The sequence below is a fragment of the Rutidosis leptorrhynchoides genome, chromosome 2 (genome assembly GCF_046630445.1).
Source record: "Rutidosis leptorrhynchoides isolate AG116_Rl617_1_P2 chromosome 2, CSIRO_AGI_Rlap_v1, whole genome shotgun sequence".
NCBI classification, from domain to species: domain Eukaryota; kingdom Viridiplantae; phylum Streptophyta; class Magnoliopsida; order Asterales; family Asteraceae; genus Rutidosis; species Rutidosis leptorrhynchoides.
The window spans coordinates 152,958,225-153,030,313 of record NC_092334.1 but is presented as its reverse complement, the minus strand read 5'-3'; the positions used below and the strand labels follow the sequence as shown (position 1 = coordinate 153,030,313).

At 35.8% G+C, this 72,089-nt stretch overlaps 4 protein-coding genes across 4 annotated transcripts; all 4 read left to right on the top strand.

The window, feature by feature from the left end:
• Positions 1-35,618: 35,618 nt before the first annotated feature.
• On the top strand, positions 35,619-38,661 carry LOC139891510 (multiple organellar RNA editing factor 3, mitochondrial-like). The gene is made up of 4 exons (XM_071874481.1): positions 35,619-36,166; positions 36,377-36,474; positions 38,052-38,117; positions 38,222-38,661. Exons 1-4 carry the CDS (start codon positions 35,799-35,801, stop codon positions 38,488-38,490), a joined length of 801 nt encoding a protein of 266 aa, XP_071730582.1. The 5' UTR covers positions 35,619-35,798; the 3' UTR covers positions 38,491-38,661.
• Positions 38,662-39,751: 1,090 nt separating this feature from the next.
• LOC139891509 (uncharacterized) lies at positions 39,752-42,788 on the top strand. The gene is made up of 2 exons (XM_071874480.1): positions 39,752-41,322; positions 42,339-42,788. Exons 1-2 carry the CDS (start codon positions 39,967-39,969, stop codon positions 42,510-42,512), a joined length of 1,530 nt encoding a protein of 509 aa, XP_071730581.1. The 5' UTR covers positions 39,752-39,966; the 3' UTR covers positions 42,513-42,788.
• A 14,092-nt stretch (positions 42,789-56,880) lies between these two features.
• On the top strand, positions 56,881-58,424 carry LOC139891508 (CST complex subunit TEN1). The gene is made up of 3 exons (XM_071874479.1): positions 56,881-56,984; positions 57,351-57,501; positions 58,178-58,424. The coding sequence occupies exons 1-3, from the start codon at positions 56,881-56,883 to the stop codon at positions 58,301-58,303; spliced, it is 381 nt and encodes a 126-aa protein (XP_071730580.1). The 3' UTR covers positions 58,304-58,424.
• A 1,356-nt stretch (positions 58,425-59,780) lies between these two features.
• Positions 59,781-60,581, top strand: LOC139888367 (zinc finger BED domain-containing protein RICESLEEPER 2-like). Its single transcript, XM_071871375.1, has one exon. It carries the CDS (start codon positions 59,781-59,783, stop codon positions 60,579-60,581), a length of 801 nt encoding a protein of 266 aa, XP_071727476.1.
• The last annotated feature ends 11,508 nt before the right edge of the window (positions 60,582-72,089 follow it).

Here is a 72,089-nt window from a genome sequence, read left to right as displayed (position 1 = left end):
CTTTTAGATTTCGAAGATTTTCTCTAAATTCCTTGAATTCCAGAATTCAACCAAGGCAACGTCAGAAGTTAAAACGAAACTTCATTTATTCATTTCACTCTTTTTTGATAGCTTCACTCTTACGCTTCGAGTAATCGAATCGTTTTATCCAAATTATTCAATAATGATAAAACTCTATTTATCAGCTCATATTCGTCAGGAAAACATATTTATTGTTAGCCATGACGACCTCACTCAAATTTCGGGACGAAATTTCTTTAACGGGTAGGTACTGTGATGACCCGAGAATTTCTGACCAAATTTAAACCTTAATCTTAATATGATTTCGACACGATAAGCAAAAAAAAAAAAAAAATTCTGTTAAACTGAATCTCAAAATTTTTGAACTGTTTCATGAAATCATTTAACCATTGACTGTGCCCGACGATTCACAAACCTTTAATCGTAAATATAAATGTTTATATATATAAAGTACTATACATGTAATTAAGTATATTGAAAATTAAATAGATTAATAAATTATTAGGTGATTAGATATTATGAAAGAAAACTTAAACTTAATAATTAAAACATAATTAAAAATAAAGTCATTGCAGTAATATTATTATTACTTTCATTATTACTATTAATTATAATTATAATTATTCTTATAATTACTACTAAGATGATTACTAAAAATTATTAATTTTTATTTAAATTTATTATTAAATTTATCACTATTACACTTATCATGATTAATGTTAATAATAATATTATTACATATTATATCATTAACAATATTAGAATCCCTTTAATTATTATTAGTATTTCTATTATTAAAAATCAGTATTATTATTTATTATTACTATTATTATTATTAATATATTAATATTTAGTTAATATTAAGAAATACAAAAATTTTATCACTTGATTCAGTTGCTATCACACTGTTATTCATTTTGTTTTGTGTCTTTAAATTAGTACGATCAAGATTCAAATCCAAGCATCAGACAAATTCAGTTAGGGATCAAATCAAACTTTTTATTTCTTTTTATTTTATTTCCTTTCTTGCATGTACGACTAAATAATTCTGTGATTTTCCTCCTACTACAATACAACCATTAATCAAATCTTGATACAGAACCCATTCCTTTACTTTTATTCTATAAAGACTATGATGCAATTCAAGAAGAGAGGGAAAATAAAAACACCACAATCTACTTCTCCTGAATTATTACTTCAGCAACATTCATCACCTTCAAGTATCTCTTTCTTCTTCATTAGTCAACCATTACAAAAACTTGATCACAAACCATCACCTTTGTCATTTGAACTCCATCTAGACGATCACCATTTTCCTTCTTGGTTTCTTCTTCGTGAACTCCACATCGTCACCTTCACTTTAACCGCCCACCAATCTTCATCTTGTAACCATTACATCGCTATAACCATATCACCATGAACAACGAAACCCACCTCTGTTTCTTTTCGAGCAACACCTTCACTTTATATATTTTTTACTGCTTCATTGTTCTTGTTCTTCCTGGACGAACCGTCACCTTCCATGCTGCAACTGCTCATATTTTTTTTCTTCTTCAAACCCAAATCATAAACTAAGATATATTTTATAGAGTGATTTTCCCCTTGTATTCGATTTTCGCCAAACAAAAATACCCCACTTGGCAATTTATTAATTAGTAGGGATTATGGGAGAGTATATTAAAATGGATATAAAATTTTCTTTCTTGACTTCCTTCCACCTTTCTGACGTGTACAACCACAAACACCAAGAAATTAAATATTGTGCTCTTCCTTTTTGCTTTGGCCGAAGCACTTGATGGTCTCTCATGCTCGATGTCTTTATTCATTTTATATTTTTTTTCTTTCTTTCCTTGTTGTTTCCCTCTTTATCTGCTCGAAATATCCGGCTGCAGTGCAGTCCTCATCTGCTTCGGTATTACTAAAATAAACAATGATAATAAGTTGAAAAAGATGTTTGAATGTTAAAATACACCACAAGATTCAATCGTTGAAGCAAACTTAGTATGTGGAGTAAGAGCGATGTATTGGTCGACATAGAGGATACATAAAGTGAGATTGTTATTTTTTTTTTTTAAAGTAACTTTGGTGGTCATGTCCTAAATTGTCTAAAGGATCGGAACCCACCACCCACTATCCATATTCCTATCAATCACTCTATTTGTGTTTGCGTATATGATAAAGAAATAGAAAGGGGGCCGAAGGAACCCCACTACCCAACTATATCTAATTGTTTAGCATGTGTATATAATTGATAAAGGATGTTGGTCTAGCTTTTCCAAATGTCTCGGCATACATGCAATATCATGTTATAAAAAATAAAAATAAAAAGAGAAATCGAAAGTTATAAAGCATGCTGGACGTTTTATCATTTAGCTGCAAAAATTATATTGGGCTGATGAGATATATTTTTGGGCTGTTTTGATATACAAAACCTTTTGAGTAATGATGAGGAAACAGAAAGGATATAGGTAAATATATTTTCGTTATCAGTTAAGACAGAAAAACAAGTTGGATGGGATGGTTATTGAGTGTCCTGTGTAATCAGGAGGTCATAGGTTCGAAACCTGGAAAGCTGCATAATAATTTTTTTTAAAAGCTACCTTAAGAGTGTGGCCTGTTGGATCAAGTTTTCTGTTGGGCCCTGCTGTTGTTGGGCCGAATTCCTAATGGGTGGTTGGGCCAAACGTTATGAAGAAGTAGAAGCTGAAACGGGTTATGAAGATTTAGTTTAAAATATTAATCAGAAAGAAACCAAACGGAAGAATGGTTAGGAGTGTTGTGATCTAAGCTAGAGGTCGCGGGTTCGAGTCTTGACTGAGGCATTACTTTTTAGGAGCCTGATTCTTTGAGGTAGTTACTTGTTCATTATCATTATTATTATTATTATTATTATTATTATTATTATTATTATTATTATTATTATTATTATTATTATTATTATTATTATTATTAGTTATTATCATTATTATTATTATCATAATTATTATTGATAGTATTATTAGTACCATTTTTTTTAAAAGTATTTTTTTACTATTATGTTCATTATTAGAAAACTTATCATTTTTATTAAAATTATTATTATTACTATCATTATTGTTATCATTAATGTTATAACTATTATTAGCCTTATTTTAGTATGATTATAATTAACATATCGCAAACAGGAGAAAATATATAAAAATATATTTATTACCTAAGTATACTAATATCACATAATATTATGTTTTAACTTATATAATATTATAACGTTAACTAAATTTTATATCAAATAAATATTACAAAATATTATAAGTATTAATGGAATCATATATAAAAAAATTAATCTTAATACATAATAGAATATATATAAACTTAGTTGAATTATAATGTGTTAATATATATACATGATATAGGTTCGTGAATTCGAGGCCAACTCTATACTTGTTCAATGTCGTTCTATGTATTTTCACTACAAAATACATTAGGTGAGTTTTCATTACTCCCTTTTTAAATGCTTTTGCAATATATATTTTTGGGACTGAGAATGCATGCGCCTTTATAAATGTTTTACGAAATAGACACAAGTAATCGAAACTAGATTATATGGTTGAATGATCGAAACTGAATATGCCCCTTTATAGTCTGGTAATCTAAGAATTAGGGAACAGAAACCCTAATTGACGCGAACTCTAAAGATAGATCTATCGGGCCCAACAAGCCCCATCCAAAGTACCGGATGCTTTAGTACTTCAAAATTTATATCATGTCCGATGGAGGATCCCGGAATGATGGGGATATTCTTATATGTATATTGTGAATGTCGGTTACCAGGTGTTCAATCCATATGAATGATATTTTGTCTCTATGCATGGGACGTATGTTTATGAGAAATGGAAATATGAAATCTTGTGGTCTATTAAAAATTATGAAATGATTATTTATGTTAAACTAATGAACTCACCAACCTTTTGGTTGACACTTTAAAGCATGTTTATTCTCAGGTATGAAAGAAATCTTCCGCTGTGCATTTGCTCATTTTAGAGATATTACTTGGAGTCATTCATGACATATTTCAAAAGACGTTGCATTCAAGTTGTTGAGTTCATCAAGATTATTATTAAGTCAGTTATAGATAGATATATTATGAAATGGTATGCATGCCGTCAACTTTCGATGTAATGAAAGATTGTCTTTTCAAAAATGAATGCAATGTTTGTAAAATGTATCATATAGAGGTCAAGTACCTCGCAATGTAATCAATTGTTGTGAATCGTTTATAATCGATATGGACTTCGTCCGGATGGATTAGGACGGGTCATTTCACGAGTAGCCCAAGATGAGGCTCTCAAAGAGGAGAATATATCTCATGAACACTTAAACATTCTCGTCTCTCAATTCGAGGTTAAGGAGACTGGACTCCGATACTTCGCCAGAAGAATTTGGGTGCCCAGTTATGGGGATTTACGAAGCCTAATTCTAGACGAAGCCCACAAGTCAAGATATTCGATTCATCCAGGAGCCGGTAAAATGTACCACGATCTCAAGGAACAGTATTGGTGGCCAAATCTTAAGAAAGATGTTGCAACTTATGTTGGGAAGTGTTTGACTTGCTCGAAGGTTAAGGCCGAACATCAAAGGCCATCTGGGTTACTCCAGCAACCAGAAATCCCGCAATGGAAGTGGGAAAGGATAACGGTGGACTTCATCACGAAACTACCAAAGACGGTGGGCAGATACGATACCATCTGGGTTATCGTTGACCGTCTTACCAAATCTGCACACTTCTTAGCCATGAAAGAAACAGATACGATGGAAAAACTCGCTCAACTATACATAAAAGAGATTGTATCTCGTCATGGTGTGCCCTTATCGATTATCTCAGATCACGATACCCGTTTTGCTTCCAGATTTTGGCGTTCTTTGCAAGAAGCCTTGGGGACCCGTCTGGACTTGAGTACTGCGTATCACCCGCAGACCGACGGACAAAGCGAACGCACGATTCAGACCTTGGAGGACATGTTGCGTGCTTGTGTCATTGATTTCGGAAAGGCTTGGGAAAGGCATTTACCGCTAGCCGAATTCTCTTACAACAACAGTTATCATTCGAGTATTAATGCAGCACCTTTCAAAGCGTTGTATGGCTGCAAATGCTGTTCTCCTATTTGTTGGGCCGAAGTAGACGAAAAGCAAATCACCGGACCCAAGTTAGTCCATGAAACAACCGAGAAGATTGTCCAAATTTAAGCGAGACTCAAGACGGCCCGTGATCGCCAAAAGAGTTATGCCGACCTTAAACGTAAAGACTTCGAATTCAACGTGGGTGACCGAGTAATGTTGAAGGTCGCACCTTGAAAAGGTGTAATCCGTTTTGGGAAACGTGGGAAGCTCAACCTGCGATACATTGGTCCTTTCGAAATCTTGAAGCGTGTTGGACCCGTTGCTTACCGTTTGGATCTTCCGACTCAATTGAGCTCGGTTCATCCTACCTTCCACGTATCGAATTTGAAGAAGTGTCTTGCTAAACCGGAACTTATCATACCACTGGAGGAACTTACGATTGATGACAAACTCCACTTCGTGGAAGAACCTGTCGAAATTATGGACCGTGAGGTCAAAACTTTGAAACACAACAAGATTCTGATCGTCCGAGTCTGATGGAATGCCAAACGAGGACCTGAGTTTACCTGGGAACGAGAGGATCAAATGATGCAGAAGTATCCTCACCTTTTCCCAACTCCTCCATCTACCTCAGCTTAAAATTTCGGGACGAAATTTTCTTTAACAGGTGGGTAATGTAACGACCCTGGATTTTCCAACTTATTTTATTAATATTTATTATTAATACTTGCATGTTAATAAATGTATTCTTATACATTTTCCTTTTCACCGTAATTGACTTTCCATTCCCGACTCATCTTTTCGACACGTGCTTTTCACGAATAATATTTTGAATATTATTTACGTTCATAATTAATTATTATTAATTATTCCTAATTAACTAATGTATGTAGTTAATTACTTGAGCTTTTTACTAATTTGTTGCATACTTATACATGGGCTTATGTTATTGGACTTGGACTATTAAGGCCCACCCTACACCACTTAATGGATTAATTAGTGAGCCCATTATTATGCTAGTGATTTATTAAGGATAAACAAGATTAATTAGTTAAGTGTTGGAGACAAAGATGTTTCAAGCATGCATGACCACTTTCCCATTATTTGACTTATACACTTTCCTAGCAAACACCACCCTTCCACACATGAAAAAACAAGCTTGACTAACCTCTTTTGGAGGCCTAAAGGCCGACGGTTTAGGCATGGGGAGGGAGTTCAATTTTTTTTTTTTTTTTGTGTTACATATATGCTAGTTTGAAACCCCATTTCACACACATCTTTCTTACACTACTGTTCCTCTAAACTTTTCTCTCCAACTTGTAAGTAAAACTCTTTTTTTTCTTCTTCTTTCTTCCTTTGAAAATCGCCTGCTAGCATCATCATTCTACTTGATTGTTGTTTGTTGTTAAAGATCAAGCTTTCTAGTTTGTATCTTCATGTAATCTTGCTTCTTCTATCCTTTGTTTGATGAGGAAACAAGAACAAGGATCTAAGCTTGTTAGCTTATGGTTTTACACTTGAAATATTATAAAGATCTAAAGTTCATAAGCTTTAAGATCTTACTTGTGTTCATGTTTTTGGAAACTTAAGGTTTATTGTCTTAAGATCCAAGCTTTGACTTGAATCTCCTTAAGTATGAAACAAACATGAACTTGTTACTTGTAGCTTTAATTTATTTCTTCCTTTTGTATGTATTTAAATTCGTGACTTTATTATTTTGGTTAAGTGTTACTAGTTAAACTTGATCTCATTTTTCTTGAAACTAAAGTTTAAACTTTGTAAATTCAAGAACATGGAAGTTAAACTTTCTAGTTATAACTTTATACACTTATGTTGGATCTAAGTTTCTATAGCTTATGGTCTTCCAATTTTGTCTAAAACAAGAGCTTATAAGCTTATATATACATTCTACAAGATTAAAATCTAAGTTTCATAACTTATGGTTTTATTAAAGTGAAGATCCAAGTTCTATAACTTAGGATTTAACTTAAGAACACTAGATCTAGACTTTCTAGTCTAGGATCTTCAAGATCTAACTAAGATCTAAGTTCTACAACTTAAGATCTTGTTTATTTAGTTTACATTCAAGTTTATAGCTTAATATTACTATTAGAACTCATGTATGTGTCGGATCTAAGATCTTGATGTAACTTTGGTTCATCAACCTTCATAAAACCCTTAAATGAGTTTTGCTATTTTTTTAGACATACATTAGTGTCATGATGGTCAAAACTTAGTTAAGGTGATGCAAACACATTAACGAGTTGTACACTTGAAGCTACAATCATCAAGGATGAGAACCGTGATGAACACCAAGCACCAAGAATCTCACTGGAGCATTTTTCTTACTGTTTTCTGGGTATGATCAAACTCCCTGGGCTACTGGAAAGTTGATTTCCAGTTATTTATGTTCGATTAGATGATTTTTCATTTAGGCCTCGCCTAAATCTGATATACGTTTTAGGATTTATAGCCTTCCGAAAGTCACTACGCCCTTTTAACGTTGTGCTTAAATTTCTGACCTACTCCCACTTAAACCATCGCCACGGTCAAACGAAGACGAGTTTGATTATGAAAATTGGTCAGTGGTTAAAGGACTCATATACGAAGCCATGACCACTGGTCTCACCTCATTTCAGTTTATATAGAGGTCGTGGCTTCTGAATGAAGTCAGCCTTTATTTCGATCTCTATTCTTGATTGAAAACTTACTTTACTTTTTACTTATGATGTTGAATGATGATGATACTTAAGACCTAATTTACATACTTTTAAACCTTTGGGAACGATTTACTGACTTAGTAACTTTTGACTTAGGTTGAGGACCTTTCGGACCAACTACTTGCTTACTTATCTCGTACCGACTTTACTACTTTTCACTGTGAGTTATAGCATCCCTTTTTACTTTAACTATTTTGGGAACTAAGAATACATGCACTTTTTACGTTTTACATACTAGGAACGAGTACTTAAACTTTATATATGTGTGGGTTATACAACGGCATAAACTTTCCCCTTAGCTCAGTAATGTTTAGTCATTGGTTTTTGAACCGGTGAACGCGAATCTTAGATATGGATCCATAGGGTTTGACATCCCCACTCGGGCTAGTCGCGCTAGCATTTAACGGGTGCTTAATACTTCGTAAACTTACGCACTCGTCAAGTGTACTTTTAGGGGGTGATATTACGTTAAGTTAGTTACCAAGTGCCCATGGTTGAGCATATACTTTTTATACTGTTTTGAAACACTGAAATCTCGTGGGCTACCTTACATTACTGTTATATTTAAACTATAGCTCACCAAAATTCATGTTGACGCTTTTAAGCATGTTTTCTCAGGTGCTTAGAGGTTTGATGCTTCCGCTGTAGTAGTCTTGCTGTGTAGACTCCCGCTGCTTTTGTTAGAGATGTCTCTGCATAAAATGTTTACCTTGCATTCACAAACTATGTTACTTTTGAACAATGAATTTGTAATGACCATTGGGTCTCGTACTTATGTTAATTACTTCTATTCATACAAGCATACTTTCGTTTGTAAAACTATTGATGTTGGTTAAGACGTCACCCCTTCTTATGAATGTAAACTTATTTTAAAACAGCATATAGTGTTTGACCTTTTAATGATCCTGTTGTTGATGATCCGTACACGTTAATTTTGTACGGGGTGTCACAAACGGACCACCGGGGTTCGTTAATCGAAATCAGAATCAGTCGTATGTGGATAAGGGTCCTTCACTAGAGGAGTTATTGCGGGGTTTTATTATAAAGACGGGCGAAAGCATCACGGCTTTGAGGCAAGATAGTGAATCGACAAAACAGCAAGTGCGAAGTCAGTAGGCCTCGATTCAGAATCTGGAACGAGATGTCGGGCATATAGCTCAATCGCTAATGGAGAGACCACCGGGTGCTCTCCCTTCAAATGCGCAAGCTAATCCGAATGTCAATGGGCCACCTCGAACAATCTTGACTAATAACCACCGAAATGATATGAAGAATAAAGAGCCTCAAGTTTCTAATTATTCGCAAGTTAATGCTATTTCTGGTGTTGAGGGTTATAGTTCTAATGAGGTTGTTCTGACTTATACATTTCATGGTGAAGATGGTTGGATTCGAGTTAGTGATATAACTCCCGCGTATGGTAATTACTTGATGAGTTTGTTGACGGGGAGTTCTTCTAGTTCGGGTAATCAAGAGTAGAAAGTTAAGAGTGTGGAGACTACCGAGTCTCCTGAGTTTAGTGTCGATGAGATTAAAGTGGAAAAAGAGATGAAACCGTCACCTAAGTTGAAAGTGTACAAGCTGCCTATTCCATATCCAAGAGCTATTCAATTCGAGCAACCAAAGGACACTGTTTGTAAGTCTATTAATAATATTGATAACATTTGTGTGCATGTACCTTTGATTGATGTTCTTGCAGTTATGCCCAATTATGGAAAATTTTTAAAAGATTTGATGGCGAAGAAGGGTGAGCACGAGCAGGCATCCTCCGCATTTCTTGAAGCGGAATGTGCTGCTATTTTAGAGAAGAGTGATATGCCACCAAAGTTAGGTGATCCCGGACCATTTATAGTGCCCTGTAGGATTGATGACTCTGAAATTTTTAGGTGTTTAACTGATTCAGGTGCGATTATCAATCTTATGCCATTATCTATTTATTCACGTTTGGGTTTGAGTGAGCTTAAGTTGACTAATACTGTAGTTAGATTGATTAACCAGTCAATTAGTAAACCCATAGGGATTGCTGAAAATTTGGTGATTAAAATAGGTGAATTAGAGTTCCCAGCTGACTTTGTAGTTGTTGATATGCTGAAGGATAAGGTTGTACCCATTGTTTTAGGTAGACCATTTTCAGCAACTGCAGGTGCATTGACTGACAGAGAACATGTAAACTTATTTTGAGGGATAGAGGTAAAACTTTAAGTTTTCAAACAAAGTTTAGTGTTAAACCACCACCCACACCCGTTGATTCTGTAAATGTCCTGACTAGTGAAACTGATAATGTTAAAATTGAGACTAGTAAAAAGCCTAAGTGTGGGAGTGGAGTTGTTAAAGAAAAACCCGTGGATAAACCGCCCGATGACAATTTGGTTGATAGGTTTATGCGAAGGTTATTCGGGCGGCTTAAGAAAGCTATGAGTGAGAAAGATGAGCAGTTAAGACTCCAGTTAGTTTCTAATTTATCTAAAAAAGAGAAAGAAAAGTTAAGAGAGTTGACTAGGGAGTCAAGGGCCGTATATGATTGGTTAATAAGCATGATAGGTGATGGTATTGAAAGTAGAGGTTCCCATGGTTTGAAGGAGGGAATCCACCATCCGGGCATCAGTTGAGAAGGAGGCGGAGTCTAGTGCAAGACTCGTTAATAAACTTGCACAGTGTATATTCTTGTATAATTTGTATAATGCGTGTGTTTTAAAACTAAAAAGTATAAAAAAATTTGAAAAAAAATCAAAAACCCAAAAATATTTTTCTTTTTGTGTTTTGTTCTTGTGTAATCATTGCAGGTACTACATAATGTGATGACAATCGAGGAATGGCCGTCAGTGCAGAGACATCTGTCACTCCGTTTCGCGATTATATTGCTCTACATCCGGTTATGTTTTTCCCATTCAATCTATTGTCCTCTCGAATTTATATCTGAATTATCTGATTTCATGTAAATGAGGGCATTACATGATCTTAAGTGTGGAGGGAGAGATATAAATTCTCGTGGATGCAATACGCTTTGCTTGAGTCTTATTTCTGATTAAATTGTTAAAAAATTGGGAATTTTTAAAAAAAATTGACTCATTCAAAGGCCAAGGTAGTTATTTTATGAAGCAAATATGTAACACCCGCGTTTTGGGCCTAACTTAAATGACCCTTTTGACCTTGGGTGTGTTTGTATGTTATTATAATAATTATTTGTTTATAATTATTTGGTTGTTTAGTCGAGACCAGTTTGTGACAAGGGTCACAGAACAGGTTCGTTTGTTGAGTTTGGACTCCGTTAGGGTAGTCAAATTAAGTACGAAAGATATCAGATAACTGGTAAATACCCGTATGTGATGGGGTATTGTATTTAACCTAAATATAAAAGCAAGAAGTCAGCTACTTCTCTTATTTTCTTGAAGCTTCTAAACAAACACCGTACCTAATCTCTATCCCCTTCACAAACCCTAATTGATCTAGACTTGAAATTGGATTAAGAGACCTTAGAAACTGATTTCTAGCATGATTGTGAGCATCATCTCAGGTTTGTTTTGTTGAATTCATGCTTTGATTGTTAGATATTGGGTTTTTATGTTCTTGAGTTAAAAAGTGTGATTTTGGGTTTGACTCTTGCTTTAATGTGCTAGATATGCTTAATTGATGTTAGAAATAGTTGCTATATAGTTTATATGATGTTTTTGAAGTGGTTTCATGATCAGATTGAGCAAAAATCATGTTTTGGGGTCAAAAAACGCGAAAACAGCGAGCTGTAGGTGTTCATCAGCACGCACACTTTTGTCAGGTCACTCGTACGAGTGACCACACTTTTGAGGGTCAACCACACCTGTGAGGACTCACTCGCACGAGTGACACCTCAGTCACACGTGTGAGCACAGGGTCAAATTTGTGGAAACTTGTTTTGGTCATAACTTTCAAACCGTAACTTCGTTTTTGATGAATCAAGTGTAACATCCCGTTTTTCCCGTACATATTTAAAGGTACAAACTAAATTATTAGCACGATTATACATGTTCGTTTATGTGATTAAATGAGCCAAAGTGTTAGTTTTTGAGTAAATGTATAATTATATTTATATACGTGAATGCGTGCGTATGAGTATTTATAATGTGTCGAGATGGAGTTGAGTCGTGCGAGACTTAAGGTTGAAGCTTAGGCATGCATAGGAAGTGTGAATGAGGTGTGCTAGTTGTTTGAACCATCGTTTTGTGTTAAATGGTCGAAGGGACCAGGCTCAGGCAAACGCTGCGCCGCGACGGGCGGGACCGCGCCGCGACAAACAAAGCAAACCTGGATCAGAGATTGGGTTAATAAGGGCCTATTTTCCCTTTATGTGTCGCGCTGCGACGACTAAGGCCGCGCCGCGACAGTTCTACTGAACTGGTGTCGGACTTAGCTCAATTTAAGGGATTTTAAGGGGCAAAATGGTAAATTGACATGTGGATCTGATGGGAGCATTAACTCTCCACCACATATCCATTTAATTCATTTCTTTTTCTCTTTTCTCTCCATTTTCTCTCCCGAAACTTAAAACCCATTTGGATTAAAAGTGAGATTTGAGAGTGAAGGATTGAGGATTGATCTTTGGAGCAAGAATTAAAGTTGTTCCTTGTGTCTCTAGCTACGCGTTGATAGTCTCGGTAAGTTCTAACTCTAAGTTTTGAGTTTTAATTGGTTAATGGCTAGGGTTTTGGCTACTAGAGATTTGTAAGACCCATTTGGTGGTAAAATGGGTGAGTTTGGGTTATGTTGTTGTAATGAAACCCTAATAGCCACAATCTAGGGTTTTGGCCTTGTGATTTGAGGTTGTAAGTGTCAATTGGTGTCGTTAGTCACTAATGCACTTTAAGAATTATGAAAGAAGTGTTAATGGGTAAGTTTGACTTGATTGTGAGTTTAAGTGATATAAAATGGGTCAAAATGTACTAGTTGACCTAATTAGATGAAATGGGTATGGATTACCCTAAGTTTTGTGTTAACTGAAGTTAATAGACTTTAATTCACTAGTCTTAATGATTAAAGTCGAGTCTTGGCCATTTATGGGCGGTTGTGAGTAGTTGAGTCATTTAATGCAACTTGGGTCATTAAATGCTCAAGTGGGAGTATTGTGGTTAATCCCACTATTTGTGAAATTGAATGTGCACTTAATGATTTAGGTACATTGCGTTGAAGCTCGAAAGCGCTAAATCATCATCCTTGTGACAAGGTGAGTGGAATAATTATATATGCATGTATATGATTTATTTTCTTGTGGGGTATGGGTTAAAGTTCGATGTTGACGATACCATACCCTAGAGTATATTACGTTGTGGATGAGGGTTTAAAGTTCGTTGTTGACGATACCTCATACGTATGGAATTAAAGTTCGATATTGACGATGCCATACGATTATTATAGTGACGTTGATGAGGGTTTAAAGTTCGTTGTTGACGATACCTCATATGTGGGTTTAAAGTTCGGTGTTGACGATACCACATTAATAAAGGCGAATGGGATTTAAGTTCAATGTTGACGATACCATTCGTTGGGCTAGCCTTGAGATCTTGAGTACTATGGATGTTGTGAACATCATCATTATACTTGTGTTTTAGCATATTATATTGTTGTGTTATATGCTATTGTTATACTAGTCTTGTTATCGTGGTACTTAGCGTTATACACGTGAAGGGTATGCTAATTATGTAACTAGTATGTATGCGGATTTGGTAAATGTTTGCAAGTAAGTAGGTTATATATATGTATGTATAATTGTTGCACTCACTAAGCCTTGCTTACCCTCTCGTTGTTTACCATTTTTTATAGGTTCCGGCTTGGATAAGGGTAAGGGCATACGGTTGGATTAGTTGTCTCTCGTTTGTGTTGACAGGGGGTGCTTTTTGGATAGGTTTTGAAGTGGCCTAACGTTTTGGGTAGTTCAGCCCCAAACCATGCTCGAATGTCGTTTGGATTATAAACTATCATTGTAGTAGGTCAAACTTGTATTAAACTTAATTACTGGCCTTTGTGCCCTTGGTAAACATTTAAACTGTTGTACGTTTAAATGAAACTTGTGGAATGGTTTACATATTTAATTGGCGCGTAAATGTGTATTGTATAAAAAAAAATTTATCGTATGGAATACGGGTTGGGTTGTTTCAAGTGGTATCAGAGCATGGTCTAAGGGATTTAGGCGACTTGAGATAGGTGCCTCGACTTGGACTTTATTGTGTGAGCACTTTATGCGGGACTTGTAGGACTTTGGGTCTAATCGGGAATTGTTAGTGCTTTGGTTTATGTGAACTAACCTGGTGCTAATTGTTTTGTGTTGTGTTTAGCAATCATCAAGTAAGACAGACGTTGTACTAGCAAGTTAATGCGACGTGCTCGCGTAACAACGATTAGCTACCATTGTTACGGGTGCAAATTGTGTCAAACGAGTAATGTACGATGATTGTTGAGCAAGATGGGGTAGTGTGGTACGCATGTATATACTTACATGTTATGTCTTTTCGTTCTTTGTTTAATCTTTTCCGTTTTATAGAATGAAGACGAGAAACGGACACGATAATGATAACGGTGGTACGAGTGAGGATGTTGAACTCACGGCCAAGGTTGAGGCCATCTTTAAAAAGTTAAAGAAGGATTTTCTTGACGATGTCCCAAAGGTCTTCCAAGAGTCGGTCGATGGACAAGTGACTGAAATGATCAACGATCGAATGAAAGCCGCAATAGAGGAGGCTTTAGAGGCTAGAAACATTTATCCTCGAGGCGAAGGGGGTGAAGGTAATGGTGGGGGTGGAAGGCGGGACTTCCACTACAAAAATTTCAAGGATACTCAACCTCCGATGTTTAATGGGGTGAGGGATCCATTGAAAAGCACTTATTGGATTTTCGATATCGAGGGAGCTTTCCGTACCGCGGAATGTCCTCCCGAGAAGAAGACGAGGTATGGGTCTAGCATGTTACGTGAAGAAGGCAAGTTGTGGTGGGATGATAAAATCAATTTATATGGCGAAGAGCAATGCATGAGCTTGACATGGGAGGAGTTTAAGAAGGAATTCTTCCAAGAATACCGAACTTCTTCCGACCTTAATAGAATCCGGGACGAGTTGCATCATTTGCAACAAGGTTCAATGGACTTGGTTACTCTCAAGTCTACCTTTTTGGCAAAGACTCGCTTTTGCCCGGAATATGTTGGTGACTATCACAAATTAATGAAAGATTTCTACCGTACTTTAAATAATGAGTTGAAGGGTAAGATTAGTCGGGGTATGGCTAAGTCTTTTGAGGAGTTGTTTGAGTTGGCTCGGGGTTTTGAGCCAGAGGTTCCAAGGAAAAGCGATTTCACTTTTTTAAAAAGAAAGTTTGAAGGTTCGAGTTATTCGAATTTTTCAAATAAAAAGAATAAGAACAAAAAGGGTTCCGAAAGTGTCAATAGTGTGAAGAAGGGCGCTACCGGTGGTTTTGGGAACTTTGTCCCTACTTGCTACAATTGTGGGATACGTGGACATATGGCTCGAGATTGTCCGAAGCCAAACTTAACAAACAAGCTCACTTGTTTTAATTGCAACAAAAAAGGACACTGAAAGTCAGAGTGTCCCGATTTGAACAACGATAATGTTGAAAGGCTAGAGAAGGCGACGGGTACGGCTCGAGGTCGAAACTATTTAATGACTAACGACGAAGCCAAGCAATCCAACGAAGTTGTCTCAGGTACCTTCTTGGTTAATTCTAATCCGGCAAGGATTCTTTTTGATAGCGGTGCAAATTTGTCGTTTGTGTCTCCAAAATTTGTGCCTAAATTTGATAGACCGTTAGCTAAGTTAAGTCGTCCGGTAGAAGTCGAAATAGCGGACGGCAAGACGGTGCTAGTGGTTGATGTGTGTAAGAATTGTGATGTCATTTTTGGTGCCGAAAACTTTAAAATTGATCTCATCCCTATGACTTTGGGCGATTTTGATATCGTTGTTGGTATGGATTGGCTCGATCGAAATAGAGTCGATATTGCATGCCATGAAAATTTTATACGTGTGAAGACCCCAAGTGGGGGAGAGTTGATTATTCATGGCGATAGACGAAGAAGACTTGTGCCGATATGTTCTTTTGCACGGGCACGTCGTTTTCTTGTTAGTGGTGGCTTGGCTTTTCTTGCCCATGTTGTTGATACTCGTGATGAGCCACCACCTATTCGTGAAATTCCGGTAGTTAGTGAATTCGAAGACGTTTTTCCGGATGAGTTACCGGGTGTTCCGGCGGAAAGACAAGTTGAATTTCGTATTGAGTTGGTTCCGGGAGCTACTCCCATTTCTAAAACTCCTTATCGTTTAGCACCGAAGGAAATGCAAGAGTTGTTAAACCAAACCCAAGAGTTGCTCGAGAAGGTTTTTATTCGATCGAGTGCTTCGCCATGGGGCGATCCGGTTTTATTTGTGAAGAAGAAGGATGGTAGCATGCGAATGTGCATCGATTACCGGGAGTTGAATAAGGTGACAATCAAGAATCGTTATCCATTGCCTCGGATTGACGATTTGTTTGACCAACTCCAAGGTGTGACGTATTTCTCCAAGATCGACCTACGGTCCGGCTATCACCAAATGCGGGTCCGTGAGGAAGATATTGAGAAAACGGCTTTTTGAACACGTTATGGGCATTTTGAGTTCGTAGTTATGCCTTTTGGTCTTACGAATGCACCGGCGGCATTCATGGATCTTATGAACCGAGTGTGCCAACCTATGTTGGACAAGTCGGTAATTGTGTTCATTGATGACATACTTGTTTACTCGAAAAGTATGAACGAGCATGAACGTCATTTGCGTGAAGTATTGAAGACGTTACGAAAAGAGAAGTTGCATGCTAAGTTCTCCAAATGTGAATTTTGGCTAAGGGAGGTTCAATTCCTTGGTCACATTGTGAACAAAGATGGCATTCAAGTAGATCCGGGGAAGATAGAGACGGTGAAGAGTTGGAGACAGTCGACTACGCCTACGGAGCTCCGAAGTTTTCTCGGATTGGCCGGTTATTATCGTCGGTTTATCCAAGACTTTTCTAAGATCTCTTCTTCGTTGACGAAATTGACGAGGAAGAACGCGAGGTTTGTTTGGGAGAACGAGCAATAACTTCCTTTCAATTGTTAAAGGAAAGTTATGTCAAGCTCCGGTGTTAGTATTGCCGGAAGGAGTGGAAGACATGACGGTTTATTGTGATGCTTCGTTAAATGGACTCGAGTGTGTTCTAATGCAAAGAGGTAAAGTCATCGCTTATGCCTCTCGACAATTAAAGGAACACGAGACGAGATATCCGACTCATGATCTTGAGTTGGCAGCGGTTGTGCATGCGTTGAAAATTTGGCGCCATTACTTGTATGGTGTCAAGTGTACGATTTATTCGGATCATAAGAGTTTGAAACACCTCTTTAATCAACGAGATTTGAATTATCGTCAACGTAGGTGGATGGATGTGGTGAAAGATTACGATTGTGAGATACTTTATCATCCGGGCAAGGCGAATGTGGTCGCGGATGCGTTAAGTCGAAAGAGTCATCACCCGGCGTTACGATTGGGATTGTTACGTATGATTATTACTAACGATTTTCTTGAAAAACTCGGTGTGATTCAAATAGAGGCTTACGTTCACAACAAGCATGCGGAGCGAATTGTGGGACAATCAGAGTTCATTACTATGGGCTCGCGTGGTTTGTTGTCTTTTCAAGGAAGAGTGTGGGTGCCTAAGATGGGTGATTACCGACAAGTGCTACTCGATGAAGCACATAAGTCAAAGTATTCCATTCATCCGGGCGCGACAAAAATGTATCTTGATTTAAGGAAAGATTATTGGTGGCCGGGCATGAAACGTGATGTTGTTAAGTATGTTGAGCAATGCGTCACGTGTTTGCAAGTTAAAGCCGAGCACCAAAAGCCGTATGGTAAGTTACAACCATTAGAAATCCCGAAATGGAAATGGGAGCACATTACCATGGATTTCATCACAAAGTTACCTAAAACGGCGAGAACCCAATTTGATTCGATTTGGGTTATAGTAGATCGATTGACGAAAAGCGCTTTGTTTCTTCCCATTAAAGAAGCAATATGACCGGAGACCTTGGCTAAGTTGTTTATCAAGGAAGTTATATCTCGACACGGAGTTCCTATATCTATTATTTCGGATCGAGATACCCGTTTTACATCTCGGTTTTGGGAGAAATTTCATGAAGATATGGGTACGCAATTAAAGTTAAGCACGGCATATCATCCTCAAGCGGACGGTCAAACCGAACGTACGAATCAAACTTTGGAAGATATGTTACGAGCGTGGATTATTGATTTCGGTGGTAGTTGGGACGAGCATTTGCCTTTGGTGGAATTCTCGTACAATAATAGTTATCATACTAGTATCGGGATGCCGCCATATGAGATGCTTTATGGGCATAGATGTCGAACCCCAATTTGTTGGGGTGAAGTGGGACAAAACGAAATCGGGAATACCGATTTGGTTTTAGAGATGAATAGCAAGATCGATGTGATTCGAGAGCATTTGAAAAAGGCTCAAGATAGGCAAAAGTCGTATGCCGACAAACGTAGACGAACGATCGAATTTCAAGAAGGTGACATGGTGATGCTTAAGGTTTCGCCATGGGAAGGTATTATTCGATTCCAAAAATGAGGAAAGTTAGCTCCTCGGTTTATTGGACCATTTAAGGTTTTAGCTCGTGTTGGTGAAGTCGCGTATCATTTGAAATTACCTTGCGGGGATCTATAATACATTTCATGTTTCCCATCTCCGTAAGTGTCTTGCGGATGATTCATCTTGGGTGCCATTAGATGAGACTGAGCTAAATAATAGGTTAGAGTATATTGAGGAACCGATTGCCATACTTGATGAGAAGGTTAAAAGATTGAGACATAAAGAGGTAAGGACTTTTAAAGTTCAATGGCGTCGTAGTAAGGGTTCCTAATTCACTTGGGAGCCCGAAGAGTTTGTGTTGGTTTATCTTCCTTCTTGTCATGCGGCTTGGATCGCGAGGACGCGCTCCGATTCAAGTGGGGGAGAGTTGTAACATCCCGTTTTTCCCGTACATATTTAAAGGTACAAACTAAATTATTAGCACGATTATACATGTTCGTTTATGTGATTAAATGAGCCAAAGTGTTACTTTTTGAGTAAATGTATAATTATATTTATATACGTGAATGCGTGCGTATGAGTATTTATAATGTGTCGAGATGGAGGTGAGTCGTGCGAGACTTAAGGTTGAAGCTTAGGCGTGCATAGGAAGTGTGAATGAGGTGTGCTAGTTATTTGAACCATCATTTTGTGTTAAATGGTCGAAGGGACCAGGCTCAGGCAAACGCCGCGCCACGACGGGCGGGACCGCGCCGCGACAAACAAAGCAAACCTGGATCAAAGATTAGGTTAAGAAGGGCCTATTTTCTCTTTATGTGTCGCGTCGCGACGACTGAGGCCGCGCCGCGACAGTTCTGCTGAACTGGTGTCGGACTTAGCTCAATTTAAGGGATTTTAAGGGGCAAAATGGTAAATTGACATGTGGATCTGATGGGAGCATTAACTCTCCACCACATATCCATTTAATTCATTTCTTTTTCTCTTTTCTCTCCATTTTCTCTCCCAAAACATAAAAGCCATTTGGATTAAAAGTGAGATTTGAGAGTGAAGGATTGAGGATTGATCTTTGGAGCAAGAATTAAAGTTGTTCCTTGTGTCTCTAGCTACGCGTTAATAGTCTCGGTAAGTTCTAACTCTAAGTTTTGAGTTTTAATTGGTTAATGGCTAGGGTTTTGGCTACTAGAGATTTGTAAGACCCATTTGGTGGTAAAATGGGTGAGTTTGGGTTATGTTGTTGTAATGAAACCCTAATAGCCACAATCTAGGGTTTTGGCCTTGTGATTTGAGGTTGTAAGTGTCAATTGGTGTCGTTAGTCACTAATGCACTTTAAGAATTATGAAAGAAGTGTTAATGGGTAAGTTTGACTTGATTGTGAGTTTAAGTGATATAAAATGGGTCAAAATGTACTAGTTGAACTAATTAGATGAAATGGGTATGGATTACCCTAAGTTTTGTGTTAATTGAAGTTAATAGACTTTAATTCACTAGTCTTAATGATTAAAGTTGAGTCTTGGCCATTTATGGGCGGTTGTGAGTAGTTGAGTCATTTAATGCAACTTGGGTCATTAAATGCTCAAGTGGGAGTATTGTGGTTAATCCCACTAGTTGTGAAATTGAATGTGCACTTAATGATTTAGGTACATTGCGTTGAAGCTCGGAAGCGCTAAATCATCATCCTTGTGACAAGGTGAGTGGAATAATTATATATGCATGTATATGATTTATTTTCTTGTGGGGTATGGGTTAAAGTTTGATGTTGACGATACCATACCCTAGAGTATATTACGTTGTGGATGAGGGTTTAAAGTTCGTTGTTGACGATACCTCATACGTATGGAATTAAAGTTCGATGTTGACGATGCCATACTATTATTATAGTGACGTTGATGAGGGTTTAAAGTTCGTTGTTGAAGATACCTCATATATGGGTTTAAAGTTCGGTGTTGACGATACCACATTAATAAAGGCGAATGGGATTTAAGTTCGATGTTGACGATACCATTCGTTGGGCTAGCCTTGAGATCTTGAGTACTATGGATGTTGTGAACATCATCGTTATACTTGTGTTTTAGCATATTGTATTGTTGTGTTATATGCTATTGTTATACTAGTCTTGTTATCGTGGTACTTATCGTTATACATGTGAAGGGTATGCTAATTATGTAACTAGTATGTATGCGGATTTGGTAAGTGTTTGCAAGTAAGTAGGTTATATATATGTATGTATAATTGTTGCACTCACTAAGCCTTGCTTACCCTCTCGTTGTTTACCATTTTTTATAGGTTCCGGCTTGGACAAGGGTAAGGGCATACGGTTGGATTAGTTGTCTAACGTTTGTGTTGACAGGGGGTGTTTTTTGGATAGCTTTTGAAGTGGCCTGACGTTTTGGGTAGTTTAGCCCCAAACCATGCTCGAATGTCGTTTGGATTATAAACTATCATTGTAGTAGGTCAAACTTGTATTAAACTTAATTACTGGCCTTTGTGCCCTTGGTAAACATTTAAACTATTGTACGTTTAAATGGAACTTGTGGAATGGTTTACATATTTAATTGGCGCGTAAATGTGTATTGTATAAAAAAAAATTTATCGTATGGAATACGGGTTGGGTTGTTTCATCAAGTATCGTTGGAATCGTAATGAAAAATACTTTCCAATGGTGAACTTTTTAGAAGCTATATCAAAACGTATTTGGATCAGAAATAGAGGTATTAGCGTGTGTGTCTAGTGTGCATGCGTTAATCCGTTATTATGGGTTGAATTCTTGATATAGGCTTGTGAATGAATGAATATATGATGAATATAGGTTGGAAAATATCTTTACATGTTTCTATTGATGTTCCTTATCACTCGTACAAGTGAGCCTTCACTCGCACGAGTGAGCTTTCACTCGTACGGTTGAGGCGGTCAACCGCATGGTGAACCGCATGAGTGAGTGGTTACTTGAACTGTTATATTTACTAGTTGGATTGTACAGTTGAGATGTGACTCGTATGAGTCATATGTCACTCATGTGGTCAACCGTATGGATCTACTGTTGTGTAATTAGAGATTTGGCCAAGGACCAAACGTACGAGTGAGGTGTCAACCACACGGTTGAGGTTTCTCAGACGTGCGGATGAGTGTCACTCGTATAGTTGACAGTTCAGAGTGATTAAGTGTTGGTATTGGTGTTGTTGTTTTATTGTCGGGTTGTTATCAAGACATGATTACTGACTGTGTTATGTCTATTCTCAGGTGATAAAGACGAAGAGAAGGCTCAGTAAGATTAGAATTCTGAGTTCCTTCTGTTGCTGGTAATCGGTGAGTGGGATTATCTCCGGGTGTAGTATAGAGTAGCAAGTTGTGCTACTATGTTATACAGTTATAGTTGCCATGCTTAGTAGATATGTTGTAATAATGATCACTGTAGAGTTGCCAAGCTAGTAGTAGTGACAGTTGCCCGTAGTGGTAGTTGTTTAACGGTTGTGTGCATAAGTTGTAGTTGCCTGTTGGAACCTATAGTTGTTAGGTTCAGCTCAGAGAGGTCAACCTAGTTGTGGTTGGGTCTAGTTAGCTACTGTTTGTTGAGTATAGTGCTGAACGACGCATCACCTGCGTGTGGATGACTATACTGGGGATTCAGTAGTAAAGACTATCGGTAGACGCTAGACTGATCAGCTAGTGGTCGTGTGCCAGTACAAGTCACCGATCCTCTAGTTGGAGCATAGTTGCTAGTTTCTAGATGCCAGTTGCCAGTTGTTAGTTGCTAGTTGTTAGTTGCTAGTTGTTAGTTGCCAGATGATTAGTTGTTAGTTGTCGGTTGCTTGTTATTGATTGTTGTAGCTGCTGTAGTTGTACAAGTTGGTACTGTATGCTAGATCTGTTTGATGATTCCATTCACTTAGCCTTGTGCTAACCCCCCTCACCTCCTCCCTTGCAGATTTTGGATGTTAGCGCTGGTAGTGACGGGAGTCAGGTTGGAGATATGTTTGACAAGACGAACTCTGATGTCTTAACTTTTATAAATATGTAACTAGTCGTTTGATGTAACACCGGTGGTTTGTAATGGAGTAATTAACTAAGGGTATTTATGTAAATTAAGACTTCCGCTGTGATTTAAAAAAAAATTCAGGGTGTCACAACTTGGTATCAGAGCATAGGTTTGACCGCATGTACATTGTGTTGAATGTCATGTTCCCAGACCTTGTGTTGTGTCAAACATATCTGAGGGGACGGGTTAAGTGAATGTAGGGATTACATGCATTAGTTGATAGGTACTAACCTGTTTTTCACTAAGTGTTTGTGTGAGTTGTTGTGGTAGTACAGATATGGCAGATAATACAGGAAACGCAACTGGTCCGTCAGCCCCCGGAACATTCAGAGCCCTAGATGAAGACAGGTATGTGTCAGAAGAAAATCCGCAAGAACAAATTCTTGATTTGGAAAGTAGGTTAAAGGAAGCAAATGATCGAATAAGAGAATTAGAACAAAGTCAGGTAATATTGAATCCAAGTGGTAGTGTACCGAATCAGATGTTTAGTGGGTATCCGGTGCAGTCAAATATGTATCATCAAACTGGAAGTGCTTTCCAACAACAACAATGGTTACCACCTCAGTATCAGTTTCCTCAACAGTATCAGATGCCACCTCAGTTTAGTCAACAGTTCCCAAATCAGATGTGGGACCCTTATCAGATGCTGACGTTTCAACAACCAAAGAAATGTACCTTCAAACAGTTTCTGAATTGTAATCCACCAGAGTACTCAGGAAGTTCTAACCTAACGGTAACCCTTAACTGGTTAAGAGAGATAGAAAAGGTTTTTGAGGCCTGTCAGTGTGAACCAGAATTACAGATTATTTATGCTAGTCGTATGTTGAAAAATAGGGCAATAGTTTGGTGGGATACAGTTATTTCTAGTATACCGAAATAGCAAGTGAACATGATTACTTGGGAACAATTTTATAGTAAAGTTTGTGAGCAGTATTGTTCGTCCTATGACCTCAATCGAATTAAGACAGAATTTCTGGCAATGAAAATGACATCTCAGATGATGATAGATGAGGTGATTGAGCAATATATGGATAAATTAAGGTTTGTGCAACAGTGGGTTCCAGACGAACAGTCCAGAATTCAAATATATATATATATATATATATATATATATATATATATATATATATATATATATATATATATATATATATATATATATATTTTGTTAATATAATTTTACCAGAGTACAGAACAATGGTTAGGATAGCGACGACGCTATCGCAAGCGTTTGTTATGGCCAAGATGGTTGAAGATGATGTTAAAGTAGCAAGAAATAGAATGGTAGGTTATGTGGTACCACAACAAGATCAGGTGATGAGTCATTCGAACTCTAGGTCAAAGAAGTCTGTTAAGTTGAAACAGAAAAGTGGGTCAGAACAGAGTGGGATAGCATCAAGTCAGAATTCTTGGTGTTATAGTTGTAGATCATCTCATAATAGTCCTTGTTCAGATTCAACCAAAAGATGTTTGAGACGTGGTATTGTGGGGCACGAGATTCGGATGTGTTCGTTCCAAGAGGATGTATGTTGGAAATGTCATCAAGTGGGGCATAGGTAAGCTCAGTGTCCGTATGTAAGAGGATCAAGTTCTGGGGCGGGGCTAGGAGCGCAGTCGGGATCAGTAGGTGGATCGTCTGGTTCTCCAGTTGGGCAGAAAAGAAAGAATCCACCTACGGCAACAGCAAGAGCTTATCAGATGGTTGCAGATGCAGATGTTAAATATGATGTGAATACAGGTATGTTTAAAAAATTCTAATACTGTTTAGTTATATATATGTATATGATTGTATATATATATATATATATATATATATATATATATATATATATATATATATATATATATATATATATATATATATATATATATATATATATATATATATATATATATATATATATATATATGTATGTGTGTGTGTGTGTGTGTTAGATTGGTAGATCTTTATAGTAGTGCGAGATTTATTTGTTGCATTATGTTGCTTATGCTTTGGTTGCGACCCTTGTGTGTTATGTGGAGTAGTGATCCTTAGGTTGACTTTTTGAGATTGAGAATCGCGACTTGGATAGAGATGCGTTGAGTATGTTTGTATAGTGGACTTTTGGATGACAGGAAGTTGTTGGATAGTGGCATGAGTGTGATTGTTATGACAGTAGTGAACTATATTAACCACATATTTCCTATGCTTGTTAGATGTATGATCTGGTTGATAGATTATATTTGGATGATTGATAGACATGGTTTGAGTAAATGTGATTGGACAGATGTTGTGATTGATTAGTCATAAAGTAGTTAAATTAATTACCGATGCTTATTGAGGAGATTGATTGGACATAAGTTAGTGAATGAGACAAATAGAATTTTTCCATTTCGAGCAACTCAGAATGAAAGTATGATTTATGATAATATGCTTGTGTCCGGCCAACAAAAGTATATTATGATAAATCATACGAAATTTCTGGGAAGCTGAAGAAAAATTAGGTGGCTTGTGCTATATTGGATTGTGATGTGACTGGACATGAGACGAATAACCTGTGAAGTTCTGTTGACTTAATAGGTAATTTCGTGGACATATGTATAGATTTTAGCATGATAACTAATTCAATTGCCTAAGCTTTGGATAATTGGGAAAAGTGGACTGTATAAAGAGTTGAATTGGATGACAGATCGTGAAATTTATGATACGGAATGGCGAAAGAAACATGAATTTGACTCTGATTATTTGACTTAATCATGTAATTTGTGGGCTTAAGTGGATTAACGGACGTTGATCGATTAAGATTTTGACAACTTATTTTGTATCGGGAGTGTATTGACGTCAAGAATCTCATTTCCCTATGCAATTGTGGTGGATATTGTCGGTATCGGGGATAAGATCGATTAAGTTGACCGTGTGTTTTGGCGGTTCGAGTAACAATTTTAGGTTTTGTTGACCATAGTTGAACCAATTCCGAGGACGGAATCTCTTTTAAGGAGGGTAGATTTGTAACACCCGCGTTTTGGGCCTAACTGAAATGACCCTTTTGACCTTGGATGTGTTTGTATGTTATTATAATAATTATTTGTTTATAATTATTTGGTTGTTTAGTCGAGACCAGTTTGTGACAAGGGTCACACAACAGGTTCGTTTGTTTAATTTGGACTCCGTTAGGGTAGTCAAATTAAGTACGAAAGATATCAGATAACTGGTAAAAACCTTTGTGTGATGGGGTATTGTATTTAACCTAAATATAAAAGCAAGAAGTCAGCTACTTCTCTTATTTTCTTGAAGCTTCTAAACAAACACCGTACCTAATCTCTATCCCCTTCACAAATCCTAATTGATCTAGACTTGAAATTGGATTAAGAGACCTTAGAAACTGATTTCTAGCATGATTGTGAGCATCATCTCAGGTTTGTTTTGTTGAATCCATGCATTGATTGTTAGATATTGGGTTTTTATGTTCTTGAGTTAAAAAGTGTGATTTTGGGTTTGATTCTTGCTTTAATGTGTTAGATATGCTTAATTGATGTTAGAAATAGTTGCTATATAGTTTATATGATGTTTTTGAAGTGGTTTCATGGTCAGATTAAGCAAAAATCATGTTGTGGGGTCAAAAAACGCGAAAACAGCGAGCTGTAGGTGTTCATCAGCACCCACACTTTTGACAGGTCACTCGTACAAGTGACCACACTTTTGAGGGTCAACCACACCTGTGAGGACTCACTCGCATGAGTGACACCTCAGTCACACATGTGAGCACAGGGTCAGATTTGTGTAAACTTGTTTTGGTCATAACTTTCAAACTGTAACTCCGTTTTTGATGAATCAAGTATCGTTGGAATTGTAATGAAAAATCCTTTCCAATGGTGAACTCTTTAGAAGCTATATAAAAATGTATTTGGGTCAGAAATAGAGGTATTAGCGTGTGTATCTAGTGTGCATGCGTTAATCCGTTATTATGGGTTGAATTCTTGATATAGGCTTATGAATGAATGAATATATGATGAATATAGGTTGGAAAATATCTTTACATGTTACTATTGATGTTCCTTATCACTCGTACAAGTGAACCTTCACTCGCACGAGTGAGCTTTCACTCGTACGGTTGAGGCGGTCAACCGCATGGTGAACCGCACGAGTGAGTGGTTACTTGAACTGTTATATTTGCTAGTTGGATCGTACGGTTGAGATGTGACTCGTACGAGTCATATGTCACTCGTGTGGTCAACCGTATGAATCTACTGTTGTGTAATTAGAGATTTGGCCAAGGACCAAACGTACGAGTGAGGTGTCAACCGCACGGTTGAGGTTTCTCAGACGTGCGGATGAGTGTCACTCGTACAATTGACAGGTCAGATTGATTAAGTGTTGGTATTGGTGTTGTTGTTTTGTTGTCGGGTTGTTATCAAGACATGATTACTGACTGTGTTATGTCTATTCTCAGGTGATAAAGACGAAGAGAAGGCTCAGTAAGATTAGAATTCTGAGTTCCTTCTATTGCTGGTAATCGGTGAGTGAGATTATCTCCGGGTGTAGTATAGAGTAGCAAGTTGTGCTACTATGTTATACTGTTATAGTTGCCATGCTTAGTAGATATGTTGTAATAATGATCACTGTAGAGTTACCATGCTAGTAGTAGTGACAGTTGCCCGTAGTGGTAGTTGCTTAACGGTTGTGTGCACAAGTTGTAGTTGCCTGTTGGAACCTATAGTTGTTAGGTTCAGCTTAGAGAGGTCAACCTAGTTGTGGTTGGGTCTAGTTGGCTACTGTTTGTTGAGTATAGTGCTGAACGACGCATTACCTGCGTGTGGATGACTATACTGGGGATTCAGTAGTAAAGACTATCGGTAGACGCTAGACTGATCAGCTAGTGGTCGTGTGCCTGTACAAGCCGTCGATCCTCTAGTTGGAGCATAGTTGCTAGTTGCTAGATGCCAGTTGCCAGTTGTTAGTTGCTAGTTGTTAGTTGCTAGTTGTTAGTTGCTAGTTGTTAGTTGCCAGATGATTAGTTGTTAGTTGCCGATTGCCTGTTATTGATTGTTGTAGTTGTACAAGTTGGTACTGTATGCTAGATCTGTTTGATGATTCCATTCACTTAGCCTTGTGCTAACCCCCCTCACCTCCTCCCTTGTAGGTTTTGGATGTTAGCACTGGTAGTGACGGGAGTCGGGTTGGAGATATCTTTGACAAGACGAACTCTGATGTCTTAACTTTTATAAATATGTAACTAGTCGTTTGATGTAACACCGGTGGTTTGTAATGGAGTAATTAACTAAGGGTATTTATATAAATTAAGACTTCCGCTGTGATTTAAAAAAAATATAAAAAATTCAGGGTGTCACAAAATATTATCACCTTTGTAAGTTAAATTGTGCAGGTACCTTAATGGTGTTGGTTTTTTACATTTTCTTTTGCGTGAATGTGTGTAATAAGGAAGCAATGTCTTCTAGGGTATAAAAACCCAAAATTGTAGGATGATTCAAGTCCATCCATAACGGAAGTTAAGTCTTTCGAATGTCCGTCTTACTTGGTGTAGGAGACTTCCTAATCTACATCATATTATACTGACATTGGTTAATGCATCATTTCACGATGTGTTACACCGATGTATCGTACTGTGGGAAGAGGAGCCTTGAGCTTCAACATGTGATGTCTTCTTGATGAAGAGCAATGGCTTTGTGCTAGTGTTGCTAGACAACACACGCCATGGTCAAAAGATGTGGTACCCTTTTCAAATACGGGAATATAGTATCTGCTTCCTACATTTTCTTAAAACTAGCATATAAGCTAGATGCGTGGAAAGTGGGGTCCAAGGACCTTAAATAAATTAAAAGTGTTTAAACACTCCTGGGAGAATCGAGTCCTCCCATGTTGTTTTTAGGAAGTCAAGTCTTCCGAAACTTGTGACACTGCTAAATTTTTTTTTTTTTAAACGTGGCGGAAGCATTAGTATTAAATAACCATCAAAATAACATAAACATATTTAATTACACATCCAAATCATTTGACGGCTAATATTAAACAATAATTCTAGTGTCACGTGACATTACAACCAAATTCAGTTTTAACGGAAAAGACACATCAGAGTTTCTTCATAGTCAAACATAACATCACCATGCCCGTCTTCTCCCCAAAATGCATTACTTACAAAAGCTAACAACCTGCAGGGAGAGGATGGAGGGGAATTAGCACGAAGCTAAGTGAGTACGACTTACTACATGCAATAGTATATAGGAACCATCATACTACTCATGTCACAAAGTCTAACACACAAACATCACCCAAGTGCCGTCTACAGAGACTCTGGCAGCTCCTCCAAACCATTAACCACCAGTTGATCTGACTGGGGCTTACCAGAAGTTCCTCCACTACTGTGTGTATATATATAATCCACATGCGACGAACACATTATTCACATATATATACACCTCGATTGTCTAGGCTACCACATGAGGAACCCAACCCGCAGGTTGATCTCTCCTACCGAGGCTACCACACAATAGGGATGCACTGGGCTCCAGCAGACAAGCATCAACTAACATGCAGTCATCACAATATACTAACTAACCACAACAATAAGTATATCTAACAAGCATGGCAATCATTATATAACATGCTACTATATACTATATTCTCCAGTTAGTCTCACTCACCAAATACCATCAACCAGCTCAGATAATCTATTACTGATCGGCTTCCTTATTCTTATCACCAAACATAAGGCAAATCAAGTTAGTTACTGTCCATTAACATCAAATAACACAGTACAGAAATTTTTGTATCAAAAAGCGTCCGCTAAATTTTTTTTGCTTAACACTTTATGCACTTTCAAAATTTACATCCTGATCATCAAAATACAAACGGGTAGCATAACGGCTAAAATTCAACACTTAGTAAAATATTTCACTGCCAAAGACACTCGGTCGACTGTCATAGACAGTAGCCGACTGTCTACACTCACTCGGCCGAGTGTCAAGTCACTCGGTTGATGGTCTCTCACAGACACACTCGGTCGTGGGTCATACACACTCGGTCGATGGTCGAGTCGGTCGGTCGAGTGTCAGGAGACACGCGACCGACTGTGTTTATCTGCAGAAGCTGAAGAACAAAGTGACGGGTTTCACCCAAATCGACCAATTCTTGCTCTAGAACTCGATTATAACCTCAAAACTGACCAAATCGAAGACACTAAACATGTAGAAACATAAACCCATAAAATTTAGACTTAAACAACATCAAATCTAACCATTCTGACCCAAATTACTCACTTTGTAAAACTTTACACAAAAACTCAATTTTCTCAAAGATTAAAGCATGAAATGATATGATTCTTACCTTGATAGAATCAGTAAATCAAAAGGAACACAAAGATACAAAATATTTGAGCTCTAAAACAAGAATTAAGGATTAGGGTTTGGTGTAGGTGAAGAGATGAAGAACGAGTGTGTTTTGGGAAGAATCTGGAAAATGCAAGAAATGAACTGCACTAGTCATCTAAATGGGTTAAATCCTACACTGTGCAACACACGGGTATTTATCAGTTATCTGATATCTTTCGTACATCATTTGGCAACCCAAACGAAGTCTAATTTAAATAAACAAACCTGTTCTGTGACCCTTGTCACAAACTGGTCCTAACCACAACATCAATTAATAATAAATATTAATTAAAAATAAAAGCATATACTAACACAACACAAACTTAAGGGCAATTTAGTAATCTTATAGCTAGACCCGATTGAGGATGTTACAAAACTTGTAAGTAAAGTCTTACAAGTTAAGTTGAGTTTTAAAAGACCATTGCCTGAAAGTAAAGTCTTTCAGGTGTCGTGCACTAGACCCCCCAAAAAATTTACACCAAAGGTAGTTGTCTTCCCATAGCCTTCGAACCAGGAGGTAGTTCATCCTAGATGATATACTGGGTTGGAAATTACCCATGCGGCTGTCCCAAAACCGGGATGGCTTTGAAAGCACATAACCTTAAAAACCCAAAATTTTCGGAAAACTGGTTTAGTGTAAAAACTTAACTAGTTTTCCTGTTCTTAAAATTCAAAAATGGTTTTCTAAAAGTCTTGTTTCCGTAAGGCCAAATTTTTCTTGGTTTCGCACATGGTGTTCTTGATAATGAACTTAGTTAACGAGAGTTATACTTAGGGATTTAATTACATTGTTCTTAATAAAAGTGATGTGCGAGCGGAGGGGTACGAAATATACTATTATTAATATTACAAAATACGACGAAATATGATACAAATTACACAAGTTTTAAATTATTTTATTTACAAATGGGATATACCTAAACTCTGCTACAACACTATAGGCAGTGTAACTAATCGTAGAGTAGTATAGTTTTTAGTAAGTCCGGTTCGTTCCACAGGGAGACGGCTTATTTTACACTATATTTTAAACAACTATATTTGTACAAAATATATATATTACAATTATTATTATTATTATAAAAAGGGGGTTTTACCGTTAATGACTGGTTTGTCGATTTTATATTTTAAGCGTAAAGATAAATGACGATAATTAAAGTGCGTAAAGTAAATAACAATATTTAAATGACGATAAAATAAATAACAATAATTAAAATGACAATAAATAAAAGTACGAGAAAATATAAAATAAAATATATTATGCTTATTTAAACTTCCGTACTCATGATGTTTGACGTTTTGATTTTAATTTATTACCCTGGATTAATTGTCCTTTATCCTGGATTATTTGATATGTCCATCTGGTTTTGTCCATAATAGTCCATTGGTCATAATTATAAAGTGCGAAAATCTTCGCCAAATTAACCTTATACCCGAAGTCAAATATTCCAACTAATTGGGGACTTAAACTGTAATAAGGTTTTAATACATTGTTAATGATTACACCAGGTTATCGACTGCGTGTAACCCATGGTTTTAATACTTTATTAACAATTACACCAATTTCCCTTGAATGTAATCCACCCCTATTTTAATGAGTCCATTGACTATTAATCCATCTCCGTGTCCGGTCAAATGAACAATTATTCGTATTTATAGATATCCCGCCTACCGTACCCGATCAAGCGTATGTGGTTATATATAAATACGTCAAGTTGTAAATCTCTAAATTAAATTAACAAGATATCATTTAGTTAGTCAAATATAAAGCTCATTAATAGTCCATAGTCCAGTTTCCACAAGTGTCGGTCTTTTGTTCAAACCCCAATTATGGTCCAAAGCCCAATAACCCAGTCTTAATATTTAGTCCAACATCATGTTTACTTCGGCTTAAATAAGCATAATAATAACTTAAATATGAGACATTAATTTAAAAAGGAGAATTTAGCTTACAGTGATCATTAATCGCGTAGTGTTACAGGGACAGAGTTCCGACTTTAAAACCCGTAAAATAACCGTTACATAACTCAAACTAACTAATATAAAACTAAACTATATTATATATTATATATATATATATATATATATATATATATATATATATATATATATATATATATATATATATATATATATATATATATATATATCATTCAGGAGAGAAAGATGGATATGGTGTGTGTAATTCAGCCAAATTCGCTGCAATTTATAGACCTGACCATCAACTGGGGCTCATGCGATCGCATGGGCTTCCAGTGCATATGCCATGTGATCGCATGGACAGGCTGGTATGCTCCCAATCTTCATTTAAAACGTGGGCTGCTGAATTTGAATAATATATAATATAATATATATAATTAATTATATATTATATTATATTCTTGTGCATAGTTGACTTGTACTTTCAGCTCCGTTGAGTCGTACGTTGATGCTCGGTTTATGTCTCGGTTCTGGATTTTAGAACGTCTTTTCGTACGCGTAGTTATCTTGTACTTTGCGTTTCGCAATTTGTAATTTGCACAAAAAATTATTTTCCTTAACTCCCAAAACCCGCGCAAGTCTTTAACTCACTTTTAGTGGCACTTTTCAGGCTTTAGTGGCACTTTTTCTTTAATTCTTTAATCTTCTTGCTTCGTCTTCACATTTATTTATTTAAACGATTACAACTTAAAAATAGAATAATTACAACTAAAAACTTTACATATTGGTGTGATATTGCGACTAAATATATGTTCATTTGGAGCACTATCAAATATCCCCACACTTGAGCGTTGCTTGTCCTCAAGCAATACAGAACTTGAAATTAAATCACACTTCACTCGAATCACTTTTTTTATTCTCACACTTTCTACATAAGTGATTTTGATACGACGGTATAAACAATGATAGTAACAATGTGGTTTACAGTCCCACATGACTATTAAAATTTAGATCCTTTAAGAAAATTGGATCTTTATGAAAATATTTGATCTTTTGAAAATTCAAGCTAGATTTTACCCTAGACAAGTTTTCCAGAATAACCCCTTCACCGGTGTTTGCAAAATATTTTTGTGGGTTGTGTGTGTTTCAGATTTCAAAATTTTAGCTCAAAACTTGTGGTTTTGTGTCACCCACTTGCTAATCCTTGTATTAGGAAAGCAACACATCCAGTATACTTACTTCGTATATTACCTTTAGGTAAACTACCGTCCGGTTGTAAAGGAAAGCGTTGAACAAGCAACTGTTAAGGCAATGTCTAATGACATGCAGATGTTCATGGTCCAAAAACGTGTCAGATGCAATTACTATCCTTTGTAGGAGCAATAGTAAAGATTACCCTATAATTTTTCGGTCTGGCACAAGGTCCTGTCTTCGACCATGCTATGCAACCACCGTTCTTACGGTTGACACCCGATTTGGTTCAGGTGACCTAATGAATTTCGGTGAATTTCTAGGATTTTACGTTCAATGGTAATGAACGCATTGAAAATGGGTTTTCAGAAAACAAATCGGTTTGTAACTTTGATCAAAATATTTTCTCGTTCAAGCTCAAGTTTAGATATTATCGAATTTCATGAGTTTGTAATTCTCAATCTTTAAGGTCAATCTCAAGGATTGAGTAATATCAGGCTTAAAAGCTGATTTTTAATCTTTAAGGAGATTATCCTTTCTGGGGGTCTGATTCATTAGTCTTATCAAGCTAATCTGCACGGCGTCCTCCCCATTTTACAAGACAGATCCTCTCATGGTTAGGATAAGTCTGACCACCTGGCGACCCTGTTTGATGCTGAGGTCCGTGGATTTCCAGCTGATTTTTGAGAAAACTTTTCAAGGTTTTTCGTAGACTCTACAACTGGTCTGGATGATAACATCCTGACCTAAATCAAGAAGTGCATTTTTTTTTCGGAAGACTTTACTTCCTTTTAATGATGGAATTGATTCATCGTGTAGATACATCTTTTCTTTCAAATGTATTACAATAAAATGGGTAAAACAGTTAATTTAGTCCAAAACATAAGCACCTGCAATAACTTTACAGAAACATGTGATAGATAGTTTTTAATTGAATAACTTGGTACATTCTCCCCACACTTGGCTTTTATTTATTTCTTTCTTTGCCTTTTTATTCTCCTTTTTTCCATTTTAAATGAATTCAAGCATTTTAGGTTGTTTCTCAATTTATGTCCTTTCCGAGGTAACGATAATTTCGGTATCAAAAAGCAATCCGGAACCTAGAGAATTGAATCTAAGTGAATACTCCGTTATCTATTGAATTCGTATTTTCGTTCTTTGTTTTAATTAGTTTTAAATCAAAACCCAATTTTACAACTAAAATCTTCAGAATAATTAATAGCTTTCAAATCCTAAACTTTGCTCCATGTGGACGAATTCGTAAGTATACTATAATAAGATTAGGTGTGTTTTTCGCATATCACTTATTCATATGACACCATTTGCCACTTAATTGATCGTCTCCTCGTAACCAACCGGACTCGTTATTTTTGAACTTCTCACGAACTCTACCCGAAAAAGCCGAACCTCTTTGTGAATTACCATGAACTCCATCTTTCGAACAATCAATCTAACACGACGGCAACCAAATTTCTTCAGGCGGAGTCCGCAATTTTTTAATTTATGGTTCTTTCGCAACTTCTTTTCCTTTTCTTCCATGACTCATTCGAATCCGTACTTGTGGTGGTTGCGTTTCACCAGAATTTCTTCTACTTCTTCATTATTTAGAGGTGTAAAAACTTGTTGTGATTATAACCATGGTTGCGTACATGGAAGCTGAAATGGTATGACACCCGGTTGCGAGAATTGTGATGGATATTGTTGTTGAAATTGTTGTTGATGTAGAAACTGAGAAAAAATGATGCATTATTGAAAACTTGAAGAAGGTTTTGTTGCAGGACATTGCCAAATGATCGATTATCCCGAACATTTTGCGGGGAATTTGTGCTCGAACCGGCAAAATTTGGTGACCCGAAGTTGTAGAGATTACCGAAACAAGCCTTGTTAGGATCGGAATTTTGATTTTGTTGAGACATGGTTATGAGATAAGAAATACTCCGTATTATAGAGAAAATGATAGAAATGTGAGTGTTTTGAAATAAAAAATTTGTGAAGTAGTGTATTGTATTTATGGAGATATAAAAATTAATTATTTATAAAATTAATTACATTTATATTAAATATTAATTGAGACCAACTGATAGTTTTTTTGGAGGATGACAACGGATACATGTAGCAGCCAATTAGAATCGAGCAAGCACAGAACACGCTTCCGTGATGCAGCCATGTCACCGATGCTTTTCTCCACCCATCACGTCGCACTAGGGCACGATGGTGACGTGAAAATCAATTTTCTTCTCTATTTTTATTCTTTGTTGTATTCTTTTCTTTTTACATATCTCGGAAAGAAGCCTAATTGTTAAAGATGTGATCAGCAAACTATCATTTTTAACGGTACATCTTGAAGGGTTTTTTTTTTTTTTTTTTTTTTTTTTTTTTTTTAGTTTCTCGGAGAGACCAAGTCTTTTTTGTTGGTGAAACATGTATGTTTTATATAAAATATAAAATAATAAGGTTTTATAATAATAAATAGTGTTTAAGTGTTACTCCGTATGTTATTAGAGCACTGGGAGTGGTGATTCAAGTCACTTGACATGTAAGGCGTGACTTGTTGAGTAAAAAAAAGTGGGGAGTGTTAGTGTGTCACTTGGGTATTTTTATTATCATTTTATTAAACCAAGAAACAAAATCGCGTCGCCTGGGGGACTGACCCAAGTGAAACGGAGGTATGCGACGGATGTGGGGAGTGGGAAATTGGAGACGCAGTGGTGAGACGGGGAGGCGACTGACCTCCACTCCCACCGCTTAGAATACTTTGAAATTGAAATTTTCACCGTGTACTTTAAATAAAGTAAAGTAAAAAGTTCCAGGGAACATTTTCAAGGCCGCTCACAGTTATCTTCTTTTAGAAAACAAACTCCGGCGAGCTATGGCGATTTCCACCATCAGACGAACCCTAACATCTCTCTTTTCTCGCATACTATCATCTTCTTCTTCATCATCCTCAATTTCTTCTAGATCACGATTTGCGCTGCCACTGCTCGACCATAACCACCAATCTTCCCACCTCGTTCCACACCGTATCTCTATCCGACTCAAAACATCCGGGTCGGGTTATTCCCCATTGAACGATCCATCACCGAATTGGAGCAATCGTCCCCCCAAAGAAACAATTTTACTCGATGGATGTGATTATGAGCATTGGCTTATTGTTATGGAGTTCCCTACCGACCCTAAACCATCTGAAGATGAAATGATTAATTCTTATGTCAAAACCCTAGCTACTGTTCTTGAAAGGTACTGTAGTATTTATTATTCAGATAGCTAGCGATTGAAATGCTTTTTGATTATGTTATTATAAAAGACTTATTGTTACTGTTATTGTTAAACCCTAATTTATCTTATACTAATATTCAGATTAGTGATGGATTTTAGTGTGTGAACTACTGTATTAGGATTGGAGTGGTTATTTAATATTATAATGTGATTGTGTTTGGTGGTTTTTAGTGAGGAGGAAGCTAAGAAGAAGATATACTCTGTTTCAACTACAACTTATACTGGATTTGGTGCGTTGATATCGGAAGAATTATCCTACAAAATCAAAGGTATGCTAAATCTTGTTAATCTTGAGCGCTAATCAGTTACTCGCTTAAATACATTTGTGCTATCTTTATGCTATATGTAATATGCATGGCTTCGTTGATGTGATATATGAAACTGTAACTTAGATGGAATAAGCTCCCAAACGAGGATTAAGATTACACATGAAATCCCTCGTAAGGCGTTTGTATAAATTCATACCTTTACAAAAGGAAGTTACCTTATCGCAGTCTGTTTGAAATACCCTTCAACCATAAAAGCAAGGTTTTCACTATCTGTTCGGATGGTTCTGTTAGTTTCGTCTCACTTGTTGCTTAACATATTGTGTACTAAGTTATGATTGATAGCTACTATTAACAAGTTTGTTTTAGCTTTGGCAGCATGTTAGTTTTCCTTGGTAAGCCTGCAGAACACTACCAACTAATTTTATGCTAACCTGCGTTATTACATACAGAGTTTGCGTGGGATAGTACATAATGACTTCTTCAGTTATATTTCATAATAATTATGAATACTTAGTGTGTCCTTTATGGTAAAGATGATGTATGAAATCATCTATACTTCTCATCCTGCACTTTATAGAAGTCATAAAACAGTGGCGTCCGTAACTTTAATGATATTAGCTAAAATTTTGGGATAAAGCTGTTAGTGATCAGATTTTAAGGCTGTAGCAGGTTGCTAAATTCGCTATTCGGGGATTGATCGGTCGGGACTTTGAAAGGAGTAATCGGCAATTCGGAGATTAATCGAGGATTAATCGGAGTGTACTTTATATATTTAAATATTTGATTTCAAAAATTATATGTGTAAATATAGAAAAAAACCATAAACATGAACATAAACTTTAACATAATTGTCTAAAACTATTCATTTTGTTCAAAAACTCTAAAGTTCTAGTTTAAATTCATGTTAAAGTGGACCAATTTTGACTTTGACCGATTTTGATTACCAAATTCTATTTTGACCTATCAATTGACGTTGACCGATTAACTAAACGGATTTTGAAAAATCGGAATGGACTGCTCTTAAAAATGAGTAATCGGGGATTAATCGGGGTGTAATCGGGTTTTTTACAACAGTTGTAGGTGAGTATTACATGGGTTTTCTTATTTTTAATTTGCAAATTCTTTTTAACAATACTGCATAGATCTATATATTTCAAGGACACTAATTTATAGGTGGTTAATTTAAATGTATATAAATTCCAATTTGATTAATCTCCAATTTGGCCTATTAATCCCCACAAGGTTTTTCCGGATTAATTACGGATTAACCATATTTACAACCTTGACATTGGATAAAATAGGTAACACCGTAACAGATAAAGGTAGTGCGAATTAAAAATTGGTAAACATTTGACCCGCGATCACTGAATTATAACTCAAAATTGATTCATTTTCAGATAAATATGTTGAATTTTTCCCTTTTAATGAAATAGTTTACCTCAAATGGCCTGACAAAGGAAGTTAAGAATTCTGTTTCTTGATTAATTAAAGCCCAAATTTGTTTGGCTTTGTTCTCTTACTTCCATTCATTATCAAAACTGCTTCAATCGAAAATGAGTATCTATTTTTTTGAGCAGATCTGCCTGGTGTTCTTTGGGTTTTGCCTGATTCATATCTCGATGTTCCAAACAAAGATTATGGAGGTCTGTAACAACTACAAATGACTTCTAGTTGCAGCTTCACTATATTCATCGTTTAATTTGCTTACAAATATATCCAACATACGTTGTCTCATTCATGTTTGTAGGGGATCTATTTATTGATGGTAAAGTCATACCTAGGCCTCAGTACAGGTTCACTGATAGGCAGCAAAACACTAGACCACGTCCAAGACCTCGATATGACAAACGCCGCGAGACAATGCAGACCATACGTAGAGAGCCAATTCAGAGAGACGGTTGGGCCCAAGATCAGAGAAACAATATAGCCCAACCAACGACAGGCCCGATACCCGCACAAAATGCTAATGGAGGGTTCTTCCAAAACCAGGGTGGGTCTCAAGGGTCTAGCAGCTGATGCCTCCTTGAGCCACTTGCATTTCATTACATTATTTAGATTATTTCAGAAAGTGAGTTTTTTTTTTTTGTAAGTGGCGTCACTTGTTTTGCATATTATGTTTTGTCAGCACTTTGTAATCAGTATTACAGTAGAACATTTTGTGCAGACTTATGTTATCTATCGCATGATTTCATTATTACTCTTATGTATGTGCTTCGCCTGTATAGGCATATACTCCTTGTTTGATCACATGTAGCTCACTTAGACATGACTTCTACAGTAACATTATTATGCAGACACTCTTCAAATCAACATTTTCGTGCTAGAAATAACTTATGATGGCTATTAATGGTCATAAAGTCCCTTATGCATCAGAAAATAGTTACTTCTTTCGATTGAATTATTATAAGATGCTGGCTCTCTAACAAGTTTGCTTTGGAGGGGGCAAAATGAAACCGTTGACCAGTTTGAGTGACGGGCTTGGAGAGTTGGAGTTGGGTTTTGATAAAGGGGGTGATTCTCACACACAATTTACTTGAACTCCTCCCTAATAATAGGGTAAAAGGGTGTGTGAGGATCAAAAACAGTGTGTGAGAATCATCCCTCTTTGATAAAAGGGGCAATTTTATTTCTTTAGTTAAATGTGTAGTGGTATCGACGTGTCTCTCTTCTAACTATGAGGTTATAAGTTTTAGTTCAGATGTTGCAATGTGTATATAGTCGTGAAAAAGTTCGTGTTCGAGTGTCTGATTTATTATTAATATAAAAAATTGTGTCAGGTTAAATTTTTTCTTTTCTGGCTAAAACAATGAATACTTCATCGAATAATAAAGGACCCAAACTGATACAGATGAGAAAACCGGAAAAGGCACGAAAGAAGTAAACGTCACAAAACGACACTTACTCCAACCGAACCTAATCACAACTAAAATCGCTTGAACCTGACGAAACTAGGACGAAACAAAATCTTAAGCGAAACAAAACCATAGAAACTAGGCCCTGTTTGGCTCATGGAATCCAATGGAATTTCGGCAGAAATGGAATTGAATTTAGACACGACACGTGTCTGAATTCAATTCCAATTCTGCCATAATCTCAATGGATTCCGTGAGCTAAACGGGGCCAAGGTAAACATTATTTGACGAATATTAATCTACAAATAGAAGGGCCAATGTGATCCTTAAAATACTCGAAGGGTCAATTAAGTAATCTTATAAACTTATGTTCATTTTGTTTAGACCAAAACGCTACTTTCGCAAACAGTGAATCTAATCTTCCTTCTTTTCAAATCTTAATCAGCTGATCTCCCGCATTCAACTCTAATTCCGTCATACCACGGCGGAAAACGACGATATAGACGGCGTCGATAGTTACTCCATAAGGTAATCTCTGTAAAGATCCAGATCTCATTTCCTTTTCTCCGATCTGTTCATTTCAGTTCCTGTAAATTTCAAAATTTTCGTATTTTTGAAAATCTAAACCAAAAATTAAAAAATGAATTCGAATTACGGACGATCAACTCAATCTGGATCTTTAAACAGCTTCGATTTCGATCTCGGAATCAATTCGAATCTTTCTAAGCCTCTTAATGCACAAAGAAACAATACTTACACGCAACCAAACCCTAGCACAACGACGTCGTCCTGGCAACCAAATAAACCGTCCTGGACGCACCAACCAGCAGCTCCTACGCAATCAGGCGGTTCGTTAAACGGACCTACATCTATGGTTGGTGACATCACTGGACGAAGCTGGGCTTCATCAGCACCTCAGCGTTCGTCTACGAATATCGGAATTGCTAATAAGAATGCGAACTTGTTTAGTGATTTGCTTGGATCGAATTTAGGTGCTTCAAAGGGGAATAGTAGTAACGTTCCTTTGAAGAATGTTGGATCGGGTTCCTCGGGAATGGGTAATAAGAATGCGTATTCGATGGGAGGCATGGCCGATACGTTTCTGAAAACTGGTAACGGTGTGAATAGTGGTGCTAGTAGTAGTTGGGGTTCGTCGCAAGGTATCGGGAATTATAATACTAGTGGTTATGGCAGTAATGGTAAGAGTCAAAATATTGGAGCTCCAATGATGAAAAGTTCGAGTGTCGGTGGTGTTGGAGGTGGTATGAGTTCGAATAAGGATCCGTTTGGATCGTTGGTTGATTTTAGCTCTAAGCCAGCTGCAGGGATGAAATCGGGAAGTAAAACAACTGAGCCGAAAACTTCAGTGAATCATCAAAATGCGTCGAAAAGTAGTAAAAATGCTTTCTCTAGTAACACTAATTTTACAAGTTCAGGTGCTGGTTCTCAGTCGAAGTTTGATGATTTTGGTTTTGGTGGTATGCCAAGTCAGCCTACTCCACCTGTTCAATCATCAAGAGGCAATGTTGGTTCTATTGGTTCTCAATCGAAGCTGGATGATTTTGGTTTTGGTGGTATGCAAAGTCAGCCACCGGTTCAATCATCTGGCGGGAATGATTTTGATGTGCTATTTTCTTCATCTTCAACTGGTAATGGTTCAAAGGGTTTGGACAATACTGTAAACCAGCAATTTGCAGGTGCTGAGGATTGGGGATTTGAATCTGATATTGGCGGCGGTGGTGATGTGGGTGGAACAACTGAGCTTGAAGGGCTTCCTCCGCCGCCAGCTGGCGTGACATCATCATCTGCAAAGAACAAAGGAATGGATAATTACAAAGCAGGGCAGTATCCTGATGCAATTAAATGGCTGTCTTGGGCTGTAATCCTTTTGGAAAAGTCTGGTGATAATGCTGGCACTATGGAAGTTTTGTCATCAAGAGCTTCATGTTATAAAGAAGTAGGGGAATATAAGAAGGCTGTTGCTGACTGCTCAAAGGTACATTTTCAGTTTCCTTTGTGTGTAAATAGTTTCATTTTTAATGTTCAAAATAATTTGTTGTGTAAGAAGTTTATGCGTAATTAAGGCACAGTATATTGTATGCGTAAATATATCGTGTGTGATTGGGTTATCAGCCTGAGGTTTAAACTTGATGTTCCTCTTTCTAAGAGGGCATTTTTTAGTATTTGGCCTTTAGTCATCAATAATCGATACAAGGTTCTCTACTAGTCTGCCTTTACTACTCGTGTAGGCTTTAAGTCTAATGCTTCTAGTTTATTTGCTCAACCTTACAATTATCTTATTAGAGTTGGCTAAACATGAATTTAACATAGGTTACAGAAGATGAACCCCCCTTTTAGGTCTTCAAACCATGAGTATGAAGAACTAAAACTTATGTATTGAAATATTTATCTTGTATAGAACTTTAACTGGATTCATGGTACTCTTCTATCCCTTACTGATATTGTCTTTGTGCTATAAGTTATGACATGTTACTCTGAAATCCCCTAAACGATAGTGAGCCATAGTATGTCTACCACTACAGAATCTGCAAAACCCTATGTTAATATTGTGAAGTCAAATTTAAATGGAATATACTGCTCGCATAATATATATATATATATATATATATATATATATATATATATATATATATATATATATATATATATATATATATATATATATATATTTTTTTTTTTTTCCATTTTATCCAGGTTTCTCTTTTCATTATTGGGGCCATTTTATCCAGATTTCTCTTTTCTTCTTTATCTATTCTTCTCATATTTATGATTTATTTTTATGTTATTCATAATTCATAATTAATATGGTATTTATTGGATTCTCTGCAAGTCCATCATTGATCCTGGAATTTAAGACTTCATAAAATATGCATATTAAGTTGTATAACAACCTTATCTTTAAAACTTTTGAAATATTATCCTGAAAAGAACACATTTTGGCAATGGCTTTAAAAGGATCCTGACATCATGGCATGTATTGTTTTTTCATAGGTGCTTGAGCAAGATGGCAAAAACGTGTCGGTTCTTGTACAACGTGCACTGTTGTATGAGAGCATGGAGAAATACAAGCTTGGAGCCGAAGACCTAAGAACCGTAATGAACATTGATCCTGCAAACAGGGTTGCAAGAAGTACCATTCATCGTCTCACCAAATTGGCTTGCTGAGCAAGGATCCAAAATGAGTATTGTCACATACCCTTTCTTTTTTATTTTATGTTCACGAGTTTCAGTAATATACCCCCTTTAATATCAAGTTGATGGGCAATAATCAATCCATATAATCATATAAATCATTTTAATGCCTTCGGGTTTTAGAAAAATGACAAGCGTGTTGTATTTCTGGTCTCATGTTGCATTATGATTTGTTTTATTCTTTATTCCTTCATTGTTTGACTGTCAAATTCACATGTTCATTAAACTTGTTCTTTTGAAGATAATACTATTTACTACATACTATAGTCTGTATATATATCCTTAATCTGGCCTTATGCAACTCTTTTAGCATTTGTAGCTTTTATTCATGTTCGTACTTAAGATGAGCAACCTTTATCCAGGAGTCGTGTTAGATACTATAGATATTTGTCGCTATTTGTTCAGTTGTTCTGATACATTGGTACTATTATTAGGAGTGTATGAAATCCAGATTCTAGACTCAACAGACAAAAACTAAATAACTAAACTAGGTGCAACCAAGAGTGTTGTATCTTGTTATTTATATTTCAAACATTGTTTCCTGGTTCAGTTTGGTGTGTCAGATTTTGGACCCAAGAACTTGGAACCTTGAACCAAGCGGTAATCGTTTGGTTATATGATGCTACAACTGTTTAGTCTCCGGCTTGTGACTATCGGCTCCTTTTAGAACCGAAAATTTGGATTGAGAGATGCCCGTGTCACTCCATTTTTTATATTGATGTGGAGTTTGTATAATGAATATGTCAAATGTGTCATGTCTGTTTAGGTTGGTTAATCAACATTTTTGTTATAATTCAGTAGGCTTATAACTACCTTTAGTGGTTTGATTTATGTTATAATTCAGTAGGCTTATAACTACCTTTAGTGGTTTGATTCTTGATTAAGAATGCTAATAATGAAGTGTAAGAACAAAGATGATAATGGAGAGAAAGAAAGAAACACTTTGTAAGTGTGAGAAATGGTGCAAGTGTTTTAGCTTGCAATACATGGCTATTTATACAAAAACAAAGCTACCCAATATTGACTAAGTATTGGTACAAAATTGACTATCTACATATAAATAATATTGTTATTATTATAACACTCCCCCTTGGATATCAATTTTGTTTTATGGAAGATCAACTATAAGTTACTGCCTCGTTAAAAACCTTGCTAAAGAAAACCCAGTGGGAAAAAACTTTAGCTAAGGGAAAAAGAGTGCAGCATGGAGTTGACTCCCCCTCAAGTAGACATCGCTTCAGCTGTTACATCTTTTGAACATGTCTCATGCCAATGTTATGAACGTGTGTTTTGAAAATAGCAGTTGAAAGTGCTTTCGTGAAAAGATCAGCAGAGTTTTTGCTGGATTGCACATATCTCATTTCAATCTGGTTGTCCTTAATGAGATCTTGAGTGTATAAGAAGAATCTAGGAGGTATTTGTTTTGTTCGGTCACTTTTGATATACCCTTCTTTCATCTGTACTATGCAAGCTACATTATCTTCATAGATAGTTGTTGGACTTTTATCGCGTTCTAGTTCACAAGAATCAGTAATGAGTTGTGTCATTGATCTCAACCAAAAACATTTCCGAGTATCTTCATGTAATGCAATCACTTCGGCATGATTTGATGATGTTGCAACAAGTGTTTGTTTTTTAGAACGCCATGATATCGCGGTACCTCTATTTAGGAATAAATATCCATTTTGAGATTTAGCTTTATGTGGATCAGATAAATAACCTGCATCTGCATAACCAACCAAATGTTGTTTTGATTCATTAGAATAAAATAATCCTAAATCAGTAGTTTCTCAAAGGTATCGAAATATGTATTTGATCTCATTCCAATGTCTTTTGGTAGAGCAGGGTTGAACCTTGCCAACAAATTAACTGCAAAAGAAATGTCAGGTCTTGTACAATTTGTAAGATACATAAGAGCTTCAATTGCACTAAGATATGGTACTTCTGGTCCAAGAATATCTTCATGATCTTCACATGGACGAAATGGGTCAGCTTCAACATTGAGTGATCTAACAACCATCGGAGTACTTAATAGTTTTGCATTGTCCATATTGAAACGTTTCAAAATCTTTTCAGTATATGTTGTTTGATGTACAAGTAAACCATTAGGCATATGCTCAATTTGTAAACCAAGGCAATACTTGGTTTTTCCGAGATCTTTCATTTCAAATTCTTTCTTTAGAAGTTGAATGGCTTCAATGGCTTCATGGATCTCTTTATTTGTACCATTTGCTTATCAAGTAATCACTTAATCTTTTATACCACATGCGACCCGATTGTTTCAACCCATATAAAGACCTTTGTGATTCAATGGAATACATTTCTTTTGGTTTTGCATTAGATGTTTCTGATACTTTAAACCCTTCATGGATATTCATGTATATATCACTATCAAGTGATTCATTTAAATAAGTAGTAATAACATCCATGAGATGCATTTCTAAATTTTTAGAAACTGTTAGGCTGAATAAGTATCTAAAAGTAATTGCATCCATAACAGGAGAATAAGTTTTTCTCATAATCCATTCATGATCTTTGAGAGAAATCTTGAGTTACAAGTCTAGCTTTATCTTGTAACTTCATTTTTCTCATTTCTTTTTCGGATAAAAATTCATTTTTTTATCTCATACGTTTCACATCTTTAAAAGTGATAACGATTGATCCGAAAACTTTTCTTTTATTGAGCGATTCAAATTCAGCTCGTATTGCTCTTTTCCAATGATCCCAATCGTGTCTATTTTTCCATGACAGATTTTGGTTCTGGATCATCATCATCATGCAACATTATATGAAAATATCTCATCAAGATTTTTCATGTCATTTCTGTTCCATAATATATATATATATATATATATATATATATATATATATATATATATATATATATATATATATATATATATATATATATATTTTTGAATGTGCATAATTGATTGCAAAATCCGTATTGACATCATCAATCTCCTCTGCAGAAGGATTATTGATTTGTGGTTCTTCTTGAACACTTTCTTTTACCTCATTATCAGATGATTTTCTTTTTCGAGGATTTTTATCTTTGAAACCAATTGGTCTCCCACGTTTCTGGTGTGGCAAAGACTCATGAGTGACATTATTGCCAGCTTTTAGAATCTCAATTCTAGCTGAAGCATTTACTGCTAGTATATATGATTTAGTCACTCCTTTTTGTATCTGTAAATACATCAGGTAATTTATTTGCAAGTTCTTGCATATGTATTATTTTTTAACTTTCTTTTCGCATTCTTTTGTGCGATGATCAAGATACATTAATTTATGTTCACATCATGAAACATCTTTTTCTTTATTTTTCATTTCTCCCCCTAATATAGGGAACAATTTTTTATTATAATGACAATCAGCAAAATGTGCTGTAAAAACATCACCCGTTATAGGTTCAATATATCTTATAATTGAAGATGTTTCATATTTAATATATATATCCTCATCCTCCTTTGAGGACCCATTTTAGTGCGTTGTGGTTGTGCAACTAGAACATACACTGCACAATCAAATGTTCTAATGGAGGAAAATATTTGGCTCTCGGCCAAAATCAAGTTGTAGGGGAGAATATTTATGAGTTGCACTTTGTCTAATGTGAAATAATATCGCAGCATGTAAATTTTCATGCCCCATATATATCACCTTGAATTCTTTCAAGAAACATTGGTGATTCTTTCTCAATGTGTTTTTCATTAATCAACATATGTGCTTTTCATTAATCACCATATGTGCTTTTCATTAATCACCATATGCGCTTTTTCATTAATCACCATATGTGTTTTTCCATTAATCATTATATGTGTTTTTCATCATATATCATTTTTACCATATGCGCTTTTAATCATATGCGCTGCGCTTTTAATCATATGCGTTGCGCTTTTCATCATATGCGCTTTTCATCATATGCATTTTTCATTAATATGCGCTTTTCGTCATTTGCGCTTTTCATCATATGCGCTTTTCATTAATATGCGCTTTTCATCATATGCGCTTTTCATTAATCATCATATGAGATTTTCATCATATGCGCTTTTCATCATATGCGCTTTTCATTATATGCGCTTTTCATCATATGCGCCTTTCATTAATCATCATATGTGCTTCTGGTACATTTGTATAATGTAAACCAGGACTAAGCCTTGGTAGTTTTTCAACCACATGATTCTTGTTAGTGATGCTTAGATATTTTTCATTTTCTGTTATCATTGACTGATAATCATATTCATTATGATATATATAAGAGAAACTTAACAAATTTCTCTTTGATTTTTGGGAGAAAACAAGGCTTTATTTATCAGAAAATCCGTTCCATTTGGTAACATGGATTTTTGCCTTTCCCATTCCTTTTATCAAGTTTTCAGGACCTGATATAGTATTATTTATAATTCCTTCATTTGATTTAAATCAATGAAATATTTCTTAGATTTAATCATAGTGTGTATGTTATCACTATCTGCAATACATAGGTCTTTACCATTTAATTGATGTTGTATTTCAGCAGGATTCATACTAAAACTTCAAATAAGATAAGTAAATAATGAGTTATATTTCAGCAAGATAATCAAATTATATTACCTGCAAACAAGTTACAATCTGAAGTACATAAAAGATAACACTTAATAAACATATGCGTTATGGTCTAAAACCATTTATTTGTGAGTGATACATAACAAGCTAGACATCTTAGAAAATTCAAACCATTCAAGTCTCAAGGTAGCTTAGGGTTTATTTAATCAAGATTTTTCAACAGATTCACTCTCGTTTTCTTTTCTTTTGGGACTTATTTGTAGAGCTAAACAAGATGTTCATGTATTCAAGAAATACTAGACTGATGATCCACGTTACCAGATCATTAATAAGAATCTCCGGGATTCTTATAAGAGCGTCTACTAACATCTTCAATTTTATTCTTTCATGGATCACCATTATTTCTTGATAATTAATATCGTATCTATCTTTGAGTATTTTCCATAATACACTTGGATCTTCGATCATATAATATGTAGATTCTAAGGACTCGTCAATATGTTTGCTAAGAAAAATACTTGCTATTGCTTTCTCTTGTTCGGAACAATTGTTATTTTCATTCAGGGTTTCTAAAATACCGATTGATTCGTGATGTTTTTCTACATTCATAACCCATGTTAAGTAGTTGTTCCCACTTGATTCTAAAGGAGCAAATTTAAGCCTTTTCAAATTCGACATTTTCTATTATCAAAAGTGTAGTGACCTGAACTTTTCCATGTTTATATATATTAATTGAGATTGATATTTACATGATTAAATGTTTTCAACATGTTAAGCAATCAAACTTGTTAAGGCTTGATTAATTGAAATATGTTTCATATAGACAATTGACCACCCAAGTTGACCGGCGATTCACGAACGTTAAAACTTGTAAAAACGACATGACGATATATATATGGATATACATATGGTTAACATGAGATTATGATAAGTAAGTATCTCCATAAGTATATTAACAATGAGTTATATACATATAAACAAGACTACTAACTTAAGGATTTCGAAACGAGACATATATGTAACGATTATCGTCGTAACGACATTTAAATGTATATATATCATATTAAGATATATTAATATATCATAATATCATGATAATATAATAATTTAACATCTCATTAGATATAATAAACAATGGGTTAACAACATTAATTGAGATCGTTAACTTAAAGGTTTCAAAATAACACTTACATGTAACAACTAACGATGACTTAACGACTCAGTTAAAATGTATATACATGTAGTGTATTTAGATGTATTAAAATACTTTTGGAAGACTTCAAGACATATATCAAAACACTCATACTTAACGAAAATGGTTACAGTTACTTTCCCATTCTTTTCTTTCATCAAGAATTCTAGTCGTATTCTTACCCGTATTATACACAGCTTCAAAACGTACTTACTATGGGTATATACCAATAGAAACTAGCATGGGATTCCACTCTTGATTATGTCATGTATGACTAATCAATTTTAACTTCTACCATGAGCTAGTCAACTAACCAGAACTCCTTTTAACCCCACTCACCACTCACCAATTACCACTTATCATTCACTCCATTTCACTTCCAATTCTCTTTCTAATTCTCTCTCAACACACACACACTATTATGAACGTATTTTTCCAGTAGTTAATCATCATCTTCATCAAAAAACACTTCAAGAATCAAGCTATAATCATCATAGGAAGAACACTTCAAGAACACTTCAAAAATCCCTTCAAGTTTACTAATTTACTTCCAAGCTTTCTAATCCATTCCAAGTAATCATCTAAGATCAAGAAACCTTTGTTATATACAGTAGGTTATCTTTCTTATTCAAGGTAATATTCATATTCAAACTTTGATTCAATTTCTATAACTATAAACTATCTTAATTCGAGTAAAAATCTTACTTGAACTTGTTTTTGTGTCATGATCCTACTTCAAGAACTTTCAAGCCATCCAAGATCCTTTGAAGCTAGATCATTTCTTGTCACTTCCAGTAGGTTTACCTACTAAACTTGAGGTAGTAATGATGTTCATAACATCATTCGATTCATATATATAAAACTATCTTATTCGAAGGTTTAAACTCGTAATCACTAGAACATAGTTTAGTTAATTCTAAACTTGTTCGCAAACAAAAGTTAATCCTTCTAACTTGACTTTTAAAATTAACTAAACACGTGTTCTATATCTATATGATATGCTAACTTAATGATTTAAAACCTGGAAACACGAAAAACACCGTAAAACCGGATTTACGCCGTCGTAGTAACACCGCGGGCTATTTTGGGTTAGTTAATTAAAAACTATGATAAACTTTGATTTAAAAGTTGTTATTCTGAGAAAATGATTTTTATTATGAACATGAAACTATATCCAAAAATTATGGTTAAACTCAAAGTGGAAGTATGTTTTCTAAAATGGTCATCTAGACGTCGTTCTTTCGACTGAAATGACTACCTTTACAAAAACGACTTGTAACTTATTTTTCCGACTACAAACCTATACTTTTTCTGTTTAGATTCATAAAATAGAGTTCAATATGAAACCATAGCAATTTGATTCACTCAAAACGGATTTAAAATGAAGAAGTTATGGGTAAAACAAGATTGGATAATTTTTCTCATTTTAGCTACGTGAAAATTGGTAACAAACCTATTCCAACCATAACTTAATCAACTTGTATTGTATATTATGTAATCTTGAGATACCATATACACGTATACAATGTTTCGACCTATCATGTCGCCACATCTATATATATTTCGGAACAACCATAAACACTCTATATGTGAATGTTGGAGTTAGCTATACAGGGTTGAGGTTGATTCCAAAATATGTATAGTTTGAGTTGTGATCAATACTGAGATACGTATACACTGGGTCGTTGATTGATTCAAGATAATATTTATCGATTTATTTCTGTATATCTAACTGTGGACAACTAGTTGTAGGTTACTAACGAGGACAGCTGACTTAATAAACTTAAAACATCAAAATATATTAAAAGTGTTGTAAATATATTTTGAACATACTTTGATATATATGTATATATTGTTATAGGTTCGTGAATCAACCAGTGGTCAAGTCTTACTTTCCGACGAAGTAAAAATCTGTGAAAGTGAGTTATAGTCCCACTTTTAAAATCTAATATTTTTGGGATGAGAATACATGCAGGTTTTATAAATGATTTACAAAATAGACACAAGTACGTGAAACTACATTCTATGGTTGAATTATCGAAATCGAATATGCCCCTTTTTATTAAGTCTGGTAATCTAAGAATTAGGGAACAGACACTCTAATTGACGCGAATCCTAAAGATAGATCTATTGGGCCTAACAAACCCCATCCAAAGTACCGGATGCTTTAGTACTTCGAAATTTATATCATATCCGAAGGGTGTCCCGGAATGATGGGGATATTCTTATATATGCATCTTGTTAATGTCGGTTACCAGGTGTTCACCATATGAATGATTTTTATCTCTATGTATGGGATGTGTATTGAAATATGAAATCTTGTGGTCTATTGTTACGATTTGATATATATAGGTTAAACCTATAACTCACCAACATTTTTGTTGACGTTTTAAGCATGTTTATTCTCAGGTGATTATTAAGAGCTTCCGCTGTCGCATACTTAAATAAGGACGAGATTTGGAATCCATGCTTGTATGATATTGTGCAAAAACTGCATTCAAGAAACTTATTTTGTTGTAACATATTTGTATTGTAAACCATTATGTAATGGTCGTGTGTAAACAGGATATTTTAGATTATCATTATTTGATAATCTACGTAAAGCTTTTTAAACCTTTATTGATGAAATAAAGGTTATGGTTTGTTTTAAAATGAATGCAGTCTTTGAAAAACGTCTCATATAGAGGTCAAAACCTCGCAACGAAATCAATTAATATGGAACGTTTTTAATCAATAAGAACGGGACATTTCAAAAAGATGAACAACATAAATCATAATCATAATCAACTTCTATTTATAGACAAATAATAAAATGAAATGAGAATCATTTTAAATTCATAAGTAGCAAACAACAGAATAATGGCATGATTACAAATGATAAAATCACAAGAGCAGGATAGAATATAGGTTTACCCCGTGGTATATTAGCAACAATGATGATAGTTAGTATGACCAATACAATAGAAAAAATCATCCTTATATGAATCATCTTTACAAAAAAAAAATTTGAGAGTGGTAATCTGAGAAAATGAAGATTGATTTGTGAATATGTGAAAACGGAGATGTTTATTTTATATTTATAAAATATAGTCGTTGTAACGTCGTCAGTTGACGTCAACAACCCTTATGTGTATATGACCGTTGTAACGTCGTTAGTTGACGTTAACGACTGTTATGTACTCGTTGTATTAATAATAATTTTAATAAAAGAATTTTATTAGTACAAATACGATTACTATAAATACATTTAGTATAAATACGTTTAGTATAAATACGAAGATTAAGAGAATAAACATATTATGCAAAAATAATAAATTTTGAGAATAAACATTAGTATGTATGAAATAAATAATGATTAATTGCATAAGTAATCATAAATGTTAGATAACATAAATATAAATGTTAGTGAAGTTAAGAGTTAGATTACAGAAATATAATTCAGGCGGTATAACCGACCATATATCATAAATATAAATGTTAGTGAAGTTAATAAAAGTTAGATTACATAAATATAATTCAGGCGGTATAACCGACCATATATAACTTAAATAACATAAATATAAATGTTAGTGAAGTTAGTAAAAGTTAGATTACATAAATATAATTCAGGCGGTATAACCGACCATATATAACTTAAATAACATAAATATAAATGTTAGTGAAGTTAATAAAAGTTAGATTACATAAATATAATTCAGGCGGTATAATCGACCATATATAACTTGATTAGTGACTTGTGCTTGCTTAGGTAAACCTGATAACGTGTTATAATTCAGTAGGCTTATAACTACCTTTAGTGGTTTGATTCTTGATTAAGAATGCTAATAATGAAGTGTAAGAACAAAGATGATAATGGAGAGAAAGAAAGAAACACTTTGTAAGTGTGAGAAATGGTGGAAGTGTTTTAGCTTGCAATACATGGCTATTTATACAAAAACAAAGCTACCCAATATTGACTAAGTATTTGGTACAAAATTGACTATCCACGTATAAATAATATTGTTATTATTATAACAATTTTTTTTTTTTTTTTTTTTTTCCCAATTTGGAGTGATATTTCTCTAAACCTTTTTATAAATTGGAGAATTTCTAATAAATTTTTGAAAAAGCTATCTTGTGATTACTTTAACATAGCCACACCTAGAACTTGCCTTAGATACGATCGAGTTTTGTCGAATCCCATGCACCCCACCAACTCTATTTTCACTTTTAGGTTTTATCATCTATTTACCATATGAATTCGAAGTTCCGAGTGGATAAATCACAGCTATACAATAATTGAGTCTTGGTTCGAAGGTTAAACGTACCTTCTTCTTTTTTTCTTTTTTTTTTTTTTTTTTGTACGAGAAACTTATCATAAATCACTGATTTTGCCGCTTCCGTACTGGTTCATTCTAGAATGCTAGATTATTTATTTAGTATCAAAATCAAGAATTAAATTAATCGAATATGGATGAGTACCGTCTCGAACAACTCCATACAGTATATTATGCGAGTCAAAAAAGGGCCATCCGAAACAATTTAAATCTTATCTTGTTTTAACGATATATTAGAGCATTTGATTTGATATTTGCTGTTAAAAAATAGAGCATTTGATACGTTGTCTTGAACCAAAGACTAAAAATAAATATCCTCATCCTCATATATTTATTGTATAAATAAATATCAAACTAGTGTCAACTTAATTGTTGCATCACTCTTATATTATATTCTACTAATAATACTGTTCGACTTATAATATTTTACGCTTTTACCAACAGAACAGAAAGATAATGAAAAGCAGTGTGGGACTAATAAATTTTTGATTTTGCTCTTAAACTGAAACACGTTTGACTTGTCAACTTGTCCGAATGGGGTGCGGCTTGTATCTGCTGAAACACTGGGTGACTTTATTTAAAGGTCCCGTCTCATTTAAACAAATCTTCGAGTTTACCAAGAGATTGTAGCTTACCCTCTAAACATCACGAAGGCTTTGGCTCGACTTTTCTATCTCAAAATCCTACTCACTTATTGTCTTTTGTTATTTTGTTATACAACTACTTTGCGTGCACCATTTAGCCTTGTACCATCTAGATCCAAGTTTCATTCAAGTATCTCCTCCCATCAACCAACAATAATTTTTAAACAGTATAAGAAAATTGATCACTTTGCATGCAGTGGCGAGTCTACATGGTATCATGTGGGGTCACGAGACACCGCTAGTTTGAAAATTATCGGTAGAAAATAGTCTGTAAATTGTATAGGACACCACTAAATTTAATTGGAGGACCCCATATCCTTTTCGAATTTATAGTTTTTCCTTTAAAATGTATATGACACCAGTACTCGGACCCAATATATTCTCCGAACTTGTAGTTTTTTGAAAGTAAACGACCACTAAAATATCATTCAAATATAATTAGTATTGAAAAAAAATTCAGGACCCATTGAGTTTGCATTCTGGAATCGCCACTGTTTGCATGACGAACAAAACCTGATACTATGACCGTCCACCCAGATTCTGCACATTGTAACATCATCCTTACACCTCATGATGTCAACTAAGATGTGTTCACTACTCTGCAATCGGACTCCTGACATGAAAAATACCACTCATTTCACCCTCGAACCCCATTTACATGTAACGAATTTCTGAACATGCTGCAATCGTGGATAGTTGCACTAGCTAAACGCCTACAAATTCAAAGTCTTCCATATTCAAGTTACCAATGATGGGGAGTATTTTTACTCGTGTCTATGCGGTCTAACCGGGCCATCTCGTAATCGTTTTTCTGATGACTTTTCTGACCACCTCAAGATATGTTTGTGAGGTTTGAAAATCGTAATGTATCAACACCTCAATTTAGGCTGTGATGCTTATATATAGCACATGCAAAATAACCAAAACAATCAAATTTTTGTAACTCACATACACTGCCATAACAATAATCAGTACCAATAAACATAAGCAAACCAAAATATATACAAATACACACTATTTAAACACGTAAAATTATACTGTACCTACTTCTAACAGAACGCAAGCTTGAAACACACATATGCGTCTAGTAGCACATATATATACCATCCCCAATAATATACAAATTCATAATTTCATCTTAACCTTCTGTCTCCAATTCGATTATTATATGTACAATTGATAATTTGAAATTGGAATGGGGACACATAAGTTAACATATTTCTTTTTTTGGACAGCAGTTAGTTGGTGAACACTCAAGGGACTTAACTGTTGGGTGCAAACTCAATCTCACATTGTTTGGGGATAAATGTCAAGATCAACATATAAGCTCATGAGTGTCTCTCTCTACTACCAATTGGTTTTAGAGTAATTTGGGAGCTCATGACTTATATGTTTGGTGCTTGTTGGGCTATAACCGATCCTTTCAGTGGTATCAGAGCGGGTTAGCCCAAAAATTATAATGTGGATTAATCGCCTCGGTTTGCCAACGATAATGGATCCTTGTGTGTGCCTTATATCAAAGAGATCTATATGGTTTATGAAGTATAAAGTTTAACAAATTGAGAGTGCCTTAAGGGCTACTTTGTTGCAAATGTTTAATATAGTATATTTTATTACGGCTCTAGTTATTGAGTCGACAGCAAAAATCGATTTATTGGCGAATTGACTGACTCTTAGAGCCTAAAGTAAATTTCAGACAGGATTTAAAACCCATGAAAATTTGATTTTACCATTTTCATGGCGTCTCAATTTTATTTTTAATTTAATTTTATTTTTTTAAAAAAAATTTCCTACTTATTGGCCGGAGGTCCATTCGGAAGCAATCTCTCTACCCGTCGAATAGAGAGAGTGATGACTTTCTCTACTTTTGAAAGTGTTTTCACTCTGGATGGAGAAATGACTTGTCTTTATTCTCGGATAGGGGAATGATTGTCTATATTTTACCCTCCCATACACCACTTTTGTGGTATTGAGTTTGATTACACATTCAGTTACAAATAGTTAACTACGAGATTCGAACTTACAACTTTAAAGTTGATGTGTTAGTTCGATAAAGCTAGATCAAATGCTATTTGGTACCAAATCTTCAATCATCACGTGTTTTTAGTGATGGACCTACTAGACCAAAGGCTATTTGTTACAAAATCTTTAATCTTAACGTGTTTAATTTAGTGATGGACCTGATTTTGTTAAAAAAAGTTAGGAATAACTAATTGGAGCAAATTTTTTAATTAATATACGGGTAATTAGGGCTTATTTTATTATAAGTATTTGAAATACTATTTATGTAGTTATAGAAGTTGTGATGTGATCTAGCGGTTGGTGGTCTGTCTCATTTAGGCGAAGTCAGGAGTTCGACCCTCGTTGGCTACATATTAACCCACAATTTTATCTCTGTCATGGGATTGGTACAGGTTTTCTTCTGGACACGCAGTTGGAGGCGAGTATAGCAACTGCAGGAGATGATCGAGTGAGTGGTTAATTTACCCCTGGGTGATCCCCAACTAACTGCTGTTCAAAAGAAGAAAAAAATGTATATTTTTGTAAGTCAATACATTCGAAATCGCTCAAAAATCGGTGATGAATGATAATAATCGTGATGAATGATTAAATTTATCATTCATCAAACAAGTGATGAATGATTTAATCATTCATCACTCGTTTGATGAATGATAAATTTAATAATTAATCACAATTATTTCATTCATCACTCGTTTGATGAATGATAAATTTAATAATTAATCACGATTATTATCATTAACAACAAAATTTTTTTAACAATTTTGTTTTTTTTTTTTTTTTTGTAACTTTTGTGATTTCTTGTATTTGAATATTAAGAGATCTTAAAAAGATAATTTTTTAAATTCTTTTTTTTTCGAATTTTTGCTTAGCTGGTTTGTACCCCTTTTAAACTTATCCATGAATCTCACCCCTATTATATAATACATCCGTCTCAAATTAATAGTCTTATTTTTACTTTTTAAAGTCTTTATTTCTTATTTTTGACTTTAAATAACTTTTTTTTTTGTTCGATGAAAGTTATTCAAAATCAAAGCACTTATAAAACTTAATATATACATAACACAAAAAAGTTATTAAAAATTAAAGTTAAGAAATAAAAATATTGAAAAGTTAAAACAAGACTAGTAATTTGAGAGTATAAAACTAAACGTACATTTATAACCTTCAATATTGTCAAACCTACATATTTTTATGGACTCATCTATCATGGCTCGTGGGCCTTTCTAACCAAGCGGGCCGGTTCGGGTCGTAATTAGCAGGTCATGGGTCATGTTTCTGTCTCCACCCTCCTGTCCCTCCATCATACCGTCACTTCTTAAAATTTAAAGACATCTACCGGAATTTTGCCCTAATTTTTGTGCCGGTAAGTCTGTTTTTCGCGTAGATACAACTAACTCAATTACTTTTGATTTGCTGTTACTTTGCCCTAATTTATTTCTATTAGGAATTCGAATTTGTTATTTGAGTATTGTTTGCCTTCCATATCCTATAATTAGGTTTCATAACAGTCTTTTGTATTGCTTATTTTCCGTACAATTTAGTCGTAAACAAATACACTTACATAATCATTTACTACATTATGCTTAAATTACTCTGTTTTTTGTGAATTGTTAGTGAAAAAAATGGCATCAGCTGATGTACCATCTGGTGCCTTGGTTATTTTACAACAACTTAACTCCTCTTCACCACATTTCAAGCAGGGGGCATCGCTTCGTGTTACTGGAAAGTGAGTCGACTCATTCGATTTCATTCGATCAACTTCACGCACTTCTAAACTAAATTGTTCATATAATTGTATGTTTAGTTGTTTGTTTAAAAGAATTTGTATTATATTCACAAAATGTCTTAATTTTAAATGTTTTATCTTTCTGAATAGCTCGTTTGATATTGTATCGAACTTAAATGAACTTAGTTTATGTTTTTAATACGATAGGTGACCCTAAACGAAACGTTTTAATATGTAAGTAATCTGGTTTAGCAGTTCTTTTAATCTTCTGTTTGCATACGTGGTGCCTAATTTTTCATCATTCACATGTAAGCTCGAATAATAAAGACTTGTTCTTATTCTATATTGTTTTGTTATTATAAATAGGTTACAAGAGTATAATGTAGAGACGGCCATTGCTGTTATCGCTGATGGAGGTGCCACCCTGGCAATTGACACACAACATTTGAGACTAAATCTTCGAGTAGGCTCACTCTACCAGTTCATTGGAGAACTTTCGATTCAACCAAATAATGAGGTAAATAAGACTTTGTACATTGTATCTTAAATTAATTAATGTTTAGGTTAGAGGGATAATATCTTTCTTTTTTTATGTGTGTGTGTGTGTGTGTGTGTGTGTGTGTGTGTGTGTGTGTGTTCTAAATAAGGTTCTTATAATATGTGCTAGTAACAAGTGTTCCGAAAATTCATTTTTTCCTGTTGCAGGCGCATCTAATTAAAATAATTACTAGTGTTTTTTAAAAAAAAAAATATGACCTCTCTAGTTATATAACTTCATATAACAAGAAGTAGAGTAATTGCTCTTTTATTTACATCATTTTTCGATTAATTTGTTGTTAGTTGTTGTTGTTATCATGATGGTGAGTTCAGGAAATCTATATTTTCGTCTTAGTTCTTAAGATAGAAACTGATAACAGTTTTCTATTTCGATACCAGAGATAAATTCAATCACGTGTGTGTTTGTGTGCATGAAATGAACTGTCAAGCACTTATGATCCAAGTTGATTTTTGTCGATGGTATATCCTGAACCGAAGTTAGTGGCCCATAGGCGATTAAAGCGTTTTGATGTGACTTTGTTGGATAGCAGACTACTGAAATTACCTGAAGAGAATGACATCACTTTACACCTTCAATTTGTATGTTTGTTCGTACATTTTTAGAAACTTCATCTTTAATTGTTTCCTTATTTCAGGGGATATTGAAAGCAAGAGTGGGTCGAAATGTAGATGGTATGGACCTTAATTTGTATCAACAGTCTCTAAAGCTTCTAAGCCAATTTCAATCTGATCAAGTCAGGCAGTTAGAGCAGTTACATTGAGCGAATAACCAAAACCATGGTAATCTCTCATTTTCGTGAAGCTATGTATAAGTTATAACGGCAAATATTTACTTATTCACGAGCTACTGGTATTATTAATGGAAATTACTGCTAGTTTGAACTTTAAGTGGTGTTTTTAGACATACATTTGAACAGTGTTAACAGTTTAAAATAGTTATAGTGAAGTATCATTTGGGTGTTTATTGACTTTTAGTATGATTAGTCTTTTTTGAATTTATATTCATAAAAATATTTTTATATATGCAAAAAAATCTTGGATATTTATTACTTGATTATACCCCACACACAATTATACTTCCTTAAGCCATCTCATTCAGTTGACCACTAATATTCTAGTCAACCCCTTTGTAAGTAGTTTACAATTTCTTCTTTTCTTTACAATACCATAACTAAAGTTTGACCAACTAAGTTCATGAGATTGAAACACACCATGTTAGGGAATATTGACATACCTATCTTGTGTTTGATTAAAAAGTTTATTTTTAGATGCTAGAATAATCTTACTATGTATGTATTACTTTTAGTGGACCTTGGTGTCGACATCTTGGTAATGGTGGTGTATTATTGTTGTGGACCATGGTGTCGATATCTTGTTGGCTTCCCAAATCTTCAGGGTTTATGCATTCATCTCCCCCGCTTAGATTAGCCTAATCTATAGTTTTGTAGCTTTCGGGAGGTGGGTGTGGTTTGTGGTTCATTGACATGGACCGTCCGTGAAACACATTACATCGTGAGCCCTACTTTGAATGCGGAAATAGTAATGGTTTTGGAGTACTTGATGTAATGATATGATATTCCATATTGAAATAAAAATAAAAATAAAAAAGTGGAAATGGAGGTTAGAGACAAGTATATTGCTTTAAGAAACCTCATTCAGTGACAACTAATATTTGCCTTAAAACTCATGGCCTTTTTCTTGACATGACCAGGCAACTTGTATAGTACTTAAAGTGGAGTCTTGTTTATCTTTGTCTAAATAGGGCATATGCATTATCAAATAAATATCTTTGTTTGATGTTTTCATTCACGTGTTTTTTTGTTACTAGAATAGATGCCAATGTTACCTAAGAATATAGGTGGAAAAAAAACCGGATCCGAAAAAAAACGGAACCGGATCTAACAGGATCCAGATTTAGTCAGAACCGGATCCGGTTCCTGGATCCGATCCGGATCCGACCGGATATAAACGTTGGATGGGGACCGGATTTTTTTGAACCGGATAAAATCTGGATTTTGCTGCTGTTCGAGTTTAAAAAAAATAGCCGTTTAGACCCGTTTTTTTCTGCAGTTTTTTGAATTTTTTTGGACCATTTTACCCCTTCAAGTGTAGTATAAATAGATGGTATTGGGTTTTGGTTGAAAGCACACCATCTAATTCTCTCTATTCTCTCTAAATCTCAAAATACTCTATAATTACACTATAATTACTCACTAAACTCTACTTACTAATCCTATAATGGATAATTCACAAGCATCCGCTTCCGATTCCGCTTCCGTTGCCCAATCTTCACAACGTTATATCAACAACGATGTTCATATGATCAAAAATACGAGTCAAAAAGGTGACGTTTGGTCTAATTTCGACTTGTGCGTGATGAACGATAATCAAGAAAGAGCTCGTTGCAAGAGATGTTTTAAGTTCCTAGGTGTTTCGGGTAACTCTACTTTAAGAAAACATCTTGGAAAAATTTGTCAAGGAGCCGTTCAAGAAGACCCGACACAACCTACACTTGGTTGGGATGGTTCGATTTTTTTATACGATCAAGAAGCTCTTCGTCAAGATTTGGCAAGGTTTGTCATTCAACAAGGGCTTCCTTTCAACCACTTCGACAATCCAAAGCTTACGGAGCTAATTCAGAACCGACTACAACCGCGATATAACAATGTAAGTCGTACTACTCTAAGACGTGACGCTTTTAAATTATGGAAAAAAGCTAAAAATGATACAACTGAAGGTTTTCGAACATATAAACATAAAGTTTCTATAACTTGTACTGTTTGGACCGCACCACACGGAACGGCAAATTCTTATTTAGCCGTTACCGCTCATTGGTTTCATCCCGATTCGTGGTTATTAATGAAACGGACTATCGCTTTTAAATTATTTGCTTATCCGCATAATGGTAATAATTTAAGAAAAATTATACAAGACACTTTGATTGAATATAATTTAATCGATAAAGTTTTTACTATTTCGCTAGATAATACTTCTAATAATACTAGCGCCATGGATATGTTAAAAATACGAATGCAATAGGTTTTAAATGGTGCGTTTTTGCATACACGTTGTGTTGCTCATATTATAAACTTGGCCGTTCAAGATTGTTTAACTTATTGTTGTTCGTTAAAAGATAAATTTAGAAAATTATTAGTAACGATATATCGTACGAGCAACGAACGACATAAAAACTATAAAAATTTCGTTAAAACTTGTAATGGCACTTGGTTAGGTCCTTATTTTGATAATAATATGTAACACCCGTTTTTCAGTTAAGCGTTATTTCGAACGTCATTCGAAATACTAGGCATGTAAGCGTATATTTGGATCCTAAATAAAGTTGGAGTTGATGTTCTAAAACCTTACCATTGGATAGTAAATCTCATTACGTTTCCAACGATATTTGATTCGTCGAAAATGGAGTCACGGTTTGAAAGTTATGACCAAAACAAGTTTCAGTTTCAGATAAAGTTCATTGGGACGCCGTCCAAGCTTTTTGGACGCCGTCCAAGAGGCCTGACGGGCCAGCAGCTCTATTTTACTCAAATTAAAAGGGGTACTTTGGTCTTTTCACTTGTGGACGGATTTGGGGCTTTAATATCAGTTTTAGATCCTATTTTGGATCATTTAACATCCACACATCTCTCTCATCTTATCTTAGAGAGAGGGGGAGATTCTAGAGAGAGATTTGGAGCTTTGATGAAGAAGAAGCTTGAATCAATCAAAGGTGCGAGTGATGAAGTTGTTCCTTTCGTTCTCGGCTACGTTTTGATTGTTATGGTAAATTCTAAATCCGAATTTCATTGTTTAAGATTCGTGTTTGAGTTAGGGTTTGTGTTAGTTAGAGTTATAAACCCATTTATTGTGAAATTTGGGGGTTTTGGGTAAGATTCATGTAAGTAAGCCTAAATGGGTGACTTAGGGTTTCAATTGATGAAATTGTTAGTTTGGACCTTGCATGTGTTGGTTAAACCATAGAACACTTGTGTTGACTTGATTTTTGGGTGTAAACCCTAATTTAGGTCAAAATGGGTCAAATGGGTATTTTGGGTCAAGTAAGCTTGATTCGGTGTCAAATTAACTTTGGAGTCGAGTTTTGGTGAATCAAGTATGTAAATACTTGATTTAGGTGTTAATTGATGTTTTGAAAATATAACCACTAGTCAGTGATTATGGGGCGTTTTATGACTATGGTCAAAATGAGTAATTTGAAATAGGTCAAAATTGAGGATGACACTAATTTGGATTAAATGAATGTTAAATGCTTTTGTTAAGCGTTAAATGATGTTTTTGGATGTAATTACTCGCGAGAAGTGATTTTGAGTTAAAATGATATTTTTAACATAAGTCAAACGTGGTCAAAAGCAATAAGGGTCAATATTGCACGTGTTGGGGTTTTGGTGCAATTGGCGTTTGAAATGATTACTACCTAAGTAGTAATATAGTGTTAAGACCTAGGTTTGGTCTAATTGGGGTAAAGTATAATTTTGGGTTAAATTGTACTTTGTTGTGTTGATTTGAATTACCACCCGAAGTGGTAATTGGTTTGTGTCCATTAGGTGTTAAATGGGCGGGTTTTGACGAGCAAGGTGTGATCCCTCGGCTAAGGGATGTTTGTGTCGGGTTCTCTTTTAGAGAATGGCTATTTATGTGTATATTGTACCTACGTGTGATATAGGTGGTTACTTGCTCGGATTTGAGGACGAAGATCATGTTGTACATGACTTGTGCGGGCATTCCAAGGTGAGTGGAATAATTATATGCGTAGATATATAATGTATTTATTTGTGTAGCGTGAGATGTGAAGTGTCGATGTGCTAAGACACCACGTTCACGTGACGAGTGAAGTGTCGATGTGCTAAGACACCACTCAAAGTAATATGACGGGTGAAGTGTCGATGTGTTAAGACGCCACCCGGGGTGAAGTGTCGATGTGTTAAGACACCACCCGGAGTGAAGTATCGATGTGCTAAGATGCCACTCCAAGAAATTAACGGATGAAGTGTCGATGTGTTAAGACGCCATCCAGGGTGAAGTATCGACGTGTTAAGATGTCACCCCAAGTAAGATGAAGGGTGAAGTGCCGATGTGTTAAGGCGCCACTCGAGGTGAAGTATCGACGTGTTAAGATGCCACCTCAAGTAAAATGAAGAGTGAAGTGTCGAAGTGTTAAGACACCACTCGGGGTGAAGTTTCGACGTGTTAAGACGCCACCCAGGGTGAAGTATCGACGTGTTAAGATACCACCCGTGGGATTAATGTACGACGTGTTAAGTACTCTAACGGTTGTTATGAACACCGATGGAAAATTCGAGTACCATTCCTTGTGCTATTGGTTAACCATGGTTATTGTGTTGTAGCGTAAGCATTTTATATTGTTCGGGATATATATATATATATATATATATATATATATATATATATATATATATATATATATATATATATATATATATATATATATATATATATATGCTATTGTTGTGCTAGCTTGTGGTATTGGAAGTTAATAGCTTTGTACTTGTGATGATAAGCTAATTGTGTTGCTAGCATGTATGCGGTAGGTGAGTAAGTGTTTGCAAGTAGGTATATTATATATGTATGTGTATAATTATTGCATTCACTAAGCTTTATGCTTACCCCTCACGTTGTTTACCTTTTTACAGGTATTGTGGTTATGAAGCTAACTAGTTGTTAGGCTAGATGCGTAGGAGCGCTTGGGCTCGATGGGGTAGCATTTGGATGATTGGACGCGGATTGGGGATTTGGTAGTCCCCGAGATTATGCTCTTGGTATTGGGTTGGGTTATTGAGTCTTAACCCGTATTTGTGGTGTAAACACTTTTATTTAACGTTTTGTTGATGTAAAACTTGATTGGGTTGTTACAAAGCTAGGATAACCGATTAGTGTGTATTCGTGTGTGACGAGGACTTGAATCCCGTAATGGGACGTATCAAGTCTAATGATTGTAGAATTGGGTTACACTCCGTAGAGTGTGTGGTTAGAGGATCGTGTAAGGATTCTAGTTGTGAGTCGCCTTGGAATCGGCAAACCGAGGAATCTTTGGGTCATTAAACTCATGAGAGTGGGACCCGTATGACGATGATTGCGTTAGTGTGTTAGCGTGTTATGGATTATAGGGTAACATTCCTAACGGAATATCCCTTGTTGTTGTGGTTGTGTCGACTCTTGGAAGGGTGTAAGACTTGGTGTTCCAAGCAGCTCTTAGCGTTAGACGGAAGGTTTCGTTAGGCTATATCATTTGGCCTTGTGGAAATTGCGGGTAGTGTGTGATCGCTTGGGACTTTCGATAAGACAATAAACCGTAAGGTTATCGGGTAAGTATGACTTCGGGTTATTATTATAGAGAGATGGGTGTATGGAACCTAAAGATCGATTTTCTAAAATTCGGTAGGTTGTGGCGGGAGTATGCATGACACTGCGTCAGGTGCCTTCTTATACCTGCTAGTGTAATGTTCAACTCCGGTGATGGTGTGATCACTTTGTGCTTAGGGTGTCCGTGAGATATCCTTGGAAGCAGTGGAGATTACAATAGTGATCGACATGTGATAGCAATTCGACGGTTGCGAAAGTCGAAGTTTAAGAGCATTGTGATGAATACTTCTTATGAAGTGACGGATGAGTGAATCTTGTTGCTCTTAAGTGATGGATGGGTAAAGATGACCGGTGAGCCGGTGATGTACTTAATCTTTGGTTAGGCCGAAGATTTCGATAAATTGTTGATATTGCGGTCGACGCAATTATCGTGTCGGATTGGTCACTCTTCATCATGAGAGTGAGCCATTGTTGTTAAGGGTTTCGTTGAGTGGAAGGTCGGGTGATCTCGACTGAGATGCACGACTGATTAAGCGGAGTGGCATATGCCTAGGCTTAGAGGCGTATGTGGGACTTTGGTGGAGTTCGCTTTGCGAACGATTCAGGCAGTTGACTGTGAATTGTAGTATGAAGGTGTGATGTCAACGCGTGTACGACATTCCAAGTGAATGTGGATGTCGGCTCTGAGAGCCTGAAGTGAATTTGGAGTAATGTGGAGTATGTGACCAACAATGAGAATGGTCATGTGTTCCGTGGAACGACAATTTCGCGGGATGTTATCATCTTGGCGGTGAGAATATGGAGCTGAATCCTTAGTGGTGGAGTTTTTACTGCTGCCCGAGGAAGCTTCGGTGGTGTCGGGGTGTACCGTGCTAGGCCTCAGTAGGAATTCGGATTTCCTAACGAGGAAGAGTGACGGGCTAGTGATGTTGACTCGAGATCGTGCATTTACGATTGTGAGTTACGATTCCGGAATGATATGTGTAGAGATTGTGATGATAGAATCGAGCGTGGTGTAAGATTTCTTACGTAAGGTGGTCGTGTGGTACCAAAGGGCGGTATGAGACCAAGTATGCAGTTGGAGACCACGGAAGTGAGAAAAGAAAGATGTCATTGCGGGTGCTCTCGTAGTGAAAAATCTGGGTTGTCATGAAACCCGGATAGGATTATTGGATGGGAACGAGTTCGATATCGTGGCGAATGCTGTATTTTTCCCTGTCGGGAAAAGTGATCTTAGAAATTGTCAGTGGATCATTCCACTTTATGGACGATTGTGAGGCGGAGAGTGTCGGTTCTGACTGTCTACCGTAGAGACACGCGGATGTTGTTTGTTTGCGAGAGTGTGTACCCTAGTGATGTGACCCGTAGGTTGCATTAAAATGTCGAGACCATCCTTAACGGACGGTCTAGGTAGGAAGGTTCACCCGGCGTTGGTAAATATTCTGTGAGTCGTGTGGCGAATTGCGGAAATTTCGTGATGATAATTCGCCATTGACGGGATTCTAGTATACGATTAATCTCATGCTAGTACTAGGAAGCCGTCTTGTGTGGGTGTGTGGTAGGGTTTAGAGGAGGAACCCTGCGTCGAGTGTTGATGTTTTGCTCAGCACATGGTGTATTATTGTTGTCCTGGATTAATCCAGTGACGGATGGTCGTGTGCGGATCGATTGATTGAGTGATATGGTTACGGATGTAGCTTGTGGCGAGTAGTAGCCGAGAGAACTTGAAGGGATATGTAGTGTTTTTCGTATTTTCATAAATGGAAATTCTGGACGTGGGCGTATGAGATATCGCTTTTTGCGATAGTGCACGCTAGTGACTATTAGCGTGTGGTGAGATCTTAGAATTCACGGAAGATGTTATGGATGTTGGGCTTGGTTGTGTTTCGCAGGATTGAAAGGAACGACGACGATGGTTGTCGGTGAATTGCTCTACTTTTAAGATGATTGTGAAGTGTATGGTACGAGTTTAGATATTCGGCGTAGGAGCAAACGATTGCAGTTGTTTTGACTCGAGGGTTGATTGCCCGTTATCGTTGTAATATGATGCATTAGAGCACGAAGTGAGAATTCGGAGGCGTGATTAATACGTGTGTGACTCCGCGTTGGAAGCGGAAATGTTCGAGGGAGAAGTGCTTACTACTAGTGTTGGTGTGGATCACGAGGACGTGATCCAATGTAAGTGGGGGAGAGTTGTAACACCCGTTTTTCAGTTACACGTTATTTCGAACGTCATTCGAAATACGAGGCATGTAAGCGTATATTTGGATCCTAAATAAAGTTGGAGTTGATGTTCTAAAACCTTACCATTGGATAGTAAATCTCATTACGTTTCCAACGATATTTTATTCGTCGAAAACGGAATTACGGTTTGAAAGTTATGACCAAAACAAGTTTCAGTTTCAGACGCAGTTCATTGGGACGCCGTCCAAGCTTTTTGGACGCCGTCCAAGAGGCCTGACGGGCCAGTAGCTCCATTTTACTCAAATTAAAAGGGGTACTTTGGTCTTTTCACTTGTGGACGGATTTAGGGCTTTAATATCAGTTTTAGATCCTATTTTGGATCATTTTGACATCCACACATCTCTCTCATCTTATCTTCGAGAGAGAGGGAGATTCTAGAGAGAGATTTGGAGCTTTGATGAAGAAGAAGCTTGAATCAATCAAAGGTGCGAGTGATGAAGTTGTTCCTTTCGTTCTCGGCTACGTTTTGATTGTTATGGTAAATTCTAAATCCGAATTTCATTGTTTAATATTCGTGTTTGAGTTAGGGTTTGTGTTAGTTAGAGTTATAAACCCATTTATTGTGAAATTTGAGGGTTTTGGGTAAGATTCATGTAAGTAAGCCTAAATGGGTGAGTTAGGGTTTCAATTGATGAAATTGTTAGTTTGGACCTTGCATGTGTTGGTTAAACCTTAGAACACTTGTGTTGACTTGATTTTTGGGTGTAAACCCTAATTTAGGTCAAAATGGGTCAAATGGGTATTTTGGGTCAAGTAAGATTGATTCGGTGTCAAATTAAGTTTGGAGTCGAGTTTTGGTGAATCAAGTATGTAAATACTTGATTTAGGTGTTAAATGATGTTTTGAAAATATAACCACTAGTCGTTAGTGATTATGGGGCGTTTTATGACTTTGGTTAAAATGAGTAATTTGAATTAGGTCAAAATTGAGGATGACACTAATTTGGATTAAATGAATGTTAAATGCTTTTGTTAAGCGTTAAATGATGTTTTTGGATGTAATTACTCGCGAGAAGTGATTTTGGGTTAAAATGATATTTTTAACATAAGTCAAACGTGGTCAAAATCAATATGAGTCAATATTGCACGTGTTGGGGTTTGGTGCAATTGGCGTTTGAAATGATTACTACCTAAGTAGTAATATAGTGTTAAGACCCAGGTTTGGTCTAATTGGGGTAAAGTATGATTTTGGGTTAAATTGTACTTTGTTGTGTTGATTTGAATTACCACCCGAAGTGGTAATTGGTTTGTGTCCATTAGGTGTTAAATGGGCGGGTTTTGACGAGCAAGGTGTGATCCCTCGGCTAAGGGATGTTTGTGTCGAGTTCTCTTTTAGAGAATGGCTATTTATGTGTATATTGTACCTACGTGTGATATAGGTGGTTACTTGCTCGGATTTGAGGACGAAGATCATGTTGTACGTGACTTGTGCGGGCATTCCAAGGTGAGTGGAATAATTATTTGCGTAGACATATAGTGTATTTATTTGTGTAGCGTGAGATGTGAAGTGTCGATGTGCTAAGACACCACGTTCACGTGACGAGTGAAGTGTCGATGTGCTAAGACACCACTCAAAGTAATATGACGGGTGAAGTGTCGATGTGTTAAGACGCCACCCGGGGTGAAGTGTCGATGTGTTAAGACACCACCCGGAGTGAAGTATCGATGTGCTAAGATGTCACTCCAAGAAATTAACGGATGAAGTGTCGATGTGTTAAGACGCCATCCGGGGTGAAGTATCGACGTGTTAAGATGCTACCCCAAGTAAGATGAAGGGTGAAGTGCCGATGTGTTAAGGCGCCACTCGAGGTGAAGTATCGACGTGTTAAGATGCCACCTCAAGTAAAATGAAGAGTGAAGTGTCGAAGTGTTAAGACACCACTCCGAGTGAAGTGTCGACGTGTTAAGACGCCACCCAGGGTGAAGTATCGACGTGTTAAGATGCCACCCGTGGGATTAGTGTACGACGTGTTAAGTACTCTAACGGTTGTTATGAACACCGATGGGAAATTCGAGTACCATTCCTTGTGCTATTGGTTAACCATGGTTATTGTGTTGTAGCGTAAGCATTTTATATTGTTCGGGATCTATATATATATATATATATATATATATATATATATATATATATATATATATATATATATATATATATATATATATATGCTATTGTTGTGCTAGCTTGTGGTATTGGAAGTTAATAGATTTGTACTTGTGATGATAAGCTAATTGTGTTGTTAGCATGTATGCGGTAGGTGAGTAAGTGTTTGCAAGTAGGTATATTATATATGTATGTGTATAATTATTGCATTCACTAAGCTTTATGCTTACCCCTCTCGTTGTTTACCTTTTTACAGGTATTGTGGTTATGAAGCTAACTAGTTGTTAGGCTAGATGCGTAGGAGCGCTTGGGCTCGATGGGGTAGCATTTGGATGATTGGATGTGGATTGAGGATTTGGTAGTCCCCGGGATTATGCTCTTGGTATTGGGTTGGGTTATTGAGTCTTAACCCGTATTTGTGGTGTAAACACTTTTATTTAACGTTTTGTTGATGTAAAACTTGATTGGGTTGTTACAAAGCGTTGGTTGTTGATTTAAAGTGTTAAGTGTGTTTTGAAATGGAATGGAGCTGATCAGGCCTGCTGGACGCCGTCCAGATGGGCTGGACGCCGTCCAGTATAACGTGGGTTGGGTGTGTTCAGTCACAGAATGTTTTAGTGTTACTGGACGCCGTCCTGATTGTTGGACGCCGTCCTGTCTTTTGTTACCGGACGCCGTCCTGTCTTTTGTTACCGGACGCCGTCCAGATGGTCTATAAAAAAAAAAATTATGTCGTGTTTTTGGTAAAACGATGTCGGGTCATGCAGTGTGTACGTCATGTTTATTGTTTTTGGTAAAACGATGTCGGGTCATGCAGTGTGTACGTCATCTACCCAACACCTTTTTGGTTGCATGTTTATTGTTTCCCATAATTAGTGTGCGTGAGCATGTGTGTACGTCATGCAGTTTATTTACCATAAAGTTTTCAGTGAATCGTATTCTGTAAGCACTACATTTCCACTCACAGTTTGGCAACACACATTTAGCGGTGTATCGAGATTTGTCTGACTTTACAGGCTTTATTTGGAAGTTTTCTTCAAGACATTTTGTAAATAGGGTGTTTATAAACTCTTATTTGTTCAAGAAAGTTTGACGGACTTTAATTAAATCTGACACCCTATACGTGGTTGGTATTTCAGTCGTCTGTTCGCGCTCTTCCTCATGCTGACTCAAAAGAGTTGGCATATTCCAGAACGGATCTTGCTTTTCTTCTTCATATTGGAATTCTGCGTCTCCGTCTTTTCCTCCATTTGAATCACTATCTTCGACAAGAGGTACCTCAAACGGGTGGTCTAATTCTTTAATTTTACATACGTTTTCAAGACCATAGTTATGCAAATCAAACTCTTCTGTGTTTGGAAGTGGCAATTCAGGTTCTTCCACTTCCAAATTGTTACTTGCGAGATTTTCTTCGGTATCATGTTGTAGTAAGAATTGTTGTGGTTGGTGTTTTGGTGATTTTGGTGGTTTTGGTTTTTTTGGTACCTCTTTTTCTTGGTTTTGTTGTAGTAGTGGCTGGTTTGTCGAGTATTTTGTTTCTGGATTTCGTTGTGGCTGATGCATTTTTACTCTATCGACAATATAAATATCAATAGGACCATTTACAATTGCGTATTGTAAAAACTCTTGAAAGTCTTCATCATCATCAGTAATATCAAAAACTTGATTATTAAAAACGTATCTCATTGAAACAGCTGCATTGGGTGGGAAGTCAATCTTTTTAAGAACATTTTTAACAATATTCTCCGATTCATTGGTTTTACGGGCGCAATTGAGAGTCTTAACCGAATTCTAAAACAATCTCGTGGCATATATATGGGTATGTTGTTAATGTACTCAAAAGAACCCCCACAACATATATTAACAACAAATTTATCATCATTAACACAATTCATAATGACAAAAATTAGTGAAAAAATAGTTAAAATAGTACCTTAACGTGGGTATAAGCTCTGCATTGAAAACTTTTGAAATTTTTATGAGACTGTGATTTCAAAGTCTCAGGGTCAATCTATATACAGGGACAAAATATTATCCGTAAAAATCTAGGATATCTGACGAAATATTATCCACAAAATCGTATTTCTGATCAGATAAGGTCGCAAGACGCAAGACGCAAGGACGCAAGCTTGCGCCTTGCGAGGGCAACTCGCAAGGCACCTTGCGTCTTGCGAGGGCAACCTGACAATTTTTTTTTTTTGGGCTCCAGCGCAAGAAACTTGCTGGGAATGGGCATTTTGGCTATAATCCCTTCAAATAAATGTATTGTTATTGTTATTTATATTATCTATAATGGTTAATCATTTGAATAAAAAATGTTGTTATTTATATTATTTATAGTGTTAAGCGTTATAAATTATAATTATATTATTTATAGTTGTTTAAGCGTTATACATTTTGTTTATATTGATTATACTAGTTTAATACCCGCGAATTCGCGGGGCTACTTTATGGGACCAAACAAGTATTATTTAGAAAGTACTTAATGTGAAACATTATATTATTTGCGTGATTTTTAGTAACGGACGCAATCATAGAATATTGTTATATAGTTGTTGAGCAAATGATGAAAAATAAATCTGTAAATGCAAGTCTAAACATGCTTTATAAATTATATAGTAAGGCTCGTGATTTCGCGGGTACTATTCTATGAGTGTGACAGAAAGTGTGATGATTTAAGTAAGTAGCTTTATACATCAGTAGCTTTATACATAAAGACATATTGATAATGAAATCTAAGTTTTTACACATGGATAAATAAGCAGACACAAGGATGCTTACAACAATTGTAATTATTAAATAGAAAACAATAAAGTGTAAACCAATCTGAAGAAGTGGTAGGGTTCCTTTCCGGATCATGCCTTCACCACCTATTGGCCAATGATGCGACTAAACATGAAATCCATTTAATTAGGCACACATTAGGCTCCAATAACAAATTCTCTCAAAACCTTTGGATTTAATTCATACAACTTAAAATACAATAGCATTTTCAAAAAATTGTTAGTACATTACCATGTAGTTATCTGAAGCTTTTTCTCCTCATAACAACTATTTTCTAATGATTCCTCTAAATCTGTGTGCATGCGAAATAAAACCTACGCCATAGTAACAAAAATATAAAAACCATACATTTACTTATGGTACAAAGCTATCACCCTTTAATAATTACTACATTTTTGGTCACTCCGCCATGTTAAAAAGTTCAAATAAAGAATCCCGGTATGAGCAAACTATGTTTGGGATATCGATATCTGTCAATAGCAGGCACTGTATGAAGCTGAGGTACAACCCACTTGACCTATCACACTTTTAGTTAAGTTCATTATAAATGACATTTGACCCATTAGAGTTAAAAGACATTTCAAAACTACCAATTCATAAGATATAGCTTGAGCTCTCCAACAGACTAATATCTAAAAACAACATAGCTTGAGCTCTCCAACAGACTAATATCTAAAAACAACATCTGATTTGTCCGACTTTCCATCATTTAAGCTTGAAATACATGTACATGATACATTATTATGCATTGGAAGCTTTCAAGCTACATCTCCATGGCCCGTGACTCTAAAACCAGCTTGTGTCAAAATGAGTTTCTTATAATAAAAGTCAAAAAAGTACTTCGATATGTTATTGGTTTAAACAGATATATATCATCACTAAACTCACCAAAATGTATAACTTATAAATATAAATACATTTGACCCATTTGACCCAATTGGCATGTGACCCGTTTCGGCCCGTTACCTAAACCTACCCAACCTGACCCGTTTAAGAAATTGACCCGTTTGACCTATGACCCAATTCAACCCAAAACCATTTTGACCGGTTACACAAACCGACCTAACCTGACCCGTTTGCCAG

What these genes read in the sequence shown, in the direction of transcription:
- LOC139891509 (XM_071874480.1), top strand. Translation starts at nt 39,967, where the DNA reads ATGAATTCGAATTACGGACGATCAACTCAATCTGGATCTTTAAACAGC. An exon ending in CTGTTGCTGACTGCTCAAAG is followed by an intron (nt 41,323 to 42,338) that starts GTACATTTTCAG and finishes GTTTTTTCATAG; the next exon opens with GTGCTTGAGCAAGATGGCAA.
- LOC139888367 (XM_071871375.1), top strand. Translation starts at nt 59,781, where the DNA reads ATGGATAATTCACAAGCATCCGCTTCCGATTCCGCTTCCGTTGCCCAA.
- LOC139891510 (XM_071874481.1), top strand. Translation starts at nt 35,799, where the DNA reads ATGGCGATTTCCACCATCAGACGAACCCTAACATCTCTCTTTTCTCGC. An exon ending in ATTATCCTACAAAATCAAAG is followed by an intron (nt 36,475 to 38,051) that starts GTATGCTAAATC and finishes TTTTTTGAGCAG; the next exon opens with ATCTGCCTGGTGTTCTTTGG. An exon ending in TCCAAACAAAGATTATGGAG is followed by an intron (nt 38,118 to 38,221) that starts GTCTGTAACAAC and finishes TCATGTTTGTAG; the next exon opens with GGGATCTATTTATTGATGGT.
- LOC139891508 (XM_071874479.1), top strand. Translation starts at nt 56,881, where the DNA reads ATGGCATCAGCTGATGTACCATCTGGTGCCTTGGTTATTTTACAACAA. An exon ending in TCGCTTCGTGTTACTGGAAA is followed by an intron (nt 56,985 to 57,350) that starts GTGAGTCGACTC and finishes TATTATAAATAG; the next exon opens with GTTACAAGAGTATAATGTAG. An exon ending in CGATTCAACCAAATAATGAG is followed by an intron (nt 57,502 to 58,177) that starts GTAAATAAGACT and finishes TCCTTATTTCAG; the next exon opens with GGGATATTGAAAGCAAGAGT.